We start from the raw sequence: 72089 nt of genomic DNA, 5'->3' as shown, positions 1-72089 counted from the left end.
GCTTGTACTCGCGCATCTTCCTATCACGCTCCAGTGCAGGAAGTAAGGTGGGCACATTGTCTTTGTAGCGTGGATCCAGCAGGGTGGCAACCCAGTAGTCCGCACACATTAAAATGTGGGCAACTCTGCTGTCGTTGCGCAGGCACTGCAGCATGTAGTTGCTCATGTGTGCCAGGCTGCCCAGGGGTAAGGACAAGCTGTCCTCTGTGGGAGGCGTATTGTCATCGTCCTGCCTTTCCCCCCAGCCACGCACCAGTGATGGACCCGAGCTGCGTTGGGTGCCACCCAGCTGTGACCATGCTTCATCCTCATCCTCATCCTCATCCTCCTCCACCTCCTCCTCATCCTCGTCCTCCAGTAGTGGGCCCTGGCTGGCCACATTTGTACCTGGCCTCTGCTGTTGCCAAAAACCTCCCTCTGAGTCACTTCGAAGAGACTGGCCTGAAAGTGCTAAAAATGACCCCTCTTCCTCCTCCTCCTCCTCCTCCTCCTCCTCCTGGGCCACCTCCTCTTCCATCATCGCCCTAAGTGTTTTCTCAAGGAGACATAGAAGTGGTATTGTAACGCTGATAACGGCGTCATCGCCACTGGCCATGTTGGTGGAGTACTCGAAACAGGGCACACAGGTCTCGCATGGAGGCCCAGTCATTGGTGGTGAAGTGGTGCTGTTCCGCAGTGCGACTGACCCGTGCGTGCTGCAGCTGAAACTCCACTATGGCCTGCTGCTGCTCGCACAGTCTGTCCAGCATGTGCAAGGTGGAGTTCCACCTGGTGGGCACGTCGCATATGAGGCGGTGAGCGGGAAGGCCGAAGTTACGCTGTAGCGCAGACAGGCGAGCAGCAGCAGGATGTGAACGCCGGAAGTGCGAACAGACGGCCTGCACTTTATGCAGCAGCTCTGACATGTCGGGGTAGTTGTGAATGAACTTCTGCACCACCAAATTCAGCACATGCGCCAAGCAAGGGATGTGCGTCAAACTGGCTAGTCCCAGAGCTGCAACGAGATTTCGCCCATTATCACACACCACCAGGCCGGGCTTGAGGCTCACCGGCAGCAACCACTCGTCGGTCTGTTGTTCTATACCCTGCCACAACTCCTGTGCGGTGTGGGGCCTGTCCCCCAAACATATGAGTTTCAGAATGGCCTGCTGACGTTTACCCCGGGCTGTGCTGAAGTTGGTGGTGAAGGTGTGTGGCTGAATAGATGAGCCGGTGGAAGAAGAGGAGGAGGAAGTCGAGTAGGAGGAGGTGGCAACAGGAGGCAAAGAATGTTGCCCTGTGATCCTTGGCGGCGGAAGGACGTGCGCCAAACAGCTCTCCGCCTGGGGCCCAGCTGCCACTACATTTACCCAGTGTGCAGTTAGGGAGATATAGCGTCCCTGGCCGTGCTTACTGGTCCACGTATCTGTGGTTAGGTGGACCTTGCCACAGATGGCGTTGCGCAGTGCACACTTGATTTTATCGGATACTTGGTTGTGCAGGGAAGGCACGGCTCTCTTGGAGAAGTAGTGCCGGCTGGGAACAACATACTGTGGGACAGCAAGCGACACGAGCTGTTTGAAGCTGTCTGTGTCCACCAGCCTAAATGACAGCATTTCATAGGCCAGTAGTTTAGAAATGCTGGCATTCAGGGCCAGGGATCGAGGGTGGCTAGGTGGGAATTTACGCTTTCTCTCAAATGTTTGTGAGATGGAGAGCTGACCGCTGCCGTGTGACATGGTTGAGATGCTTGGTGACTGAGGTGGTGTTGGTGGTACATCCCCTGTTTGCTGGGCGGCAGGTGCCAACGTTCCTCCAGAGGCGGAGGAAGAGGCCGAGGCGGCAGCAGCAGAATAGGCCGAGGCGGCAGCAGCAGAAGAGGTAGCAGGGGGAGCCTGAGTGACTTCCTTGGTTTTAAGGTGTTTACTCCACTGCAGGTCATGCTTTGCATGCAGGTGCCTGGTCATGCAGGTTGTGCTCAGGTTCAGAACGTTAATGCCTCGCTTCAGGCTCTGATGGCACAGCGTGCAAACCACTCGGGTCTTGTCGTCAGCACATTGTTTGAAGAAGTGCCATGCAAGGGAACTCCTTGAGGCTGCCTTTGGGGTGCTCGGTCCCAGATGGCAGCGGTCAGTAGCAGGCGGAGTCTCTTGGCGGCGGGTGTTCTGCTTTTGCCCACTGCTTTCTCTTTTGCAACGCTGTTGGCTCAGTCTCACCACTGCCTCTTCCTCCGAACTGTGAAAGTCAGTGGCACGACCTTCATTCCATGTGGGGTCTAGGACCTCATCGTCCCCTGCATCGTCTTCCACCCAGTCTTGATCCCTGACCTCCTGTTCAGTCTGCACACTGCAGAAAGATGCAGCAGTTAGCACCTGTGTTTCGACATCATCAGGGACGTGCTGAGGTGGCATTCCCATGTCCTCATCATCAGGAAACATAAGTGGTTGTGTGTCAGTGCATTCTATGTCTTCCACCGCTGGGGAAGGGCTAGGTGGATGCTCTTGGGAAACCCTGCCAGCGGAGTCTTCAAACAGCATAAGAGACTGCTGCATAACTTGAGGCTCAGACAGTTTCCCTGGTATGCATGGGGGTGATGTGACAGACTGATGGGCTTGGTTTTTTAGGCGCCATTTGTGCGCTTTCTGCAGAAGACTGGGTGGGAGATAATGTGAACGTGCTGGATCCACTGTCGGCCACCCAATTGACTAATGCCTGTACCTGCTCAGGCCTTACCATCCTTAGAACGGCATTGGGCCCCACCAAATATCGCTGTAAATTATGGCGGCTACTGGGAACTGAGGTAGTTGGTACACTAGGACGTGTGGCTGTGGCAGAATGGCCACGTCCTCTCCCAGCACCAGAGGGTCCACTAACACCACCACGACCATGTCCGCGTCCCTTACTAGATGTTTTCCTCATTGTTACCGTTCACCACAATAAGAAAAATATTATTTGGCCCAATGTATTAAATTCTAATTCAGGCCTTTTTTTACAGACACCTAACACTATCTGGCTATCTATTTAGGTACCGTATTACACTAATAACGGCACAGCAGTATCGACAGATTTAGATGAATATAAATTTGAGGCCTAGTATTTAGGCGCATGGATGACAGGTATACGTTTACAGAGAGAATTAGACTTGGAAATGCACAGTAGCGTGTGTGTGAAGTTATTGAGAATGACCCTATCTGCACCTTGAATCTTATATACCCTATTAATAAATAGATTTAAAGTAGCCCTGATACAGCAGAAACCACTAATTTAGGAAATTGCTAAGTTGGGAATTGTATTTCAACCCTGAACAAAAATGTATCCTTTGCCAGACAGCAGACAGTATTACAATTGGCTGGCCACAGCTGAAACACCAGATTTAGGGTACTGCTATTTTGGTAATTGTATTTCACCCCTCAATAAAATAGCAAGCACAGCCAAGCCCCTGATGTAGGATATAGCCAAAAAATAACCACACTATTGATGGTTAAATTTACTTGGTGGCAGCGTGTGCTGGCGCACCACAAGATACAAAATGGCCGCCGATCACCCCAGAAAAAAGTGACTGAAAAACGCTCTGGGCAGCCTAAAAACAGTGAGCAATTGAATAGCAGCAGTTCAATGATCCACAGCTGTAGATCGATCACTAAATTAAGTCTTTTGGAGGAGTTAATCCCTGCCTAATCTCGCCCTAACGTCGCAGCTGCAACCTCTCCCTACACTGATCAGAGCAGAGTGACGGGTGGCGCTACGTGACTCCAGCTTTAAATAGAGGCTGGGTCACATGCTGCACTGGCCAATCACATCCATGCCAATAGTGGGCATGGCTGTGACGGCCTCTTGGGGCAAGTAGTATGACGCTTGTTGATTCGCTACTTTGCAGCCTTTCAAAAAGCGCCAAGAAAGCGATGAACACCGAACCCGGACTTTTACGAAAATGTTCGGGTTCGGGTCCGTGTCACGGACAACCCCAAAATTCGGTACAAACCTGAACTATACAGTTCGGGTTCGCTCATCCCTAGTCATGGGGTATTTCTATAGGGCAGAGTCTTACGGACGCGGCAATACTTAATATGTCTACTTTTTTTAATTTATTTTGGTTTTACATTAGATTATCCTTTTTTTTTTTTTTTTAAAACATTTTAGTATCTACATAGTCTAAGAGTAAGTTTATTTTTTTTTTGGTTTTTTGCCGATTATCTTAGGTAGGGGGTCATTTTTTGCCGGGTGAGAGGACGGTTTAATTGGCACTATTTTGGATGCATATGACTTTTTGATCGCTTGCTATTACACTTTTTGTGATGTAAGGCGACCAAAAATACCTTTTGTTTTTTAACCGTTTTTTTTTTTTTTTTTTTCACCGTGTTCAAGTCATGGGGTATTTTTATAGAGCACATTCTTACGGACACGGCAATACCTAATATGTCTACTTTTTTATTTATTTTAGTTTTACAAAATAATATTTAAAAAATACAAAAATGATTTTGTTTTAGTGTCTCAAGTCTGAGAACCATAGTTTTTTTTTCGTTTGTCAGTGGCTAAATGGAATTAAAATTGGGGAAGGGGATTATAAATTTAGTACTCCATGGAAGTGTGGTACTCCCTTAAGCAACCAATAATGCAGAGCCACGTGTCACACTGAGTGGTGGTGTCCTTCCGTATCCCCCTCCTGTGACACACTCTGCACTTTTTGTTGGGTTCGTCTCTTCTTTCCAGTATGGGGGACCACACCTGGAAAGAGTTGGCCAGGGACGATCCGGGCGCCTCCAGTTCCCAAGGTGCTCCGGCCTGCTCTTTCCCGGTCAGAAAAGATCAGGGCCTTGAGGACTGCCTCATAGAACTGGAGGAATTTCCCTGTGTTGCCAGTGCTCCGGGACAGCACAAAAGAGTTGTACGAGGCAAGCTGTACCAAGTAGACCGCAACTTTTTTGTACCATGCCCGGGTTTTGCGCATGGCGTTATATGGCTTGAGGACTTGATAAGAGAGATCAACTCCTCCAATATACCGATTGTAGTCAACGATACAATCAGGCTTGAGGACCGTTGCCGCGGTACCTCGCACAGGGACAGGGATGATGCCGTTAACGTGAATTGTGGACAGTACAAGGACATCCCTCTTGTCCTTATATCTGACCAGCAACAGGTTTCCACTGGTAAGTGCACGGGTCTCACCCCTGGGGATAGGTACCTGGAGGGGGTGGGTAGGGAGGCCGCGTAGACTTTTCCGCACAGTCCCACAAGTGGACGTGGATCTGGCGGTGAGGGACTGGAACAAGGGTATACTAGTATAAAAGTTATCCATGTACAGGTGGTAACCCTTATCTAGCAGTGGGTGCATAAGGTCCCACACAAGTTTCCCGCTAACACCCAGAGTAACATAGTAATATAGTAGGCCGAAAAAAGACATTTGTCCATCCGGTTCGGCCTGTCATCCTGCAAGTTGATCCAGAGGAAAAAAAAACTTGTGAGGTAGAAGCCAATTGTCCTCACTTTAGGGGAATAAAAAATTCCTTCCCGACTCCAATCAGGCAATCAGAATATCTCCCTGGATCAACGACCCCTCTCTAGTAGCTATATCCTGTAATATTATTACACTCCAGAAATACATCCAGGCCCCTCTTAAATTTCTTTGTTATACTCACCATCACCACCTCCTCAGGCAGAGAGCTCCATAGTCTCACTGCTCTTACTATAAAGAATCCTCTTCTATGTTTGTGTGCAAACCTTCTTTCCTCCAGACGCAGAGGATGTCCCCTCGTCACAATCACAGTCCTGGGGATAAATAGATGATGGGATAGATCTCTGTACTAACCCCTGATATATTTATACATAGTAATTAGATCTCCCCTCAGTCGTCTTTTTTCTAACGTGAATAACCCTAATTTTGATAATCTTTCAGGGTACTGTAGTTGCCCCATTCCAGTTATTACTCTCCTCTGGACCCTCTCAAGCTCTGCTATGTCTGCCTTGTTCACTGGAGCCCAGAACTATACACAGTACTCCATGTGTGGTCTGACTAATGATTTGTAAAGTAGTAGGACTATGTTCTCATCACGGGCATCTATGCCCCTTTTGATGCAACCCATTATCTTATTGGCCTTGGCAGCAGCTGCCTGACACTGGTTTTTACTGCTTAATTTGCTGTTTATTAAAATTCCTAGATCCTTTTCCATGTCAGTGTTACCGAGTGTTTTACCATTTAGTATGTACGGGTGACTTGCATTATTCCTTCCCATGTGCATAACCTTACATTTGTCAGTGTTAAACCTCATCTGCCACTTATCTGCCCAATCCTCCAATCTATCCAGATCCCTCTGTAGTAGTATAATGTTCTCTTCAGTGTTAATTACTTTACACAGTTTAGTGTCATCTGCAAAAATTGATATTTTACTATGCAAGCCTTCTACAAGATCATTAATAAATATATTGAAGAGAATAGGGCCCAATACTGACCCCTGAGGTACTCCACTAGTGACAGTGACCCAATCTGAGTATGTACCATTAATTACCACCCTCTGTTTTCTATAATTGAGCCAGTTACTTACCCACATACAGATGTTTTCTCCCAGTCCGAGCATTCTCATTTTATATACTAACCATTTATGCGGTACAGTGTCAAATGCTTTGGAGAAGTCCAGATACACGACATCCATTGATTCGCCGCTGTCAAGTCTAGAACTTACCTCCTCATAGAAACTGATTAAATTAGTTTGACATGACCGATCCCTCACGAAGCTATGCTGATATGGCGTTATTTGCTTATTTCCGTTAAGATGCTCTAACATAGCATCTCTCAGAAAACCTTCAAACAGTTTACCCCCAGCAGATGTTAAACTTATCGGCCTATAGTTTCCAGGCTCTGTTTTTGGACCCTTTTTGAATATTGGCACCACATTTGCCATGCGCCAATCCTGTGGGACATTCCTTGTCAGTATAGAATCTGCAAATATCAGAAATAAGGGTCTGGCTATGACATTACTTAATTCCCTTAGGATACGGGGGTGTATGCCATCTGGTCCTGGCGATTTGTCTATTTTAATCTTTTTAAGTCGCTGTTGTACTTCTTCCTGGGTCGGACAGAACACTTTTAATGGGGAATTTATTTCAACATTAGGCATTTCATCTGACAGTTTATTTTCCTCAGTGAATACATTGGAGAAAAAAATATTTAACAGCTTTGCTTTCTCCTCGTCGCTCTCTGCGACTCCCCCCTCATTACTCTTTAACCACCTCAGCCCCGCTAGCTGAAACACCCTTAATGACCAGGCCACTTTTTACACTTCGGCACTACACTACTTTCACCGTTTATCGCTCGGTCATGCAACTTACCACCCAAATGAATTTTACCTCCTTTTCTTCTCACTAATGGAGCTTTCATTTGGTGGTATTTTATTGCTGCTGACATTTTTACTTTTTTTTGTTATTAATCAAAATGTAACGATTTTTTTGCAAAAAAATGACATTTTTCACTTTCAGCTGTAAAATTTTGCAAAAAAAACGACATCCATATATAAATTTTTTGCCAAATTTATTGTTCTACATGTCTTTGATAAAAAAAAAATGTTTGGCCAAAAAAAAAATGGTTTGGGTAAAAGTTATAGCGTTTACAAACTATGGTACAAAAATGTGAATTTCTGCTTTTTGAAGCAGCTCTGACTTTCTGAGCACCTGTCATGTTTCCTGAGGTTCTACAATGCCCAAACAGTAGAAAAACCCCACAAATGACCCCATTTCGGAAAGTAGACACCCTAAGGTATTCGCTGATGGGCATAGTGAGTTCATAGAACTTTTTATTTTTTGTCACAAGTTAGCGGAAAATGATGATGATTTTATTTTATTTTTTTTCTTACAAAGTCTCATATTCCACTAACTTGCGACAAAAAATAAAAAATTCTAGGAACTCACCATGCCCCTCACAGAATACCTTGGGGTGTCTTCTTTCCAAAATGGGGTCAGTTGTGGGGTGTTTGTACTGCCCTGGCATTTGAGGGTCTCCGCAATCATTACATGTATGGCCAGCATTAGGAGTTTCTGCTATTCTCCTTATATTGAGCATACAGGTAATGAGATTTTTTTTTCCGTTCAGCCTCTGGGCTGAAAGAAAAAAATGAACGGCACAGATTTCTTCATTCTCATTGATCAATGTGGATGAAAAAATCTCTGCACAAAAAAAAAAATGGAGGGGAAAGGCGTCTGCCAGGACATAGGAGCTCCGCCCCACATCCATACCCACTTAGCTCGTATGCCCTGGCAAACCAGATTTCTCCATTCGCATCAATCGATGTGGATGAATAAATCATTGCCGGGATTTTTTATTTTTTTTATATATATATATATATATACAGGTCCTTCTCAAAAAATTAGCATATTGTGATAAAGTTCATTATTTTCTGTAATGTACTGATAAACATTAGACTTTCATATATTTTAGATTCATTACACACCAACTGAAGTAGTTCAAACCTTTTATTGTTTTAATATTGATGATTTTGGCATACAGCTCATGAAAACCCCAAATTCCTATCTCAAAAAATTAGCATATCATGAAAAGGTTCTCTAAACAAGCTATTAACCTAATCATCTGAATCAACTAATTAACTCTAAACACCTGCAAAAGATTCCTGAGGCTTTTAAAAACTCCCAGCCTGGTTCATTACTCAAAACCGCAATCATGGGTAAGACTGCCGACCTGACTGCTGTCCAGAAGGCCATCATTGACACCCTCAAGCAAGAGGGTAAGACACAGAAAGAAATTTCTAAACAAATAGGCTGTTCCCAGAGTGCTGTATCAAGGCACCTCAGTGAGAAGTCTGTGGGAAGGAAAAAGTGTGGCAGAAAACGCTGCACAACGAGAAGAGGTGACCGGACCCTGAGGAAGATTGTGGAGAAGGACCGATTCCAGACCTTGGGGGACCTGCGGAAGCAGTGGACTGAGTCTGGAGTAGAAACATCCAGAGCCACCGTGTACAGGCGTGTGCAGGAAATGGGCTACAGGTGCCGCATTCCCCAGAAACAGCGGCAGAAGCGCCTGACCTGGGCTACAGAGAAGCAGCACTGGACTGTTGCTCAGTGGTCCAAAGTACTTTTTTCGGATGAAAGCAAATTTTGCATGTCATTCGGAAATCAAGGTGCCAGAGTCTGGAGGAAGACTGGGGGGAGGGAAATGCCAAAATGCCTGAAGTCCAGTGTCAAGTACCCACAGTCAGTGATGGTCTGGGGGGCCATGTCAGCTGCTGGTGTTGGTCCACTGTGTTTTATCAAGGGCAGGGTCAATGCAGCTAGCTATCAGGAGATTTTGGAGCACTTCATGCTTCCATCTGCTGAAAAGCTTTATGGAGATGAAGATTTCATTTTTCAGCACGACCTGGCACCTGCTCACAGTGCCAAAACCACTGGTAAATGGTTTACTGACCATGGTATTACTGTGCTCAATTGGCCTGCCAACTCTCCTGACCTGAACCCCATAGAGAATCTGTGGGATATTGGGAAGAGAAAGTTTAGAGATGCAAGACCCAACACTCTGGATGAGCTTAAGGCCGCTATGGAAGCATCCTGGGCCTCCATAACACCTCAGCAGTGCCACAGGCTGATTGCCTCCATGCCCCGCCGCATTGAAGCAGTAATTTCTGCAAAAGGATTCCCGACCAAGTATTGAGTGCATAACTGAACATAATTATTTGAAGGTTGACTTTTTTTGTATTAAAAATACTTTTCTTTTATTGGTCGGATGAAATATGCAAATTTTTTGAGATAGGAATTTTGGGTTTTCATGAGCTGTATGCCAAAATCATCAATATTAAAACAATAAAAGGCTTGAACTACTTCAGTTGGTGTGTAATGAATCTAAAATATATGAAAGTCTAATGTTTATCAGTACATTACAGAAAATAATGAACTTTATCACAATATGCTAATTTTTTGAGAAGGACCTGTATACAAAGTGCTTGCCAAAGCATAGGAACGCCGCCTCCTCCTCAGCTCGTATGCCTCGGCAAATGTATCTGTCACTGCAGAGGAGAAAATCCCGTCTTGCAGCGCCGCATACACCGACTTGCGTGTAATCCGACAGCAGCGCAATGCTTCTTTCAGAATGCACATCGGTGCTGCAGCTGGTCGATCGGTTGGTCCACCTGGAAGGTAAAAAGACAAAAAAAAAGAGAGAACCAGGCCGCAACGCAATAATTTTATTAACTTTGCAACAGAACATATAAACTTTAACTTTTTGAACTGAACATTAACGTGTTTGCTTACTGGTGTTTTTTTTTTTTTTTTTTACATTTATAGAACAAACCTCTCCTTCCCCATGGGTCAATGTGCAAAGCGCAAATCGCCCAAAGATGTGGCGAAGTGCGTTATGCACTTTGTCCCATGTGAAAGGAGACGTTTGCAGCAGCAGTGAGTGAATGGGCCCTAATAGCCCTGTGTGCCTATCCTGGTGAGATGATCCCTATGCTAATAGTGCACCTGTGAGTGGTACTTCCGGAAACACTCTCCAAAGCATAGGGCAGGGTGGTCAGGACAGTCAGGACAGAAATAGCGGGTGTCACGCCTTATTCCACTCCTGCTACAGACACGACATCTTTTTCGGGGTGACGGTTGGGTTGAGGTACCAGGAACGACATTGGGGAAATGTCGCTCGTGTAGACGGCTAACTACACTGGTGGATGGGGCCACGGAACCTCCTGGATACAGGAGTTTCTCGATGATCTCTTCCTGAAATTTGAGGAAGGATCCAGTTCTCCCAGCCTTACTGTAGAGAACAAAACTATTGTACAGAGCCAATTGAATTAAATATACAGACACCTTCTTATACCAGCGTCTGGTTCTGCGGGAAACTAAATACGGAGACAACATCTGGTCATTGAAGTCCACCCCTCCCATGTGGAGGATATAGTCGTGGACTGAGAGGGGCTTTTCAATGACACGGGTTGCTCGCTCAATTTGTATTGTCGTGTCTGCGTGAATGGAGGAGAGCATGTAAACGTCACGCTTGTCTCTCCATTTCACCGCGAGCAGTTCTTCGTTACACAGTGCGGCCCTCTGCCCCCTTGCAAGACGGGTGCTAACGAGCCGTTGGGGGAAGCCCGCGCGACTAGTTCGCGCGGTACCACAGGCGCCAATCCGTTCTAGAAACAAATGCCTAAAGAGGGCCACACTTGTGTAAAAATTGTCCACATAAAGATGGTACCCCTTGCCGAATAAGGGTGACACCAAGTCCCAAACTGTCTTCCCACTGCTCCCCAGTTAGTCAGGGCAACCGACCGGCTCCAGGGTCTGATCTTTTCCCTCATAGACACGATATTTGTGGGTATAGCCTGTGGCCCTTTCACAGAGCTTATACAATTTGACCCCATACCGGGCGGGCTTGCTTGGGGTGTATTGTTTGAAGCCAAGGCGCCCGGTAAAATGTATTAGGGACTCGTCTATGCAGATGTTTTGCTCTGGGGTATAAATATCTGCAAATTTCAGGTTGAAATGGTCTATGAGGGGCCGAATTTTGTGGAGCCAGTCAAAAGCAGGGTGGCCCCTGGGACGGGAGGCGGTGTTGTCACTAAAGTGCAGGAAACGCAGGATGACCTCAAATCGTGTCCTGGACATAGCAGCAGAGAACATGGGCATGTGATGAATCGGGTTCGTGGACCAATATGACCGCAATTCATGCTTTTTTGTCAGGCCCATGTTGAGGAGGAGGCCCAGAAAAGTTTTAATTTCGGAAACTTGGACTCGGAAACGCTTCCCGGGTTAGCGGTTATAAATTGTGTGGCATACCGATTTGTTTCTGCCACAACTAAGTCTAAAAGCTCCGCAGTCAAGAACAGCTCAAAAAATCCCAGGGCCGAACCGATCTGAGCTGTCTCAACCCGAACTCCAGACTGGGCGGTGAAAGGGAAAACTACAGGTGCGGCTGAAGTTGGGGACTGCCAATCAGGGTTTGCCAGCACCTCTGGGATTCTAGGGGCTCTACGGGCACGTCTTTGCGGTGGCTGCGACGGGGTCACTACTGCACGTGCCACCGTACCAGCTTCAACTGCCCTTCTGGTGCTCGCTACTTCACCAGGTTGTACGGCAGTGCTGGTACTAGGTCCAGGAAGGGCTGGGCTGTTGGTGTATGCCTCACCACGTAATCCGACAGCACCAGCCCCACTCTGCTGCTCTTGAAGCGGATCCTGCGGTCTAGCGACACGGGGCCGGGTACGCCTGGTTCTATCAGGGACCTCAGCCTCCTCGTCCGAACTTTGGGTCAGAGAGCCACTGCTTTCTACAGGTTCGTATTCTGACCCGCTGGATTCATCAGATGAGGGTTCCCACTCCTCATCCGACTGGGTCAGAAGCCTGTAGGCCTCTTCAGAAGAATACCCCCTGTTAGACATGTGGGCAACTAAATTTGGGGGTATTCCCTGAGACTACCCAAGAAAAAAAAAGCAAGCCTGTCTTACTAAGGGGAGCCTAGCGAAGTACCGGAGGCCGCTGCTGTTGATAAAAAATATCAAAACGATTTTTTTTTTATCGCCGCAGTGCGTGTAAATTGAATGTGCAGCGATCAAAAAAAAAATTTTTTTTGTCACTGCGGTGGGGCGGGTGTGGGCGAACGCACGTGTGGGCGAGCAATCAGGCCTGATCGGGCAAACACTGCGTTTTGGGTGGAGGGAGAACTAAAGTGACACTAGTACTATTATAGATCTGACCGTGATCAGTTTTGATCATTTCCAGATACTATAAAAGTTCAAATGCTGATTAGCGATACGCTTATCGGCGAATAACGGACTGCGGTGCGGTGGGCTGGGCGCTAACCGATCCCTAAACTACCTAACCAAGGGGCCTAAACTATACTGAAACCTAACGGTCAATACCAGTGGAAAAAAAGTGACAGTTTGCACTGATCACTTTTTTCTTTTCACTTGTGATTGACAGGGGCGATCAAAGGGGTGATCAAAGGGGTGATTAAAGGGTTAATTGGGGTGCAGGGGGGTGATCTGGGGCTAAAGTGTGATGTTTGGTGTACTCACTGTGAAGCCTGCTCCTCTGCTGGATCCAACCGACGAAAAGAACCAGCAGAGGAGCAGGCAGCCATATAACAGATCATATTTACAAATATGATCTGCTATCTGGCACTTTGATTGGATTTTTTTAAAATCAGCAACCTGCCAGCCAATGATCACGGCTGGCAGGTTGCTGACGAAATACTCCTGTGCGAAATGCCGGCGCGAACTGCGCATGCGCATATTCGCGTCATCTCGCGTCTCGCGAGATGACGCATATATGCGTGACTCTGCGCAGCGCTGCCGCCTCCGGACCGCACATCTGCGTTAGGCGGTCCGGAGGTGGTTAAAGGGCCGACACTTTCAGATTTATACTTTTTAACATTTATATAATTGAAGAACATTTTAGGGTTAGTTTTACTCTCTTTGGCAATTAATCTCTCGGTCTCTAGTTTGGCCGCTTTTATTTGTTTTTTACATGTTCTATTTTTTCCCTTATAGTTTTTCAGTGCTTCCGTGCTACGCTCCTGTTTTAGTGTTTTATATGCTTTCTTTTTGTCATTTATTGCTTTCTTTACAGTTCTGTTTATCCACATTGGTTTCTTTTTGTTCCTTAACCTTTTATTCATTTTCAGTATGTGGGGGTTATTCTGGGGGTTCAATACGGGAATCTCTCCCCTCGTACACACAAAACTTGTAAGTGTACCCTGAGGTACGCTCACAAAGTTTGTACAGCTTCACACCATACCTCGCCCACTTAGAGGGAACATACTGGCGGAAAATGAGTCTCCCCTTGAAAGCAATGAGAGACTCATCAACTGCAACCTCCCTTCCAGGTACATAGGCCTCCAAAAATTTGGCCCAAAGTGATAGATGACCGGACTGAATTTGTACAGGCGGTCATAGGCAGGATCACCATGGGAGGGACATGCTGCATTATCTGCATAATGCAGGCATTTCCGAATGGCCTCAAAATGGGAGCGTGTCATGGCCATACTGCCCTAGCCAAAAAAGGAGCCCGGGCGTTGAGCAATGAACTGTTGGGTGTACAAGTTTGTTTGCTCCACCATCAGATTCACAAAGTGGTCACTGAAAAAAAGACTAAAATAGTCATATTCAGTGAAGCCCACTGTGGGAATCTGGATTCCTGGTTGGCCAACAAAATCAGGAATCACAGGCTCAAAATCCTCTGGGGTACACCATGCAAGTTAACCGATAGGGGGCTCCGGTGGACTTATCCGGTGGGCCGGAAAACTAGTACGAGCTCCAGAGCTGCTCATACTAGTGTGGGCCACAGGGTCCCTGGCATGGCGGTCCCCTTGCTTTCCGCCGCCTTGGGGGCTCATCATCATTGCTAGATGATGAGGAGGATGCGGATGACAAAAGGTAGGGTCATCCTCGTCCTCACTGGGGCTCTAAGAGTCGGGGGCAAGCTGGGCATATGTCTCCTCGGCCGAGAACATCTGGCGGGCCATAGGGGAGTGTGTGTGTGTGGAAATTTTTATTTAGTGTGCGTGTGTGTGGGGGCATGGGTGTTTGCGTACTTATCCCTAAACGTAACAAAAAAATTATTACTAAATAAAAAAAAAGGCCAAAATAATCCCAAGCTGATCAGCGGTGGTGTGTGCAATGCGCTAACAGTGGCCGAACGCTAAGAGTGCCCTGAACATCCCTGCCTAACCTAACCTTTCCCTAATTTTTCCCTAAGTACCTTTAGCGCCTATATTTGTTCTGGCCTCACCATTTGTACACCGGTATTCGGGCCCACAAAATAACGCTGAACGTTCTGTCGCCTACGTGCACCTGAGGAAGGTGTTTCACTTGTGCGTGTAGCTGGCACAGATCGACCACGTCCTCTCCCTGCAACAGGAGCTCCACCAGCACCAGCAGCACCACGACCTGGGCCATGTCCCTTATTTGATGCTTTCCTCATCCTTTGAGGTCACCCACCAAACTAACAGATGGATTAACGTTATTCATTTCCCTGTCACAGATGCAATGCAGGTGCAACTCACACAAAAAAATGGGTATATGTCACCTACCGAAACTAACAGACAGATTAACTATTATATTTTTTTTGTCTGGGGTACAAAGATGGTGCATTAAACCCACAAAAAAATCGCTATAGGTCACCCACAGAATTAACAGCCAGATTAATTATTATATTTCTGTGTCAGTTATTACACGAAGCCTCGCGAGACTGAGCCAATACATTCTAATACTGTACGGAGCTCCCAGTATTACAACAAAGATTTATGCTAATTGACTTCGGATGAAGCCTCCAAAGTCAATTCGCTCATCCCTACTTCCAATATCACACGGCTGTAAGTGGTAAAAGTATGTGAACCTTTACTTTCAGTATCTGGTGTGAACTCTTTGTGCATCAGTTACTACAAATAAATATTTCCCATAAGAAAATTCCCGTTTCCAAATGAAAATGTACACAGGAATTTTGTCAACTAAATGCAATGTCTTGTCATCTGCTCCATTCATATCTCATATACATAATCTTGTAGATATAAAATAGCTTTTCTTCTGCAACGCCCGTACTACGGCTAGAGGTCCCTTTATGTGAAGGTTTTTGTTGTGACAAAGTTTCATTTCAGCAACGAGGGATGGGGAGTCCCCCTAAGTAGATGGTGATAGTGGGAACCCAGGAGGAATGCCAGAGTGGTGTAAGGGGGTCTAATGTCCCTTAGTGGTGTAGCACTTGTCACGGTGCTCCTACCTGGATATCCTGGAACCCCAGGCGTCACCGGACGAAGCAGAGCAAATAGGGTGAATAGGTGGTGGATTTGCAGAATAAGTTGAGTCCAGACTTGTATTGAAGTAGTTAACAGCTTTACTTGAATAAACTTGCATCAGAAAACAATCTTCAAGCTTTATCTTGGTTTCCAGCAGAGTTAATTCTGGCAAGCAACACTCTCAGCTCTGCTACATCTGTACTCTCTTAGCTCTGCTGTACTTAACTGGATTAAACAGGGATTTTTCCTTTCTCAGTAAGCTGCAATCCCTCTATCTGTGCTTTAGATCTCTGTAGTCTGAATCTCTATCTTTGTCTCTGTATCTCTACCTTTATCTTTCTCTGGAGGCACTTCAGCTTAGGGCTCAGGACCCAGCAGAGCAGACAGTGCTCTGCTGGCTGGAACACAGCCTTCCCCTTGGAGGGGGTTCTCCTGAACTTTGCACACAACCTCTCCCCAAGGAGGGGAAGGTTAGACTCACCTTCACTAACTAAACTCCTCCCTCTCTAAAGAGGGCAAGAATGGACAAAAAGGTTCCATCTTAGGGTGAACTAGCTCTGCCATATTTGCTGCCATCTGCTGGTGAACCAGGCACATTACATTAACATAACAGTTGCATTGGAATTTATACGCATATTGCAGGATCTGGAATAAATACACAGGATGACATTAGATTAACCAAGAGACAGTGATGGGGCAAAAAGAGTGGTAATGCCCACTTGCAGGGCGTTACACTTCCACCACCAAAGATACAATGAGGTTTCTGACAATAATTATCAGTCAGTCCTAATTGTAGTGGTATCTTCATATGATAGGGTACTTTAAATTGTGAAATCGTGGCTGATGGAAGAGTACGTCTGCCCTGTAGTTTCTCCTCCCTGTCACAGTGCGGTTCACTATGACTGTGGTCTCTGTGTACGCTGGCTGCCGGCGCCCTAGTGTACTGGCTGCAGGTTGCCTCCTGTGCAGGCTGCCGGCGCCCTAGCGTACTGGCTGCAGGTTGCCTCCTGTGCAGGCTGGTTGATAGGGGCTGGCTGCGGTGTCTCTTGTGAACTGCCTGTGAATGTTTGCTATCCTCCTGTCTGCTTCTTTGTTTCTGTTGTCACACGGGTTGGTTTTGCCCTGGCATACTGGCTGCGGTGTCTCTGTATATGCTGGTTGCCAGGGGCAACGTCCTGCACTGCGGCCTGTGTGGTTCTGTTCTCCTGCTCTGATGGGGTTAACTTCCCCTGATCTGTGCCTGGGTGCGGCTTCTCCGGTGCCTCGTTAATCAGCTATGTCTACCTGTGAGCTGTGGGGCTTGAGGTCAGTGTTTCTAGTTCAGTGTTTGGTGTAGCCCCTTGCTGCTGACCCAGGGGGTCTTACCGTCTGCCCGTTTGTATGGTTTTGCCTGGTTTTTCATTGTTGTATTATGTATTCTGCTTTTGCCTCGTCTGTTCGCAGGCAGCTGTTCTGTGATGTTGTGCTGTCAGGTTCTTGCCTGTTCTGATCTGTACCTGTCCTGTATAATGGGATGCCCTGGTCTGTTCTGTGCCTGCCCAGTATAATCTGTATCCCTGTCTGTTCTTTGTATCGCCTAGCAGTGCGTAACTGCAGCCTGGCAGTGTTTAAAGGGGCTCTCCCATCTCAGATAATGGGGACATATCACTAGGATATGCCCCCATTGTCTGATAGGTGTGGGTCTCACCACTGGGACCCGCACCTACAATGAGAGAGGAGCGGGAAAATAAGTGGAGGGTGCACTGCGCATGCGCAGCCGCCCTCCATCCATTTCTATAGGGCTGCTGAAATGGGGGCTTGGCTATTTCCGTCTGCCCTATAGAAATGAATAGGAGCAGGGGCCGTGCATGCGCGGTGCGCTCCCATTCACTTTAATGGGAGCAGCGCTTGGTGGTGGATGGACCCCGGGGTTCTCCAGCCACAGCTTTCCCAGCTCCGTTCTCGTTGTAGGTGCGGATCCTATTGGTGGGACCCGCAACTATCAGACAATGGGGGCATATCCTAGTGATATGCCTCCATTGTCTGAGATGGGAATACCCCTTTAACTACTACTGTTGTGTTTTGTCTAATGCCCTGTTTGGCAGTGCCTCACTGCTTCTGTTCTGCCTTCGTGAGAGGGTCCCTGGCTTCCCCAGAGGGGAATCACTATCTGAATCTGTATCTGAATCACTGTCTGACTCTGCTGGTACCATCACTGGTATCTTCTGGTCTGCCGAACCAGCTGCCACTGACTTGGTGTCACTCTAGGAGTCGCTCCTGGCAAATACAATTGGCTTAAGTCTATCCTCACTACCAGAGGCTCTAGCGAATACCAGGTGTTGCTTAGTCACGCCCCTCCAGAGAGTAGCGAGTCAGTGGCAAAAGTGGGTTTACACCCTCTGGTTCGTTACACTCCCTACTTCTACATCTCGATAAAAGAGTGAGTCCTTCACCTGGATGGCTCATACTTCCAGTGCTCAGCAGATATGGCACCGGTGACCGGCTCTCTCATTCTTCTAATTTTGTGCTGTGCAGGGGCCTTAGCAGACTACTATGACGAACCACCACGACTACCAGGTAATCCTAATTAGAATGTTAGTGAGTCACAGATAGAGAACCTTCTAAGGTGTATCTAAGGGTTGGTTTAAATATTTCAGCTGTGTCTGGCTAGTTCTCCTGTGCTGGATACAACTGATGGCCAAGCTGGACTCTTGTCTAATGTTCATAGTTGGATTGAGTAACATTGCATATAAAGAAAGAGGTCCGTGGCAAAGCTGATGCCACCAAAGACAAAAATACCCCATAGGAAAGTATAGAATCAGTTGTTTCATCCCTTTTTGAATAAGGGCTTGTTTTTTCTCTGGGAAAGGGGAACTGGGGTGCATATGTGAATGAGCCTTAAAGAGGTTTTCAAAGATTTTTCAAAATTTGTTCCAATGCAGGGGGCTGTAAATGAAAGGAAAAACCCTTTACCTTTTATATAACCTGCCCCTCATCTGGTCCTGCAGCAATGACATCACATCCAACGTTCACATGATTTCTGCTTTCAATCACTGACCTCAGTGGTCATGTGTCATTCATTCACACATGACCACCGAAGTCATTGATTGGCAGTAGTGGTCAGTCATGAGAACGATGGATGTGACACCATCTATGTGGGAAGGTGTGGGTTCAGAGCAACTCTGAAGCTGCAGGACATGTATAAGGTAAGCCTGGTTTTACACAACCCCCAGCTCTGAGTCAAACTTTTAAAATCTCATAATATCTTCATTATGATTCCTCTCATGTCATTGTCTCCATCTCTTTAAGGCTCATCCTCTTCCTCTATTTCCTTTATGTCTATTGTACATTACAGTTAAGTATAGGATAAAAGCTTTTTCTCGATTTGGTCAAGATTCCATTGGTTTCCTCCAACGTCTCACTCAACAAACTTAAATTAATAGAAATCCCCTTTGACAGATGTCCACCAGGAAGGATAGGGGGGTCTATAGACATTTACATATATCCTCACTCTGATGTGTCTACACATGTCCATTCCACCATTTAACCTCTAATAGGCCATCATGCTGATCTCCTGGAGTTATGCTATGGGGCCCTACGTCACTGGGGGCCCATCCGGGCCGACTTCTGTTGATTTTTTTTTATTTACATACACACCACACACAGGCAGCCAGGCCCGAGCCGTTGACTAGACTAGTGTAGTGGGCGGGGCGCGGGCGGTCCGCGGCTCGGGCCTGGCTGGGGAGGAGTCAGGACTGGAGCAGGGCGCACGCAGGGCAGGGCCGACACAGTTTCTGGGGAGGCTCCAGCCAGGCCACTGAGTAACTCAGAAGATCCGATGGTATATTCTAACCCCCAGGCGTTCCCATGGTGACTGGGACGCTTGCCTGGGGGTTAGAATATACCATCGGATCTGAGTTTTCACGAGCTCAGTGAGATCGTAAAAATTCAAATCCGATGGTATATTCTAACCCCCAGGCGTTCCCATGGTGACAGGGACGCTTGCCTGGGGGTTAGAATATACAAGGGCCACGCCGCTCACAGGAGTATATTTATAAACTAATCAGTAACTAATTTCTTTAACTTTAATCATTGACATTGCTGATCTCTTTACTGGGATATCTTACTCTGTCTTAGCTCCGGTAACAGCAGGCAGTGCGGAAGGGCGGCGCTCACTCACTGACGTCACGCGCCGGCGCCGCCTAGTGGGAGGAGCAGGCGCGTGACGTCAGCGAGTGAGCGCCGCCCTCCCGCACTGCCTGCTGTTACCGGAGCTAAGACAGAGTAAGATATCCCAGTAAAGAGATCAGCAATGTCAAAGATTAAAGTTAAAGTTACTGATTAGTCTGTGGATGTTACTGTTTAGGGGAGGGGGATCTGTGGATGGCACTATTTAGGGGAAGGGGATATTTGGATGGCACTATTTAGGGGAGGGGGATCTGTGGATGGCACTGTTTAGGGGAGGGGGATATGTGGATGGCACTGTTTAGGGGAGGGGGATATGTGGATGGCACTGTTTAGGGGAGGGGGATATGTGGATGGCACTATTTAGGGGAGGGGGATCTGTGGATGGCACTGTTTAGGGGAGGGGGATATGTGGATGGCACTGTTAAGGGGAGGGGGATCTGTGGATGGCACTGTTTAGGGGAGGGGGATCTGTTGATGGCACTATTTAGGGGAGGAAGATCTGTGGATGGCACTGTTTAGGGGAGAGGGATCTGTGGATGGCACTGTTTAGGGGAGAGGGATCTGTGGATGGCACTGTTTAGGGAGGGGGATCTGTGGATGGCACTGTTTAGGGGAGGGGGATCTGTGGATGGCACTGTTTAGGGGGGGATTTGTGGATGGCACTGTTTAGGGGAGGGGGATATGTGGATGGCACTGTTAAGGGGAGGGGGATCTGTGGATGGCACTGTATAGGGGAGGGGGATCTGTTGATGGCACTATTTAGGGGAGGAAGATCTGTGGATGGCACTGTTTAGGGGAGAGGGATCTGTGGATGGCACTGTTTAGGGGAGAGGGATCTGTGGATGGCACTGTTTAGGGAGGGGGATCTGTGGATGGCACTGTTTAGGGGAGGGGGATCTGTGGATGGCACTGTTTAGGGGAGGGGGATCTGTGGATGGCACTGTTAAGGGGAGGGGGATCTGTGGATGGCACTATTTAGGGGAGGGGGATCTGTGGATGGCACTATTTAGGGGAGGGGGGTCTGTGGATGGCACGGGGGGGGGGGGGGCATACATTTTTTTTTGCTATGGGGCCCATGCATTTATAGCTACACCCCTGCCTCCAACACTACTCACTGGCTGACTGCTACTGCTGCTGCCTCCATGAACTCCTGCACCACTCCTTTCCGGACAGGTAGGCTGCTGCAAAGCGGGTGTTCTACCTCGTGCCCATTTGGCTCCCGACCTCCCACTACTGCCACCCTGCTGACTCCTGACCATGCTAGCTACTTGCTGGCTCAGCCGCTGGCTCACTAGCAAGCTGCCACCCTCTTCTCCTGATGATGACGAAGCCCTTTCTTCACCCGGCTCCCAAGTGCGATCGGCTTCATTATCATCGAGTAGTGTCTGCACATCACTGTCTTCCTCAATGGTCTTTGGGTCAGGAGCCTGACCGCTTGCGACACAAGCTCTCCTCATCACTACTTGCCCACCTAGTTGAGGAAGCGGCAGATGCCTCCTCCAGGTCTTGGCTGAGCAGTAGCTGCTGACTGTCCTCTAGTAGCTCTTCCTCGCTGAAAAGTGGAGCAGAGTCTACAGCATATAATACTTCTCGCGGTGATGGAACAGAAAAGGACAGAGGCAGGTTGAGGACAAGTGAGGGCACAGGGCCTGCTCCCGGACCATGCCAACAAAGAGTTGCGTCTGACGAACCCACCGACTGTTGGCTGGCGGTGGCTGATGTCACTTGGGATGATGTGGATGATCGAGTTAGCCAATCAAGAACTGCTGGGTTGCTGGTCAAGAAACGACCGCTAGATGACACCGGGAGCTCAGGCCTCTGGCTGCAACTTCTGCTGCCGTGCCCCCTTACTCTGCTGCGACCTGTGCCTGCGCCAGAAACATTCAGGCCTCTGCCACTTCTCTGTGCATGGTCTGGCACTTCTCTGTCTGATATACTTGTAGCTAAACTAAACAAATTAAACGGAAATTAAAACATCTATAAAAGTGACTAAAATATTTTTCTTTTTGTAATGAAATAGGCCACTAAATTATTTCTGCGCAAATAACAGCAAATGTGAACTGCGTGTATTTTACTCATTTTCTCTAGAAATATGACAAGAAACGCTTTTACCGCAAATAAAACCAAATGTGAACAGCGTCTATTTTTCTCGTATTGTACTATAATAGGGCACTAAACGCTTTCACCATATATAGCTGCAGAAGTGAACAGAGTATGTATTTCTCTTTTCCCACAGATATAAGCCACTAAAGGCTTTTCATCATAACACTTGAACCCCTACAACAAATTACTGGAATGACAAAGCTGTATAATGGCCAATTGGATCCCCAAATAATCTTTCCCTGCACTTGTAAGGCCTCATGCATGTTTTGGTTCGCAGTTTTTGCGGCTTGGATGCGGACCTATTCACTTCAATGGGGCCACAAAAGATACGAACAACACTCCGTGTGCTGTCCGCATCCGTTTCTCCGTTCCGTGGTCCGCCAAAAAAATATAACCTGTCCTATTCTTGTCAGTTTTGCAGACAAGAATAGGCAGTTATATCAAAGGCTGTTCGTGCCGTTCCGCAAATTGCAGAACGCACATGGACGCCATCCGTGTTTTGAGGATCTGCAATTTGCGGACAACAAAACACACAATGGTCGTGTGCATGAGGCCTAAATGGTATTTTTTCCCAAAGATGTTTTCTGTATGACTCTCCCTAGCCCCTGCAACGTCTGTCCCTGCACTAAGCTGATGTGACATGATTCCTCCCTATCCTTATCGTGCACGTATAAAGCACTTTTTTTTCCACATTGAGGTTTTCTTTCACTCTCCCTAGCACCTGAAACGTCTGTCCCCGAACAAAGTACGATGGTGAATGGCAGAATCTAAGATGGCCGCCGTATTTATAGGGCTGTGACATCACCGGGCTGGCTGGCTGCTGATTGGCTGCATTCATGGCATTATGGGTCATCCCTCCTTCCCAGAGTTCCTTGCCCCATGTCCTCACACGTGTAGCCACCATTTTAGCTGCCATTGTTAGGAAAATTGTGTTTCGTTACCACGAAGTACGAGGAAATTCGCATTCGTTCAGAATCAAATTTTTCCTGAAACTCTGAACAAATTCGACTTTGTCAGCTTTGATTTGCTCATCTCTAGGTTCAACCTATAGTATATACAATCCAAGCAAAGAGGAAGTCAGAAGAATTATATCTGACCAACACCATCATTGCGCGGTTAGGGTTCAGTGATTGTCAAGAGTCCACACGGACAAAGCTCTGGAACATCTACTGGTGTTACTGTTATGCCAGGGTCGTCGTTAGGTCAAAGCATCCGGATGTTTTGTCCAGTGCCCCGAATGATATGTTTTGCTGGTAGCATTTTTGGCTATTCCAGGGCCCTTTAATATTGATTCGACCTGGGCAATCCCACAGATCATCTCCCCACCCCCTTGTACATGATCCACTGATCCGCTACTTGCGGGCTGCACGGGCATGAGTTCCGTCAGTTCGTTGCTCAATCCCGTCCTGCGGCGCTTGATCCTGCGAGATCCGGGATTACGCGCCGCAGGACAGGATTGCGCACTGAAGTGACTGAACTCATGACCGCGCAGCCCTCAAGTAGCGGATCAGCGGAACAAGTACAAGGTGTGCACACATCTTCCATGACACCAGCCTGTAAGTGTAAATGTAGTTCTTCCCCTCCACTAACAAGCAGCAGACAGTTATCAGGACGGAACTGTTCCTTCCCGATAATTGTACGCAGAGTTGGCGAGGGACACAAAATGCACCTTTACATTATTATTATTTTTTTACAAATTTTATTTCAGCATTAAAGGATTATTCCAATTTCCAGTTAAAGAAAGTAGTCCCCTATCCACTATTGGATTGGTGAGGGTCCTATGGGTTCTCTACCCCCCCTCCTCAGAGCATGATAATGGAGGCTCTGTATCCTGTGAAGCCCACCTGAAATGGACGGAGTGGCTGGTCAGAAATGTGCACAATTCCTCTATTCTTTTCTATCGGAGTGCCAGAGACAGCCGATTGCTGTACACCGCCATCTCCGGAACCTCCATAGAGATAAAACCTGTAATTAAAGGGTTTCTGTCATGAGAAATAGCGTTATGTAGCGATGGCTGATGTCAGCGGTACATAACAGTGCGCTTAATAACTCCCTTTATAAAGACTTTTAAAATATGCTAATGAGCCTCTAGGTGCTATGAGGTTGTTGCTTCAGCACCTAGGCGCCATCCGTTTAGTAGTTGGTGCAGGCACAGTGAGTGAAGGACGCGCTCCTGCTGCTGGCTTCACTCTCTGCGCCTGCGCCGGCTTCACTCACTTAGCAGGCGCCATCCCGTTTAGTATTCGGCGCAGGTGCAGAGATCAGGACGCGCTCCTGGACGGCGCAGGAACGGGATTTACTGAACAAAGAGAACTCGCCAGTCAATCAACTGGACCTGGGCGTGCCAAAGGGTGAGTAGACCGAGCCTCTAGGTGCTGAAGAAACGCCCTCATAGCACCTACCTGCTCATTAGCAGATTTTGCAAGTGTTTATTTGAAGAGAGCGGCGGCGGGCAGGGAGTTATAAAGCGCACTGTTATGTACCGCTGACATCAGCACATCGCTACAGAACGCTATTTCTCATGACAGAAACCCTTTAAGTGCGTTGGCTTGTATGTTAATTCTTATTATGCAAATTTCCACTCAGTGGGCTTGAGCCCCGGATGTTCTCAGACCCCAGCAACGCCCCTGGTTATGCCTCTGATCCTTCTGAATGAGACAGTTCTGTCAACACAAGGACAATCTTTCCACCAAGAACAAAGCCGATCACAGACGGGATCATTCGACCAAAGTGTTTATTACTGATATTTGTCACTTTTTGAATCTGGTTTATAAGAGGCGACATGTAACTACCTGATACGTGTGTGACACATCAACTTCTTTATTTACAGAGAAACCTGGACAATGTCCCCTAGAACCATTAGCAGAGAGTCCTCCTAACATTTCTCCTGATCGGTGCAAATCGGACGATGACTGTTATGGAAAACAAAAGTGCTGCAGGGTTCGGGGCGCCAGACGATGCATAAATCTCATCGTGGGTAAGTTCATTAGAAACCAAACCCAACAAGTAGATGGAGCTCATTATTAGACAGGATTTGGCACCTGGTGAAGGAATCTGACAGCTGTATGGTTACATGACCAGCTCCACCTGATCTGCCAAAATCTGCTTTACCACAAACACATCTCAAAGGTAAATTCAGCTTCACTGGTGGCAGGCAGCCCGGCAATTATCAGGACTGTAACTGCATCACATGACTGCGAGGACTAACGCAAGGAGCACATTAATGTTCCAAAGTGTGGACCTGTGAGCACTTCATGTGTCATCATATGAGAGCTCCACAAGGTTCTGTGTGCTCCTCTAGAAGTAATGTTTCTACTGCCATTACATATATTTCCATTAGGTACATAGATATTATACAGTACCTGTACTGATCCTGAGTTACATCCAGTATTATACCCCAGAGCTGCATTCACGATTCTGCTGGTGCAGTCACTGTGTACATACATTACTTATCCTGTACTGATCCTGAGCTACATCCTGTATTATACTCCAGAGCTGCACTCACTATTCTGCTGGTGCAGTCACTGTGTACATACCATACATTACTTATCCTGTACTGATCCTGAGTTACATCCTGTATCATACTCCAGAGCTGCACTCACTATTCTGCTGGTGCAATCACTGTGTACATACATTACAATACTTATCCTGGACTGATCCTGAGTTACATCCTGCATTATACTCCAGAGCTGCACTCACTCTTCTGCTGGTGCAGTCACTGTGTACATACATTACTTATCCTGTACTGATTCTGAGTTACATCCTGTATTATACTCCAGAGCTGCATTCACTATTCTGCTAGTGCAGTCACTCTGTACATACATTACTTATCCTGTACTGATCCTGAGTTACATCCTGTACTATACTCCAGAGCTGCACTCACTATTCTGCCATTTTCTGGATATCTCTCTCATTGATGCCGCTCTTCCAGTCTCTCAGGATATGTAGTGTCGATACTTTGTGTCTAATGTTTCTATAGTTACATCTGGAAATCTAACTCAATGACCATTTTTTCTCCAGAGAAGCACGGAACATGCCCACCACCACCACTGACCGATTGCCCATCCGATCTGCCACCTGGAAATTGTGAAGTGGACAGTGATTGTCCAGGAAACAAGAAATGCTGCTTCATAAATTGTATCCCAGAGTGCATCATTGTGTAATAAGTGATGTGAGGCGGCCGGATGCATCTCCGTCCCTCACAGCGGAGGACACATCGCCGATCAGCCTCAGTAATTCTCTCTTCTCGCGGCTTTTCCTTCTCTAGTTGCAGATAACCCTGGGAGGTGACAGCGGTGAAGACACTCAGGGCCGGATCCGCTGCCCCAGGTGCTCAGTCTGAATACACCCCCATTAGAGGCAGATTCCTCCTCCTTCTCAGCGATCATAGTGACATTTATCAATGTAATAAAGCAGAAGATGAAAAATGAGACTGAGATGTATCATTGACCGTCCATTGTGAGGCATCAAATTATTACTGGTGGCCGAGAAATGTAATTCCTGCTCATTGACCCTGACATTAGACACTGCAGTCTAGAGCAGGCGAGGTCCTGGTGGTCAGAGGTGAGGACTGCGCTCAACTGGACTCGTTATGAACCTTTTCAGGTCTGTTCGGATGAGTCCACTATAACGGCACGTAACATAGTATTAGTGCACGTGTCAGCGGGAAAAAGAGGAAGAAGAAGGGTTCTCACATGACCCTGACAGGAAGTGGGGGGGCCTTGCCCTGATTGGACCCCGGGCTGACAGACAGCATGGATGAGCCAATCAGTGCTGCCGCAGACAGGGAGGTGCCCGAGCAGAGCGAGCAGAAGGTCATTCTGGGCTGGGCTGTGGATGAGGGGGTTGGGACTTGCAGGGTCTGCCAGGAAAACTATTTTAGGGACATTCAAAAGACACAATCAGGATTGTATTCTAGTGTCAGGGACAGAGAAGGGGAATGCCGGAATCAGACAGAGGAAGGATTGTGTAGACTATGAGCAGACAGGGAGAACTGTCAGCCCAGGAGTGAGAAGAGGTCGCTGGCTGTGCCTGGCAGTGCCTTCTAGCTGCAATTACTGCCCTATAACACAGCCGCAGCTGCTGCAGAACATCAAAACCTGATACCTGTGAGGACATTCCTTTGTTTTTGTTTTTTTTGCCATTTTGACAGAAAAAAAAAAAAAAATATACAGTGGATATAAAAAGTCTACACACCCCTGTTAAAATGTCAGGTTTCTGTGCTGTAAAAAAATGAGACAAAGATGAATCATTTCAGAACTTTTTCCCCCTTTAATGTGACCTATAAACTGTACAACTCAAGGGAAAAACAAACTGAAATCTTTTAGGTGAAGGGAAGAAAAAATATAAAAATAAAATAATATGGTTGCAGAAGTATGCACACCCTTAAACTAATACTTTGTTGAAGCACCTTTTGATTTGTCTACAGCTCTCAGTCTTTTTGGGTATGAGTCTATCAGCATGGCACATTTTGACTTGCCAAGATTTGCCCGCTCTTCTTGGCAAAAACACTCCAGATCTGTCAGATTGCGAGGGCATCTCCTGGGCACTGCCCTCTTTAGATCACCCCACAGATTGTCAATCGGATTCTGGTCTGGGATCTGGCTGGGCCATTCCAAAACTTTATTCTTCTTCTGGTGAAGCCATTCCTTTGTTGATTTGGATGTATGCTTTGGGTCGTTGTCATGCTGAAAGATGAAGTTCCTCTTCATGTTCAGCTTTCTAGTAGAAGCCTGAAGGCTTTGTGCCAATATTGACTGGTATTTGGACCTGTTCATAATTCCCTCTAGCTTAACTAAGGCCCCAGTTGCAGCTGAAGAAAAACAGCCCCTTGACATGATGCCGCCACCACCATGCTTCACTGTGGGCATGGTGTTCTTTTGGTGATGTGCAGTGTTGTTTTGGCGCCAAACATATCTTTTGGAATTATGGCCAAAAAGTTCAACCTTGGTTTCATCAGACCATAACCCCTTTTCCCACATGCTTTTGGGAGACTTCAGATGTGTTTTTGCAAAATGTAGCCTGGCTTGGATGTTTTTCTTCGTAAGAAAAGGCTTTCGTCTTGCCACTCTACCCCATAGCCCAGACATATGAAGAATACGGGAGATTGTTGTCACATGTACCACACAGCCAGTGCTTGCCAGATATTCCTGCAGCTCCTTTAATGTTGTTGTAGGCCTCTTTGTAGCCTTCCAGGCCAGTTTTCTTCTCTTCTTTTCATCAATTTTAGAGGGACGTCCAGTTCTTGGTAATGTTGTGCCATATTTTCTCCACTTGATGATGACTGTCTTCACTGTGTTCCATGGTATATCTAATGCCTTGGAAATTCTTTTGTCCCCTTCTCCTGACTGATACCTTCTAACAATGAGATCCCTCTGATGCTTTGGAAGCTCTCTGTGGACAATGGCTTTTGCTGTGGGATGTGACTAAGAAAATTTAAGGAAAGACCAACTAGAGCAGCTGAACTTTATTTTGGGTTAATCAGAGGCACTTTAAATGATGGCAGGTGTATGCTGACTCCTATTTAACCGGATTTTGAATGTGATTGCTTATTTCGGAACACAGCTACATCCCCACTATTTTTTTTTTTTTTGTTTTCTTCCCTCCACCTAAAAGATTTCAGTTTGTGTTTCAATTGAGTTGCACAGTTTATAGGTCCCATTAAAGGTGGAGAAAGTTCTGAAAAGATTTATCTTTGTCTCATTTTTTTACAGCACAGAAACCTGACATTTTAACAGGGGTGTGTAGACTTTTTATATCCACTATATATATATATAAATATTAACAGAAGGACTTGACTTCGCACGGGTATATTTCATCTATTTCATTTAATGTTTCCGTGTGTCGTAAAAAGATATCAACAGTTTCCCCCATAACAGTGACCTCTACAGTACCCGCCCCTTTAACAATGACTTCCACAGTGCCCGCCCCTTTAACAGTGATCTCCACAGTGCCCACCCCTTTAACAGTGACCTCCACAGTGGCCGCCCCTTTAACAGTGACAGCATCTTTAACAGTGACCTGCACAGTGCCTGCCCCTTTAAAAGTGACCTCCTCAGTGCACACCCTTTTAACAGTGAACTCCACAGTGCCTGCACCTTTAACATTGACCACCTCTTTAACAGTGACCTTCATAGTGGCCGCCCCTTTAACAGTGACCTTCAGAGTTCTCGCCCCTTTAACCACCTCTGGACGGCCTAACGGTCCGGAGGTGGCAGCTGTGCGCTCAACGACGCATATACGCGTCATCTCGCGAGACTTACTGTGAACGCGCGCACACAGGCGCGCGCGTTCACAGGAATGGAAGGTAAGAGAGTGGATCTCCAGCCTGCCAGCGGCGATCGCTCGCTGGCAGGCGGGAGATGTGATTTTTTTAACCCCTTACAGGTATATTAGATGCTGTTTTGATAACAGCGTCTAACATACCTGCTACCTGGTCCTCTGGTGGTCCCTTTTGTTTGGATCGACCACCAGAGGACACAGGTAGCTGTGTAAAGTAGCACCAAGCACCACACTACACTACACCCCCCCGTCACTTATTAACCCCTTATGAACCCCTGATCACTTCATATACAGTCCCTGATCACCCCCCCCGTCATTGATCACCCCCCTGTCATTGATCACCCCCCTGTAAGGCTCCATTCAGACGTCCGTATGATTTTTACGGATCCACGGATACATGGATCGGATCCGCAAAACACATACGGGCGTCTGAATGGAGCCTTACAGGGGGGTGATCAATGACAAGGGGGTGATCACGCATATAGACTTCCTGATCACTTCCCTGTCATTAATCACCCCCCTGTCATTGATCACCCCCCTGTAAGGCTCTATTCAGACGTCCGTATTATTTTTACGGATCCACGGATACATGAATCCGATCCGCAAAACGCATACAGACGTCTGAATGGAGCCTTACAGGGGGGTGATCAATGAAAGGGTGGTGATCACCCCATATAGACTCCCTGATCACCCCCCTGTCATTGATCACCCCCTGTAAGGCTCCATTCAGACATTTTTTTTGGCACAAGTTAGCGGAATTTTTTTTATTTTATTTTTTTCTTACTAAGTCTCATATTCTACTAACTTGTGTCAAAAAATAAAATCTCACATGAACTCACCATACCCCTCACGGAATCCAAATGCGTAAAATTTTTTAGACATTTATATTCCAGACTTCTTCTCACGCTTTCGGGCCCCTAAAATGCCAGGGCAGTATAAATACCCCACATGTGACCCCATTTCGGAAAGAAGACACCCCAAAGTATTCCGTGAGGGGCATATTGAGTCCATGAAAGATTGAAATTTTTGTCCCAAGTTAGCAAAAAGGGAGACTTTGTGAGAAAATACAAAAAAAATCAATTTCCGCTAACTTGTGCCAAAAAAAAAAAAAATTCTAGGAACTCGCCATGCCCCTCACGGATACCTTGGGGTGTCTTCTTTCCAAAATGGGGTCACATGTGGGGTATTTATACTGCCCTGGCATTTTAGGGGCCCTAAAGCGTGAGAATCCAAATGCCTAAAAATGCCCTCCTAAATGGTACTCATTGGAATTTGGACCCCTTTGCGCACCTAGGCTGCAAAAAAGTGTCACACATGTGGTATCGCCGTACTCAGGAGAAGTTGGGGAATGTGTTTTGGGGTGTCATTTTACATATACCCATGCTGGGTGAGATAAATATCTTGGTCAAATGCCAACTTTGTATAAAAAAAAATGGGAAAAGTTGTCTTTTGCCAAGATATTTCTCTCACCCAGCATGGGTATATGTAAAATGACACCCCAAAATACATTCCCAAACTTCTCCTGAGTACGGCGATACCACATGTGTGACACTTTTTTGCCGCCTAGGTGGGCAAAGGGGCACATATTCCAAAGTGCACCTTTAGGATTTCACAGGTCATTTTTTACACATTTTGATTTCAGACTACTTTGCACATATTAATACCCCTAGAATGCCAGGGCAGTATAACTACCCCACAAGTGACCCCATTTTGGAAAGAAGACACCCCAAGGTATTCTATGAGGGGCATGACGAGTTCCTAGATTTTTTATTTTTTTGTCACAAGTTAGCGGAAAATGATGATTTTTTTTATTTATTTTTTCTAACAAAGTCTCACATTCCACTAACTTGTGACAAAAAATTTAAAATTCTAGGAACTCGCCATGCCCCTCACGGAATACCTTGGGGTGTCTGCTTTCCAAAATGGGGTCACTTGTGGGGTAGTTATACTGCCCTGTTAATTTAGGGGCCCTAATGTGTGCGAAGTAGTTTGAAATCAAAATCTGTAAAAAATGGCCGGTGAAATCCTAAAGGTGCTCTTTGGAATGTGTGCCCCTTTGCCCACCTAGGCTGCAGAAAAATGTCACACATCTGGTATCGCCGTACTCAGGAGAAGTTGGGCAATGTGTTTTGGGGTGTCATTTTACATATACCCATGCTGGGTGAGATAAATATCTTGGTCAAATGCCAACTTTGTATAAAAAATGGGAAAAGTTGTCTTTTGCCAAGATATTTCTCTCACCCAGCATGGGTATATGTAAAATGACACCCCAAAACACATTCCCCAACTCCTCCTGAGTACGGCGATACCAGATGTGTGACACTTTTTTGCAGCCTAGGTGGGCAAAGGGGCACACATTCCAAAGATCACCTTTCGGATTTCACCGGTCATTTTATACAGATTTTAATTTCAAAGTACTTCTCACGCATTTGGGCCCCTAAAATGCCAGGGCAGTATAACTACCCCACAAGTGACCCCATTTTGGAAAGAAGACACCCCAAGGTATTTAGTGAGTTCATGGAAGTTTTTATTTTTTGTCACAAGTTAGTGGAATATGAGACTTTGTAAGAAAAAAAAAAAGAAAAAAAAAATCATCATTTTCCGCTAACTTGTGACAAAAAATAAAAAGTTATATGAACTCACTATGCCCATCAGTGAATACCTTAGGGTGTCTACTTTCTGAAATGGGGTCATTTGTGGGGTGTTTGTACTGTCTGGGCATTGTAGAACCTCAGGAAACATGACAGGTGCTCAGAAACTCAGAGCTGCTTCAAAAAGCGGAAATTCACATTTTTGTACTATAGTTTGTAAACGCTATAACTTTTACCCAAACCATTTTTTTTGACCCAAACATTTTTTTTTTATCAAAACCATGTAGAACATGGAATTTAGTGAAAAATTTATATATGGATGTTGTTGTTTTTTTGCAAAATTTTACAACTGAAAGTGAAAAATGACATTTTTTTGTAAACAAAATCGTTAAATTTTGATTAATAACAAAAAAAGTAAAAATGTCAGCAGCAATGAAATAACACCAAATGAAAGCTCTATTAGTGAGAAGAAAAGGAGGTAAAATTCATTTGGGTGGTAAGTTGCATGACCGAGCAATAAACAGTGAAAATAGTGTAGTGCAGAAGTGTAAAAAGTGGCCTGGTCATTAAGGGGGTTTCAGCTAGTGGGGTTGAAGTGGTTAACAGAGACCTCCGCAATGCCCGTCCCTTTAGCAGTGACCTAAAAAGTACCTACCCCTTTAACAGTGACCTCCACAGTACCTGTCCCTTTAACATTGACTACCCCTTTAACAATGACCTCCACAGTGCCTGCCCTTTTATCATTGACCACCCCTTTAACAGTGACCTTCACAGTGCCTGCCCCTTTAACAGTGACTTACACAGTGCCTGCCCCTTTATCAGTGACCTTCACAGTGCCCGTTTCTTTAACATTGACCACCCCTTTAACAGTGACCTTCATAGTGGCCGCCTCTTTAACAGTGACCTCCACAGTACCCGCTTCTTTAACAGTGACCTCCACAGTTCCCGCCCCTTTAACAATGACCTCCACAGTGCCTGCCCTTTTAACAGTGACCTCCACAGTGCCCACCCCATTAACAGTGAACTCCACAGCGCCCTGTCCGTTTATTGTGGCCCCTGCCCGCATTCATGTAGCTGTTGTGCTGTCATACATCATATGACTCAATATTTAAGGACCTACAAACTGCTAAAACCTGTGATCAGTTATGGAATCCTGGAGTATGACCTGCGAACTTATATTGGCTGATAAGGGACATGTGACCATGTAAATGGCAGTTCGGATTTAAGTGAAAGGCTTGTTGGCTTCTATTGGCTAATGCAGGTCCTTTTTTGGGAATATCTCAGTAAGTCCTAGAGAGCTGAGACATGGTCTAAAACATTTCCGGACACCTAATGTACCTGTGTGGCGAATTTGGTGAAGATCGGTCAAGTCGTATGGTTGCAGATAAAGAACGTCCACACTGCTCAAAAAAATAAAGGGAACACAAAAATAACAAATCCTAGATCTGAATTAATTAAATATTCTTCTGAAATACTTTGTTCTTTACATAGTTGAATGTGCTGACAACAAAAATTTGCCAATCTTGGTGTTCTCTGGCAAATGCCAAACGTCCTGCACGGTGTTGGGCTGTAAGCACAACCCCCACCTGTGGACGTCGGGCCCTCATATCACCCTCATGGAGTCTGTCTCTGACCGTTTGAGCAGGGCTCTGGCAGTGCTCCTCCTGTTCCTCCTTGCACAAAGACGGAGGTAGCGGTCCTGCTGCTGGGTTGTTGCCCTCCTATGGCCTCCTCCACGTCTCCTGATGTACTGGCCTGTCTCCTGGTAGCGCCTCCATGCTCTGGACACTACGCTGACAGACACAGCAAACCTTCTTGCCACAGCTCGCATTGATGTGCCATCCTGGATAAGCTGCACTACCTGAGCCACTTGTGTGGGTTGTAGACTCCGTCTCATGCTACCACTAGAGTGAAAGCACCGCCAGCATTCAAAAGTGACCAAAACATCAGCCAGGAAGCATAAGAACTGAGAAGTAGTCTGTGGTCACCACCTGCAGAACCACTCCTTTATTGGGTGTGTCTTGCTAATTGCCTATAATTTCCACCTGTTGTCTATCCCATTTGCACAACAGCATGTGAAATTGATTGTCACTCAGTGTTGCTTCCTAAGTGGACAGTTTGATTTCACAGAAGTGTGATTGACTTGGAGTTACATTGTGTTGTTTAAGTGTTCCCTTTATTTTTTTGAGCAGTGTATTTACAGTACAGACCAAAAGTTTGGACACACCTTCTCATTTAAAGAGTTTCTTTATTTTCATGACTATGAAAATTGTAGATTCACACTGAAGGCATCAAAACTATGAATTAACACATGTGGAATTATATACATAACAAAGAAGTGTGAAACAACTGAAAATATGTCATATTCTAGGTTCTTCAAAGTAGCCACCCTTTGCTTTGATTACTGCTTTGCACACTCTTGGCATTCACTTGATGAGCTTCAAGAGGTAGTCCCCTGAAATGGTTTTCACTTCACAGGTGTGCCCTGTCAGGTTTAATAAGTGGGATTTCTTGCCTTATAAATGGGGGTTGGAACCAACAGTTGCGTTGAGGAGAAGTCAGGTGGATACACAGCTGATAGTCTTACTGAATAGACTGTTAGAATTTGTATTATGGCAAGAAAAAAGCAGCTAAGTAAAGAAAAACGAGTGGCCATCATTACTTTAAGAAATGAAGGTCAGTCAGTCAGCCGAAAAATTGGGAAAACTTTGAAAGTAAGGGCTATTTGACCATGAAGGAGAGTGATGGGGTGCTGCGCCAGATGACCTGGCCTCCACAGTCACCGGACCTGAACCCAATCGAGATGGTTTGGGGTGAGCTGGACCGCAGAGTGAAGGCAAAAGGGCCAACAAGTGCTAAGCATCTCTGGGAACTCCTTCAAGACTCCTTCTCCTCAACGCAACTGATGGTCCCAACCCCATTTATAAGGCAAGAAATCCCACTTATTAAACCTGACAGGGCACACCTGTGAAGTGAAAACCATTTCAGGTGACTACCTCTTGAAGCTCATCAAGAGAATGCCAAGAGTGTGCAAAGCAGTAGTCAAAGCAAAAGGTGGCTACTTTGAAGAACCTAGAATATGACATATTTTCAGTTGTTTCACACTTGTTTGTTATGTATATAATTCCACATGTGTTAATTCATAGTTTTTTGATGCCTTCACCCACACACGTGCCGTTTGCATGTGTGGGTCCTGCACCTGCTGAGCGCCGGTCAGTACTGTCAATTACTGACTGCGTCTGCTCAGGTTTAGTGCCTTTTTTTTTCTAAAAAAATAAATCATTTAGTGCTAGCTAGTTTTATATATATATATGTCAATTTTAGTTAGTACTAGTTTAGATTTTTGATCCCACGCACATGCGGTCTGGGTGCTTGGGTCCTGCACCTGCTGAGCGTGGGTCAGTACTGTAAATTACTGACTGCGTCTGCTCAGGTTTAGTTCCTTTTTTTGTTTTTATTTTTCTTTGGAGCCTTTTTTTTCCAAATGTTTATCTTATTCTTTGGCCTCATGCACACGACCGTTGTTGTGTTCCGTTCCGCCAAATAGGGTTCCGTTGTTCTGTGATCCGTTTCCGTTTTTGTTTCCGTGTGTCTTCCTTTATTTTTGGAGGATCACCAGACATGAAGGAAAGTAAAAAAAAGTCTGTGTCAAGTTTGCCAAGCAAATGATAGGAAAAAAACGGACGCGGATGACAATCTTGTGTAACTCCACGTTTTTTCACGGTCCCATTGATTTGAATGGGTCCGCAAACCATTTTCCGTGAACAAAATAGGACAGGTTATATTTTTTTGACGGACTGGAACCACGGATCATGGACGCGGATGACAAACGGTGCATTAGCCGAGTTTTTTTTAACGGACCCATTGAAAGTCAATGGGTCCGCTAAAAATCATGAAAAACGGAACAACGTTTGCGAAATAGAAATAAAGAATTTCAAAAAAAAAAAAAAAAAAGAAAAACGGAACAACGGACACGGAATAAAACAACGGTCGTGTGCATGAGGCCTACCACTTATCTTTTTCTCTTTTCTTTCTTTCTCTTTTTTTCTTTATCATAAATTTTATTTTAATTAAATTCATTACAAGCCCCCTCACGTGTTAAATCACTACATACACCCCCCTGACACTTTTCACTTTACATACACCAATAAAAATAAAAATGTCCCATCCATCCCAGAGAATGTACTCCGCTGAAGAGGCATACGCCATCCTTGCCTCTGAAACTGAGTCTTCAAGTGAGGGAGAACATGCAACATTCCTCTACTCCTCTACTCCATCATCATTGTCATCCAGTGATGAGGGACCCTCAAGGAGATGCCCCAGGAGAGATGAAGTAGCCCCTTCCCCCCAGTGATCCCCTATGGACCACACCGCCTGAGGATTATTAGCCCCAAATTCCAGAGTTTGTGGGAAATTCTGGAATTCATATTGACTGCATGGGCTTCACAGAAATAGATTTTTTTTAAATGTATTTCTCTGACGATCTCATAAATTTGATGGTGACCCAAACAAATTTGTACGCCCAGCAGTTTATTGCTCAAAACCCGACATCCTCACATGCTAGACCCCTAGGTTGGACCCCTGTAACTGCAGCAGACATTATGAAGTTTTGGAGGCGGTTGCTGCATATGGGCCTGGTAAAAAAACACGAAATAAGACAATATTGAAGTTCAGATGTCTTGTACCACACTCCAATTTACAAGATGGCCATGTCCCGTACAAGATTTGAATCTATTTTGAAATTCCTACATTATAATGACCCACATTTTGACCGACTATTCAAAATACGACCCCTCCTGGAGCACCTCAACTCCAAATTTACAGATGTGTTCACCCCAGAAAAAGAAATTAGCATAGACCAGTCCCTTGTACATTTTAAAGGAAAGGTTACATTTTGCCAGTATCTACCCAGCAAGCGGGCACGGTACGGAATAAAAATGTACAATCTGTGCGAAAGTACCTCCGGGTACACCTATAGGTTCCAGGTTTATGAGGCAAAAGATTCCCGGATACAACCCCCTGAATGACCCGTCCTAGGAGTTACAGCAAGATTGTGTGGGACTTACTGCACCCACTGCTGGATAATGGTTATCACCTATATGTAGATAACTATTACACCAGCATACCCCTATACATGTCCCTAAAAGCCAGAGGTACTGTGGCTTGCGGCACAGTGCGAAAAACTCAGAGAGGGCTCCCTAGATCCCTGGTAGGGCAACTACTCCGAAAAGACGACAGTAAGGCTCTCTGCCATGAGAACATGCTGGCGGTTAAGTACAAGGACAAGAGGGATGTCCTTGTACTGACCACCATTCACACCAACACCAGTTCTGCCCAAGTGCGAGGTACCACTACCCCTGTCAACAAGCCAGACTGCATCCTTGATTACAACAGGCACATGGGAGGGGTTGATCTGTCCGATTAAGTTCTGAAGCCCTGCAGTGCCATGCGTAAAACTAAGGTGTGGTACAAAAAGCTGGCCATATACATTGTACAGATGGCACTGTACCATGCGTACATTTTACATTGAACTTCAGGCCACACAGGAACTTTCCTTCAGGTCCAAGAGGCGGTAATCAAGGCCCTAATTTTCCAAAGTCAGGAAGGGGAGGGCGCGAGTACTTCAGGAGGTCATGGTGCCCGTGTTGTACCAGAATATTTCCCTGGTGAAGTGCTACAAACAGCAAAAAGGGGAAAAACGCAAAAAAAAGATGTCGGGTTTGTTACAAAAGGGGAATATGAAAGGACACCATTTATCAGTGCGACACCTGCCCTGATAAACCTGACCTCTGCATGAAGGAATGCTTCCGGACCTACCACTCATCCATGGATTTTTAATTTCATCCTTTATGCGCCCTGTAATATTTCCATATCTCTGATTTAGTCCACATCATTTGCATACCCACTTTCCAACAACCACTACATAATGGGATGCTCTTTCTGAAATGGGGTCACTTCTTGTGGATTTTACTTTCTGGGGACCTCAGGAATTTATTTATTGCGACATGGCACCGAAAATAAATGGCTGTTTTTCAGGCCTGCAAAATCCAGTTTTTGCCTCTAGAGACCTGCTGTGAGCCAATACAGCAGGCTGCAAGCACATATGCGGTGTTTGCAAAAAGGGGAGAAAATGGGGAACATATACTGGGTAGAGATGTCCCAAACTATTCGCCAGCGAATAGTTCCCGGTGAACATAGCTTGTTCGCGTTCGCCGCGGCGGGTGAACATATGCGATGTTCGGTCCGCCCCCTATTCGTCATCATTGAGCAAACTTTGACCCTGTACCTCACAGTCAGCAGACACATTCCAGCCAATCAGCAGCAGACCCTCCCTCCCAGACCCTCCCACCTCCAGGACAGCATCCATTTTAGATTCATTCAGAAGCTGCATTCTTAGTGAGAGGAGGGACAGTGCAGCTGCTGTTGCTGATTCAATAGGGAAATCGATAGCTAGGGCAGTGCATTCAGTGTCCACTACAGTCCTGAAAGACTCATCTGATCTCTGCTGTAAGGACAGCACCCCAAAAAGCCCTTTTTAGGGCTAGAACATCAGTCTGCTTTTTTTTTTTTCCTGTGTAATCTAATTGCAGTTGCCTGCCAGCGTGTGTGTCAGTCTCACAGAGTATACTGTGCCGACTTGCCCAGTGCCACCACTAATATCTGGTGTCACAATAGCTTGCATAAAAAAAAAACTAAAAAAACTTTTTGGACTGTAATATAATAGCAGTAAGTTGCCTGCACGCGTGTGCGTTTCAGGGCCTGCAAGTGCATAGTGTCACCAGTGCAACTCATATCTGCAATAGATTGAATAGCAGTTAGTTGTCTGCAAGCGTGTGTGTCAGGCCTACAGCGTCTACTCTGCCAACTTCTGCCAGTGCACATTGCCACTCATATCTGGTGTCACAGTAGCTCGCACGCATAGTACCACTAATCGAACAAAAAAATGACAGGCAGAGGCAGGCTACCCCGCAGGGGCCGTCGTGGTCGTGGGGCTGTGATTCCCTTTGGCCCTAGAATAATGCCCAGTGTTCAGAGGCCACGTACCCTGAACTCGAAAAGTTCTGAGGACATAGTTGACTGGCTAACACAGGACACCCAATCTTCTACAGCTTCCGCTCGGAACCTTGACGCACCATCCTCCTCCAGCTCAGCTTTGGGCACCTCTCAAGTTACCACTCGCCCGCCTGCCGCCACCACCAACACTAGCAACACAGCTGCTTCACTTGATCTGTCAGAGGAGTTATTTACACATCAGTTGGAAGAAATGAGTGATGCGCAACCATTATTGCCAGAGGATGTAGATAACAGGGATATGTCTCAGTCAGGCAGCATTACACACATGGACGTACAGTGTGATGATGTTGATGTTGTACCCGCTGCTGCTTCCTTTGCTGAGTTGTCAGATACAAGTGAAGCAGTTGATGATGACGATGTGTCCGTGGATGTCACGTGGGTGCCCGCTCGAAGAGAAGAACAGGGGGAAAGTTCAGATGGGGAGACAGAGAGGAGGAGGAGATGAGTTGGAAGCAGGGGGAGGTCATCGCAAGGAGCTAGTGGCACAGTAAGACAGCATGCATCGGCACCCGGGGTCAGCCAGACAGCACGCCAATCAACGCATGCTGTTGCCACCACCAGAATGCTGTCACTGCAGAGCTCAGCAGTGTGGCATTTTTTTGTGTGTCTGCCTCTAACAACAGCGATGCCATTTGCAACCTGTGCCAAAAGAAACTGAGTCGTGGAAAGTCCAACACCCACCTAGGTACAACTGCTTTGCGAAGGCACATGATTGCACATCACAAACGCCTATGGGATCAACACACGAGTACAAGCAGCACACAAACTCAAGGCCACCATCCTCCTCCTGGTCCAGCATCTTCAGCCACGTCAACCACTGCTGTCCTCCTTGCCCCCTCTCAACTATCCGCCACTCCGTCTCTCGCCTTGAGCAGTTCCTGCTCATCTGCCCACTGTCAGGTGTCTGTCAAGGACATGTTTGAGTGTAAGAAGCCAATGTCACAAAGTCACCCCCTTGCCCGGCGTCTGACAGCTGGCTTGTCTGGACTCTTAGCCCGCCAGCTTTTACCATACAAGCTGGTGGAGTCTGAGGCGTTCCAAAAATTTTTAGCTATTGGGACACCGCAGTGAAAGGTACCCAGCCGAAATTTCTTTGCACAAAAGGCAATCCCCAACCTGTACTCGATTGTGCAAAAGGAAGTAATGGCATGTCTGGCACACAGTGTTGGGGCAAGGGTCCATCTGACCACTGATACCTGGTCTGCAAAGCACGGTCAGGGCAGGTATATCACCTACACTGACGGCTGCCAAGCATGGAATGCGTGGCTCTGCAGAGGAGTTGGTGACACCGCCACGACTTGCAGGCAGGCCTGCTGCCACCTCCTCTACTCCTCCTACTCCATCCTCTTCAATAACCTCCTTGGCTGAGTCCTCTTCTGCTGGTGCGTCTTGCTCCACATCACCAGCACCCCCCCCCAGCTCCCCAGGAGCTATTCCACATCCCGTATACGGCAGTGTCACGCCGTCTTGGGGTTGAGTTGCCTGAAAGCAGAGAGTCACACCGGACCAGCACTCCTGTCCGCCCTGAACGCACAGGTGGATCAGTGGCTGACTCCGCACCAACTGGAGATCGTCAAAGTGGTGTGTGACAACGGAAGCAATTTGTTGGAGGCATTGAATTTGGGCAAGTTGACACATGTGCCGTGCATGGCACATGTGTGTAATTTGATCGTACAATGCTTTGTGCATAAGTACCCAGGCTTACAGGACATCCTGAAGCAGGCCAGGAAAGTGTGTGGCCATTTCAGGCATTTCTACATGGCGCACTTTTCAGATATCCAGCGGCGAAACAACATGCCAGTGAGGCGCTTGATTTGCGACAGCCCGACACGTTGGAATTCAACACTCCTAATGTTCGACCGCCTGCTCCAACAAGAAAAAGCCGTTAACGAGTATTTGTATGACCGGGGTGCTAGGACAGCCTCTGCAGAGCTGGGAATTTTTTTGCCACGTTACTGGACGCTCATGCGCAATGCCTGTAGGCTCATGCGTCCTTTTGAGGAGGTGACAAACCTAGTCAGTCGCACCGAAGGCACCATCAGCGACATCATACCATTTGTTTTCTTCCTGGAGCATGCCCTGCGAAGAGTGCTGGATCAGGCCGTAGATGAGCGTGAAGAGGAAGAGTTGTGGTCACCATCACCACCAGAAACAGCCTTATCAGCATCGCTGAGGAAGAGGAGTCAGAGGAGGAATGTGGCTTTGAGGAGGAGGAGGAAGACCAACCACAACAGGCATACCAGGGTGCTCGTTGTCACCTATCTGGTACCCGTGGTGTTGTACGTGGCTGGGGGGAAGAACATACCTTCAGTGAGATCACTGAGGACGAGGAACAGGACATGAGTAGCTCGGCATCCAACCTTGTGAAAATGGGGTCTTTCATGCTGTCGTGCCTGTTGAGGGACCCTCGTATAAAAAGGCTGAAGGAGAACGACCTGTACTGGGTGTCCACGCTACTAGACCCCCGGTATAAGCAGAAAGTGCCTGAAATGTTACCGAATTACCGCAAGTCGGAAAGGATGCAGCAGTTCCAAAATAAATTAAAAAGTATGCTTTACACAGTTTATAAGGGTGATGTCGCAGCACAACGGGAATCTAACAGGGGAAGAGGTGAAAGTAATACTCCTCCTCCCGCGACCACGCCGGCAAGGATAGGACGCTTTACAGACGTGTTGTTGATGGAGGACATGCAGAGCTTTTTAAGTCCTACGCATCACCACAGCCCTTCGGGGTCCACCCTCAGAGAACGACTCGACCGACAGGTAGCAGACTACCTCGCCTTAACTGCAGATATCGACACTCTGAGGAGCGATGAATCCCTTGACTACTGGGTGTGCAGGCTTGACCTGTGGCCTGAGCTATCCCAATTTGCTATAGAACTTCTGGCCAGCCCCGCTTCAAGTGTCCTGTCAGAAAGGACCTTCAGTGCAGCAGGAGGTATTGTCACTGAGAAGAGAAGTTGCCTAGGTCAAAAAAGTCTAGATTACCTCACCTTTATTAAGATAAATGAGGGATGGATCCCGAAGGGACTGACAGTGGGCGATACATTCGACTAAAAAAGGCCTGATGAGATGAGCTGCCTTGGGCTAAAAATGGTCCCCACGCTGCTGTATTTTATCTCTGAATGCCGGATGACTTGCGTGACTTATCCGCCACCAACTAGGGTTCAAGCCGCAATGTTTTAGGGCACTTTCTGCCTGGGAAACAAGCCTAATTTTTCTGGCCCCTGGTGCTGCACTGTGGCTTCAAAAATAAAATAAAATAAAAGGCACATACATGTGTCAATTCCCCTTCGTTATCGTTACCTTGTCGTGGTGAAGGGGCTTGCGTATCACAATGAAGCGACCACCTCTATGAGTGTGTTGGCAATGGCAATGTTGGCACACCCCACATGATAAGTTTGTTGCTTCATTGTGAACAGACCAAAAGCGATCGGCTGGATAATTTTGCATAGAAAAAACATTATTTTTCTTTGTGATCATCTAAGGTGACCATTAAAGCCTAATAGGCCAACAATGGGCCAACACTGCAGAATCATTGTTTTCTGGGTCACTTAACTGTCACGGAACTACCTCAGCACGACCATAGGCTTTGTAAAACCCCCATCACCTGCAATCTCCCAAACGTGCGCACGAGCACAGTCATCACTATACCAAGATTGACGCATAGAGGTATAAAATTTATGTCATGAGTGTGTCAACTATTGACAACTCTTTGCGGTTGTCTAAAATCTATTCCATACACGTCCCCTGATAGGGGACATAACAGGGATTAAACTGATAAGAATAGAACTACTTAACACACCACTCCTATCTGGTGGCACATTAGATTGCACGCGCAGTGCCCCAAATTTGAAGTGGGAGGACCGACCAAGCATCTTTTTCCATCTCCCGGTTCCAAAAATCGATGCCATATACACATCCCCTGATAGGGGACGTAACAGGGATCAAACTGATAGGAATAGAACAACATAACACACCACTCCTATCTGGTGGCACATTAGATTACACGCACAGTGCCCCAAATTTGAAGTAGGAGGACCGACCAAGCATCTTTTTCCATCTCCTGGTTCCTAAAATAGATGCCATATACACATCCCCTGATAGGGGACGTAACAGGGATTAAACTGATAAGAATAGAACTACTTTACACACCACTCCTATCTGGTGGCACATTAGATTACATGCACAGTGCCCCAAATTTGAAGTAGGAGGACCGACCAAGCATCTTTTTCCATCTCCCGGTTCCAAAAATCGATGCCATATACAGGCCCCCTGATAGGGGACGTAACAGGGATTAAACTGATAGGAATAGAACAGCATAACACACCACTCCTATCTGGTGGTACATTAGATTACACGCGCAGTGCCCCAAATTTGAAGTAGGAGGACCGACCAAGCATCTTTTTCCATCTCGCGGTTCCAAAAATCGATGCCATATACACGTCCCCTGATAGGGGACGTAACAGGGATTAAACTGATAGGAATAGTACTACTTAACACACCTTATAATAATGCAGAGAGAGGCAACGCAGAGAGAGGAGTCTGAAGAAGAGGAGTCAGAGGAGGAAGGTGGCTTTGAGGAGGTGGAAGACCAACCACAGCAGGCGTCCCAGGGGGCTTGTTGTCACCTTTCGGGGACCCTTGGTGTTGTATGTGGCTAGGTGGAGGAAGAGACCTTCAATGACGTCAGTAAGGACAAGGAACGGGACATGGCTAGCTTGGTATTCAACCTTGTGCAAATGGGGAGTTTGCGGTTGTGCAAATTGACTGTTTACGGTTGTTTGCGGTGCGTTAAACGGGGAGTTTGGTCTGTCACTGTGAAGCGGGCGTAACCCTTACACTACCTGATCGATACAACATCATACCTTATGTTTTAAAGCACGTTATTCCAAACAATTTAGGAATGTTAGGTGATTTATGCCCTTTATGGATTAAAACCAGACTCTGCGTCAACTATGTAATTTTCCATGGGAGATTTGCCATGGATCCCCCTCCGGCATGCCACAGTCCAGGTGTTAGTCCCCTTGAAACAACTTTTCGATCACTATTGTGGCCAGAAAGAGTCCATGTGGGTTTTAAAATTTGCCTGCCTATTGAAGTCTATGGCGGTTCGCCCGGTTCGCCCGTTCACAAACATTTGAGAAAATTCACATTCGCCGTTCGCGAACAGAAAATTTTATGTTCACGACATCTCTAATTGAGATGCGCCAGTGGGTTGTTATCGGTGAAAGCTATGAAGGGAGTTGCTGCAAGGTAGTCCTTAAATTTTTTTGTGACAGCCCACACAACTCTAACTTGAAAGAGCTGTAGTTCCGGTCATTCTTTTCAGCTCCTTTCAGGGATCTGCTAGCATAAGCAATTACTCTCTCATTACCTTCTTGCACTTGAGACAGGACAGCTCCCAGGCCTTTCTGGCTGGTGTTGGTGTAGAGATGGAAGGGTAATCTGGATATTCCAAGACAGGTTGTTCTTGTCAACTTATTTTTCAAGAGTTGGAAGTCAATTTCCCTGTCTTCATTCCACTCCACAGGTATCTGCATCTTCTGATACTTCTTTGGGTGTCCTCTTAGGAGTTCCTGAATTGGCTCAGCAATCTGGGTGAAGTGAGGGGTGAAGCGTCTGTAGTACCCTGCAAAACTAAGGAAACTTCTCAACTCCTTTACTGTTGTAGGAGTAGGCCAATTCAGGACTGCAGCTAACTTTACTGGATCTGGTTTAACACTTTCTGCACTGACAACATGTCCCAGGTACTTGACTTCTGGCTTCAGCAGGTAGCACTAAGATAGAGTACTAAGCACTAAGAAGGGTAGAGAAATATCCTCAAAAATCTCACAAACAATGTTCTTGCTGTCTAGCGCCACCCTGGCAGGTAGGAGAAAACAGGAACTATAAGAGACCCCGAAACGCGTCTGGCGGTGTCTAGAGTGAGCGTTGATCCACGCAATAGTGAAGAAAAGAAAGAAAGCCGGCAAGGAAAGAAAGAGACGCTTAATAAATAACATCGAGTGGAAACTGACGCTTGAGAGTGACGTCACACGAGCTTGCATCCGGTCCCCTTAGTTACCAGGTCACGTGGGACGCCGCGTACAGGCAGAAGCACACCACGTGGGACGCTGCGGGTGTGCGGCCTCCTGGACCAACGCTACAGCAGCGATGACGGGTAAGACCGGGCTCGTTTTTGGAGCAAGAAATTCACTGTATCTAAAGATTGTTGAGCTCATAACTACGGGCCGCATATTAGAAGCACATTGGACTGAATAGGCCCATCATCGGCTCGGGTAGTGGACGCTAATATATATATTTGCTTCACATAATTGCGGGACATTACCCTCTGTAGCTTCACATACTTGCGGGACATTACCCTCTGATGCTAAAAGGTGCTGGATATTATTGTGGACAGCATTGCCGATTGTGGTAAACAATATAAATTGCCACAGCCATTTGGCGGATATATATTTGTCAACTGTGTGTACATTGGATTGGAATGGTTCAGATCAATTGATGTACCATATTTTATGTATGTTTTAGGGGTATGCTCTTAATTGAAATTTTAGAATAAATTGTATTATCACTATCCCATTGAGTGTTGCCTTTTGAAGTGTGCCCCCCCACACCTGTTTCTTTACACGCACCTTGTCTTTTGGTCCTAAGGGTGGGACCAGGGGGTGTGCACCTTATCCATATAAGAAGAGGGTGAGCCACTGTTTTCCATATATCTTCAGGAACTATAAGTAAATGGCAAACCTTCAATTTCCGCATCAACCTTGCCAATAGTAGAAAATGGAAATTTTTTAGAGGGTTTTTTCTTTTTGTTTTTCTTTTATTACCCTCAGAAAACTCCATGAATCTCCTAGAGGGGCAAACATTAGCCAAATGATTTATACCCCCACAACAGAAACAAACCCTCCTCTGAGAGCTGAATCCTCTACTATCAGAGGCAAGCAAACCCAGCTGCATGGCCTCCTCCTCAGAGGGGATTGAGAGAGACTGAGACCCCTGTACACTGAATGATACACCCCCACTGTCTTTGGACTGAATGTGACAGGAAGGAGTAGTCTCCTCTCTCTCTCTAAGACGCCTGTCAATACGAACAGCTAGAGACATGTCAGATTCTAACGAGGCTGGTCTCTCATGAAAAGCAAATGTATCTTTCAATCTTTCCGAAAGACCATGACAAAATTGACAGTCCTCCATTCACTGCTGAAAGGGGTTAATAACTACTGTGAAGGGAGGACTGCTGAAAAGAGTTAATAACTACTGTGAAGGGGGGCTGCTGAAAGGGGTTAATAACTTCTGCGAAGGGGGGACTGCTAAAAGGGGTTAATAATTTCTGTGAAGGCCCATGGAAGTGTGGCTTCATAGGGTAGGGGCGTGGCTTCACAGGGGCGTGATACAATGGACTTGTGCCCCGGATGTTTTCAGACCCTAGCAATGCCCCGGCTTAGCTGCCTTTGTTACAGTGAAATACAAGCTTGAAAAACTGCAGTAATATTCTGGGTTTAAAAAACACCCATTTTTGGCAATTACCTACATCTGGGGCCTTTGCTGCATTTGTCACTGTGAAATACAAGCTTGAAATACTGCAGTAATATTCTGGTTTTGAGGGATCATCTCGTTCTCTCAGATATTGGCACTATGGAGAAGGCCCCATTGCAGAGTACACTCACCAATCAGAAGGGAGGCACGTTCCCTCGTCTCCACTGTATGCAATGCAGCAATGTGCAGAAGGGTCAGTACTTTCAACATCCTCGGACAGGGAAATCTTATAGAGTCAAAGTTTATTATACCTGTGAAACAACTAATGTAATATACGGTACTTAATAAAGTGACCCTGCGGCATGCTGTATATGGGGGAGGCAATGCAGAAAGTGAAAGATCGGATTAACAAACACAAATCGACAATTAGGAATACAAATCTCCTATTCCCTATACCGTTTCATTTCCATAATCACAACCATTCCATAGCACAATTGAAATACCAAGTTATTGAGCGCGTACATTTACCACGGAGAGAAGGGGATCTGCAAAAGTTATTAATCAAAAGGGAGGCTTTCTGGGTTCACACCCTTGACACTTTACACCCTAAGGGTCTTAATAGGGATTATGAAGTGATGTGTTTTTAATATGAAATTTTATGTTTCCTTGCAGACTACTACGGCGCCTACTTGATGGGAGGATATTTTTCATTGTAGTATTCGCAAGGGTACTATTTAAATAATATTTTGATACTATTTCTAATATGATGTAATTTCCTGTTTGAATTGATTGGCAGTTTTATGTGACAAGACCTATAAATACTAGGTACTAACAGTTGTTAATATGCAGTTGAGGAAGGCTGGACGGGCCGAAACGCGTCCTGTTACATGGATCAATATGGATCAATAAAGCTTTGAGAAAATCGATACGCCTGCTGGGATTTGTTTGATTTTGCTGCATTTGTCACTGTAAAATACAAGCTTGAAATACTGCAATAATATTCTGGGTTTAAAAAAGCACCCATTTTTGGCAATACCCTACATCTTGGGCCTTAGCTACATTTGACACTGTGAAATACAAGATTTAAATATTGCAATTATATTCTGGGTTTAAAAAAACACAATTTTTTTGCAAAATCATACATCTGGGGCTTTAGCTGCATTTGTCGGAGTGAAATGCAAGCTTGAAATACTGCAATTATATTCTGGTTTTAAAAAAACACTAATTTTTTACAATTGAGTCAGCCTATTCGAACTAGCTAGCATCAACCAAAAGGCTCCCACAACTACAGAGAAGCTCCGGAGCTATCTCCTTCCCTCCTGAGAAGCTGCAGGGTTGTTTCCCGCCACTAGCCTCCACGTGGGAAGCCGACACAGGATCGAGCGGGAGAGCTTACAAATAGGGATGAGCAAACCCAAACTGTATAGTTCGGGTTCGTACCGAATTTTGGGGTTCGGCGTTCGGCGCTTTCTTGGCGCTTTTTGAAAGGCTGCAAAGAAGCCAATCAACAAGCGTCATACTACTTGCCCCAAAAGGCCGTCACAGCCATGCCTACTATTGGCATGGCTATGATTGGACAGTGTAGCATGTGACCCAGCCTCTATTTAAGCTGCAGTCACATAGCGCCGCACGTCACTCTGCTCTGATCAGTGTAGGGAGAGGTTGCAGCTGCGACGTTAGGGCGAGATTAGGCAGTGATTAACTCCTCCAAAAGACTTAATTCAGTGATCGATCTACAGCTGTGGATCATTGAACTGCTGCTATTCAATTGCTCACTGTTTTTAGGCTGCCCAGAGCGTTTTTCAGTCACTTTTTTCTGGGGTGATCGGCGGCCATTTTGTGTCTTGTGGTGCGCCAGCACAAGCTGCCACCAAGTACATTTAACCATCAATAGTGTGGTTATTTTTTGGCTATATCCTACATCAGGGGCTTGGCTGTGCTTGCTATTTTATTGAGGGGTGAAATACAATTGCCAAAATAGCAGTACTCTAAATCTGGTGTTTCAGCTGTGGCCAGCCAATTGTAATACTGTCTGCTGTCTGGCAAAGGATATATTTATCATGAAAGGCAAATGCATCTTTCAATCAATCTGAAAAACCATGGCAAAATTGACTTCGGAGTGCAGCATCATTCCAACCAGTATCAGCTGCCCATCTCCGAAATTCTGAGCAGTATATCTCTGCGGATTGTTTACCCTGACATAAAAGACGTAGTCTAGACTCAGCCAGAGCAACACGATCCGGATCATTATATATCTGACCCAGGGCTAAAAAGAATTCATCCACTGAACGGAGGGGCCGTGCCCCCACCGGCAGCGAAAAGGCCCAGGACTGAGCGTTATCTCTGAGCAGCGATATGATGATCCCCACCCTCCTTTCCTCATCACCAGAGGAATGGGGAAGTAGGCGAAAATGGAGTTTGCAAGCCTCTCTAAAACGCACAAAATTCTCACTACCCCCGGAGAACGTATCCGGGAGCGAGATCTTAGGCTCAGAACAAGCTCCATGAACGCAAGCTGAACCGGTCACTTAAAACTGAGAAAGAGTCTTACGGAGATCTGCTACCTCCAATGAAAGACCCTGCATGCGTTCAGTCAAAAGTGAAACCGGATCCATGCTTGAGACGGTTTTGGCGGTTTATAATGTCACGGAAGGTGTGCAGGAAACTAGAAAACACATAATGAATATACGACTGACTGAATCAAAAACTAAGGAACAAAAAGGGAGAGCCCTGCATCAGACCTGGCTCTCTCCCTGACTGCTCAGCCTATGCGAAAATCCCAATGGTAGATGATCGCATATCCTCGTACCTCGACTGTATAACACCTGAACACCCTATAATAGTGAGGGGACACGGCCACCGGCTCCCTACTCTAGATACGGAGGGAGTCAGGGTCACCTGGGATCCAGCAAACAGAAAAACACAAATAAATGAACAAAACTTATCTTGTAGAAGACTCAGAAGTAGGAACGGAATGCACACACTCCAGGAAGTTGTATAAACCGCAAAGTGATGCACTATGGGAAAAGGATTTAAAGGGATGCAATCAGTGCAACTACATGACAGCTGAGAGAGGCTAACGAGATGAGAAAATGAAAGCAAAACAAAGGAACCTCAAGGAGCTGTCTGTCAAAGCTTCTCAGATGTCTGGTAGTGACAACTATTCTCATCAGTTTAATCCCTGTTACGTCCCCAATCTGGGGTAAAATTATTAAATAGATTTTTTCGAACGGGGTGTCGGGTATTAATTTCATCTAAGATATGAAATCATAAAAAAATTATGATTTAATATTTTTATGAAATATGGAAAATGAAAAATGAAAAATTTAATTGGCGGACATATAAACGCCAGTTCTTTTATTGATGAGATCTAAAGTTAATTTGTGCAGCTAATGAAACAGGGTGCAATTAATTATACAAAATATAATTTATTATAAATACAAGCAGTACAAATGGCATACAAATGAATACAAAGATAATATCAAAATTGACCATAAGATGGTGCTCCACCGTTTACAGGCTGACTTAAGTACAATCCAATACTACTTTTCTTTTTATCAAATTATTACCAATTAATATACTGGTAATCAAAATATTATGATGCAACAACAACAAAAAAAACTATAGAAATGAATCTGTGGAAAATCCCTTATGCTCAATCAGAGAATATGGCAGTAAGAGACACCTTATAAATACGCCCGTTGACCTAACTACGGATAATAAAATCCGATCAGAGATTCCACTCTGATAGCAATATTACAGGAATTCTAATGATGTGCACGTTCATTAAAATTTCCCGTAAAATTAATGTTAACACTATTGACCCACTAATAATGGGGTCTCAACTATATGCCAATTGGAGCGATTTATAATTACTGCAAATAAAATGGATTATACATTACCCCTTGCTTTGGGATAAAGAGCTTTTAGAAGGGACCCAGCTTTCCAAGATTCAGATCTATCCCGTCCTGAGGTACGTTCCTGACGTGTGAAGTGATGCTGATGAATGAATTCCCAAGTGTTCTCCCTGAAGAAGTTCCAAGTGATGTTTGGCTCCAGTCCTCTTTGCCTCCAGTGATTTTTCAAGTGATCTTAGTTTTTTTCTCTCCCCCTAAACTGGTTTAGATATCCACATCCTTATCTATGCCCATCCCCTCTTGGATTAGGGATTTCCAATTAGATAAGGTGGGTGTTACGTATGGTAATCATGGGGATGATGTCATTTAATTGGCATTCTTTCTGCCCATCTACCACTTGATGGCACTGTTGTATCATATAGCAATTTTTAGAATTAACATATATATCCGGCTTTATTACACCTCTTAACCTTTGGTCTCTCCCAACTTAAATCAATTAGGAGGTATTCTTTCTGACACTTTAGGATCACTTTCCCAGACACCATGGATCAATTTTGACAGTTAACAGACCATCTTATTTATGGTCAGATAAGAGAACCATAAACTTCTAGCTTTTGCCCTGGTTTGTATACACCTAATTGTCACAGCTATTTGAATAATGATGTTTGAAATACCCTCAGTTCCTCTGAATAGATCCTTCTTTTAAGAACATACAACTTAGCTCTCTATATTCTCTCAGTGAGATACAATACAAAAAGATACATAATTAATCGGTTATAATACATTAATATTGCATGGTATATATAAATCATTAACAAGTTCAAACGCTAAATAAATGCACACAGGAATATATATATGTATATATATATATATATACGAAAAGATACCCATTCCACACCAGATGTGTTTTATGGATGTCTCTTATTAGATCATGGCTTAGCTATATAACACCCATTGTTCCTCAGACTGATATGTTTAGAGAAACCAGTGTTTTTAAGCAATAACCTCTCATGACCCCGGTAGTTAAGACAGTTCATGTGAGACCCATTACAATCTCTAAGATACCACATCTGTTGGCAATAACTTTTAAAACAATATACATTGTATGCCAGTGACCATTCCTTCTCTGGCTTATTCCAACAGAGAGTTTGGCCTCTTAAAGGTAATGTGAATCTCCAGTTTGGTTCTAATATTGTCAGACCTTAATGTGCAGATATGAATATGCCCGACAGGGGAGATGGTTAAAAAAATGCTGGCTCCCTCCCCTTTGTTTGAATACACGCCACGGTCACTGCGTCTGCACCGTGCAATTTACTGCCTCACCGGATATGAATGGTATTTACTGTAGTACTATTCTTATCAGTTTAATCCGTGTTATGTCCCATATCAGGGTGGGATTGCCTTTTGTGAAAAAAAATTTAGGCCGGGTACCTTCGACTGCCTTCACAGTGACAGACCAAACTCTGATACACCAAAATGAATTGATTTTAGGAACCGGGAGATGGAAAAAGCAGCTTGGTCGGTCCTCTTACTTAGTCCCAAGTTGGGGCACTGCGTGTGTTACTAAGTTGTTAACATTTCCGCCACTTTCTGCATATACCGGGGGTCTAGTATCGTGGCCACCCAGTACAGGTCGTTCTCCTTCATCCTTTTTATACGAGGGTCCCTCAACAGACATGACAGCATGAAAGACCCCATTTGCACAAGGTTGGATGCCGAGCTACTTATTTCCCGTTCCTCGTCCTCACTGATGTCATTGACGGTCTGTTCTTCACCCCAGCCACGTACAACACCACGGGTCCCAGATAGGTGACAACAACGAGCACCCTGGGATGCCTGCTGTTGTTGGTCTTCCTCCTCCTCAAAGCCACATTCCTCCTCTGACTCCTCTTCCTCACACCCCTCTTCCAGCGTTGCCGCAGGTCCAGCAAGCGATGATGACAAGGCTGTTTCTGGTGGTGATGGTGACCACAACTCTTCCTCTTCACGCTCATCTACAGCCTGATCCAGCACTCTTCGCAGGGCACGCTCCAGGAAGAGAACAAATGGGATGAGGTTGCTGATGGTGCCTTCGGTGCGACTGACTAGGTTTGTCACCTCCTCAAAAGGACTCATGAGACTACAGGCATTGCGCATGAGTGTCCAGTAACGTGGCAAAAAATTCCCAGCTCCGCAGAGGCTGTCCTAGGACCCCGGTCATACAAATACTCGTTGACGGCTTTTTCTTGTTGGAGCAGGCGCAAATCAAGCGCCTCACTGGCATGTTGTTTCGGCGCTGAATGTCTAAAAAGTGCACCATGGCCGTGTAGGAACGCCTAAAATGCCCACACACCTTTCTGGCTTGCTTGAGGACTAACTGTAAGCCTGGGTACTTAGACACAAAGCGTTGTATGATGAGATTCAACACATGTGCCATGCACGGCACATGTGACAACTTGCCCAAATTCAATGCCGCCAACAAATTACTTCCATTGTCACACACCACTTTGCCGATCTCCAGTTGGTGCTTAGGTCAGCCACTGATCCACCTGTACGTTCAGGGCGGACAGGAGTGCTGGTCCGGTGTGGCTCTCTGCTTTCAGGCAAGTCAACCCCAAAACAGCGTGACACTGTTGTATCCGGGATGTGGAATATCCCCTGGGGAGCTGGGGGGATTCAGTTGATGTGCAGCCAGACGCCGCAGCAGAAGAGGACTCAGCCGAGGAGTCTATGGAAGAGGATGGAGTAGGAGGAGTAGAGGAGGTGGCAGTAGGCCTGCCTGCAAGTTGTGGCGGTGTCACCAACTCTGCTGCAGAGACACGCATTCCATGCTTGTCAGCCATCAGCAGGTTGACCCAATGCGCAGTGTAAGTGATATACCTGCCCTGACCGTGCTTTGAAGACCAGGTATCAGTGGTCAGATGGACCCTTGCCCCAACACTGTATGCCAGAGATGCCATGACTTCCTTTTCAATCACTGAGTAGAGGTTTGGGATTGCCTTTTTTGAAAAAAAAAATTGTCTGGGTACCTTTCACTGTGGTGTCCCAATAGCGACAAATTTTTTGAAGGCCTCAGACTCCACCAGCTGGTATGGTTAAAGCTGGCGGGCTAAGAGTTCCGTCAAGCCAGCTGTCAGACGCCGGGGAAGGGGGTGACTCTGGGACATTGGCTTCCTACGCTCAAACATTTCCTTTACACACACCTGACTGTGGGCAGATGGGATGGAACTGCTGAAGGTGAGAGGCGGAGTGGCGGGTGGTTGAGAGGGGGCAAGGAGGACAGCAGTGGTTGACTTGGCTGAAGATGCTGGACCAGGAGGAGGATGGTGGCTTTGAGCTTGTGTGCTGCTTCTACTCGTCATCATGTGTTGATCCCATAGGCGTTTGTGATGTGCGATCATGTGCCTTCGCAAAGCAGTTGTACCTAGGTGGGTGTTGGATTTCCCACGACTCAGTTTCTTTTGGCACAGGTTGCAAATGGCATCGCTGTTGTCAGAGGCAGACACACAAAGATAATGTTACACTGCTGAGCTTTGCAATGTCAGCATTCTGGTGGTGGCAGCAGCATGTGTTAATTGGCGTGCTCTCTGGCTGACCCCGGGTGCCGATACATGCTGTCTGACTGTGCCACTAGCTCCTTGCGACAACCTCCCCCTGCTTCCAACTCGTCTCCTCCTTCTCTCTGTCTCCCCTTCTGAACTTTCCCCCTCTTCTTCTTCTCTTCGAGCAGACACCTATGTGGCATCCACGGACACATCGTCATCATCAACCATTTCACTTGTATCTGACACCTCAGCAAAGGAAGCAGCAGCGGGTACAACATCATCATCATCATCACACTGTACGTCCATGTGTGTAATGCTGCCTGACTGAGACATATCCCTGTTATCTACATCCCCTGGCAATAATGGTTGCGCATCACTAATTTAATCCAACTGATGTGTAAATAACTCCTCTGAGGGATCAAGTGAAGCGGCTGTGGTGGCTGTGGTGGTAGTGGTGGTGGTGGCGGTGGGCGGGAGAGTGGTAACTTGAGAGCAGGTGACCAAAGCTGAGCTGGAGGAGGATGGTGCGTCAAGGTTCTTAGCGGAAGCTGTCGAAGATTGGGTGTCCTGTGTAAGCCAGTCAACTATTTTCTCTGAATTTTTTGGGTTCAGGGTACGTGGCCTCTGAACACTGGGCATTATTCCAGGGCCAGTGGAAATTACAGCACCACGAACAGGACGGCCCCTGCGGCATGGCCTGCCTCTGCCTGTCATTTTTTATTAGATAAGTGTTACTATGCGTGCAAGGTACTGTGCCACCCTATATAGGTGGTGGGCAGTGGGCACAGTACAGTCTGTGTGGGCCTGACACACACTGGCTTGCAAATGGGATTAGATCACCGAAAAAAATGAAATATAATTTTTTTTTATCTGCGAGGTATTTGTAAGTAAATGACACCCTTTAACGGTATAAGTGGAGGTCTAGCCATTAGCCAGTGGCCACAATACAGTCTGTGTGGGCCTGACACATGGGCTTGCAAATGGGATTAGATCACAGAAAAATATTAAATATAATTTTTTTTATCTGCGAGGTATTTTCTGTCACACCCTGTATGAATGGTGGGCACACAGTACTGTCTGTGACTGAGCCTGCAGCCTTTCACACACGGGCAGGCAACTGCAATATATGTATATATAAAATAAAATAAAAAAAGCAGACTGATGTACCAGCCCTGAAAAGGGCTTTTTGGGGTGCTGTCAGGACGCTGTCCTTACAGCAGATGAGTCTGTGGACACAGAACTATGCCCTAGCTAACGCTTTCCCTATTGAATCAGCAGCAGCACTCTCCCTGCTCTCACTGAGAATGCAGCTCCCGAATGAATCTAAAATGGATGCTGTCCTGGAGGTGGGAGGGTCTGGGAGGGAGGGTCTGCTGCTGATTGGCTGGAATGTGTCTGCTGACTGTGAGGTACAGGGTCAAAGTTTACTCAATGAAGATGTATAGGTGGCGGACCGAACATCGCATATGTTCGCCCGCCGCAGCGAACGCGAACAAGCTATGTTCACCGGGAACTGTTCGCCGGCGAACTATCCGGGCCATCTCTACTGGAGGAAAGAAGGTTTGTACACAAACATAGAAGAGGATTCTTTACGGTAAGAGCAGTGAGACTATGGAACTCTCTGCCTGAGGAGGTGGTGATGGTGAGTACAATAAAGAAATTTAAGAGGGGCCTGGATGTATTTCTGGAGTGTAATAATTGTGGCGAAACCAACCTCGCCACAGTGTTTTGGAGGGGGCTGTTTACCAACCTCCTGCCCTGGGATTATGGTCCCTTAAGTTATTGGGTCTTAAGGCACTTGGGACGGAGCCCTCTGTCCCTGGATTGCATCATTTGCCTTACTTGCTTGGATGGAGCACATGGTGAGAACAATAGATAGCGGCCATTTTAACTCACAGACACTGTTCTGACTTTTCCACACGGTGCTATCTTGCCTGTATTTGGTGCACAGAGACATCATTCAGTAGTTTGAAACTACCAAACAGGGGACACATTTATTAGTGACTATTTTCTGTATAACTTGTATATTTTCAGTGTAACTGTATCTTCCAAACTACCGAACGGATGTGGGTGAATTTTGGATATGTGGTTTTGGGGTTATTGCATGTTTTGGGGTTCCTGTGATATGTTTTATAAAACTGTATTTCTCTGCCTTTGATATTTTATATTCGCCCTTGTGTTCAAATAATCATCATCGGCAGAGGGGAGGATTTTGTGTGGGTGTGTTTCTATTGTCCCATTGTGTGTTTAAATGGTGATGTCTGTCCTGTTGTCTCCACATGTGTATTGGCGACCTCCCCTTTGTCCTGAGAGATAATTGGATTGGTCTCAGTTGTCTCCGGGACAGAGAGGAGGAAACCATGATGCATTGTGGGGATGTGTTGTATCTGTCCTGTATTTGCAACAACTAATAAAAACCAGGCTGGGTGTGCCAGCACTTCAGACCACTGCTGACCCTCAAGACGGAGCCTTGTCTCGTTATTGGGGGGAATCCCTGCATGCTGTTGGAGACTGATTGCCAGGAGTGTAAGCTGATTGGACGCTTTTCCTGTTCGTCTGCTGACAGCTATTTGCGAGGTTCCAGTTTGGAGTGCTATTTTGTATCCAGTTCGGGAGGTTGGTGTTCTGCAGTAGCTGTGCCGCATCTCAGAAAGGGGCATATCGCCTAAACGGAGTTTAACCCCTTGTCTGCTGAAACGGTCCGTTACATTGGTGGCAAGCAGCGGGATCGTTCCTACAGCCAGAAGGACAGCTACAGGAGACACCATTTCTTTGGATTTTACAACTTAAGGGCAACGCATGTCTCAGTACAGTGACCCTAAAAGCACCAGGATGGAACCAGCAGTGGAGTACAGATACTCTGTGGAGGAATTTGACCGTATGATGTGGTTGCGGCTGAACTTCTTCGGACCCAATCCAGCTGAGAAATACGTGAAGTTCGTGAGGAGTCTAGTGTCTAAGACCCTACTATACCGGGCAGAAGGTGACGGTCAGCTGCCACGTTGGGTGGACCTCCATCGGAAGTTACGGTTGCGGGACAGTGGGAGCCTAGTCTCCATTCCCCAGCGGCAGTGTGAAGTGCAGGGAGGGGAGAGCACCGGCCTCCCTCCCCAGCGGCAGGCTGAGTTACAGGGGGCAGAGGTAGTTGTTCCTGCCCCCCAGCAGCAGAGTGATATGCCGGGAAGGCAGTGTGACGTGCAGGGAGAGGAGAGCAACGTCCTCCCTCCCCAGCGGCAGGCTGAGTTACAGGGGGCAGAGGTAGTTGTTCCTGCCCCCCAGCAGCAGCATGATTTTTTGGGAATTGGGAGCCTAGTCTCCATTCCCCAGCGGCAGGCGGAGTTACAGGGGGCAGAGACAGTCGGTCCTGTCCCCCAGCGGCAGAGTGTCCTACAGGGAATAGAGAGCCCAGTCTCCTTTCCCCAGCAGCAGGACACTGTATTGGGAGCGGAGGCGGTCGGTCGCCCTCCCCAGCGGCTGGAAGTATGTATGGGAGAGGAGCTCGTTACCCCCTCTTCCCAGCGGCAGCTTAACGCACCAGGGGGAGACAGTAAGCCCCACAACAGTGCAGATGGGACCGTGGTCTTTGCACTTACAGCACAGGGGGTAGGGACAGTCGGTCCTGTCCCCCAGCAACAGGGCTGTTTAGCCAAAGGGGAGACAGTCGGTTTCCCCCTCCAACAACCAGACTCCAACCAGGCTTCTTCTGTGGTAACACTTGCACCAGGGCAGAGTACCGCTGATCCCTGCCCACAAAGCAACCTCCACTCCAAGCCAGGGAGCAACTCAGAGACCGGGAGTACCAGCTACAAATATAATCTTGGTGGATTCACTGGACAGAGACAGGCTACGAAATTCAGCAGGTCCAGTATTGGGTTGTGGGTGGGCTGCCAGACTAACTCAGGTACCGACCGGCGTGAGGTCAGGTATCTGGTTAGTCTTCCCTGGGGGGGGAGATGTGTGGCGAAACCAAGCTCACCACAGTGTTTTGGAGGGGGCTGTTTACCAGCCTCCTGCCCTGGGATTATGGTCCCTTAAGTTATTGGGTCTTAAGGCACTTGGGACGGAGCCCTCTGTCCCTGGATTGCATCATTTGCCTTACTTGCTTGGATGGAGCACATGGTGAGAACAATAGATAGCGGCCATTTTAACTCACAGACACTGTTCTGACTTTTCAACACGGTGCTATCTTGCCTGTATTTGGTGCACAGAGACATCATAAAGTAGTTTGAAACTACCAAACAGGGGACACATTTATTAGTGACTATTTTCTGTATAACTTGTATATTTTCAGTGTAACTGTATCTTCCAAACTACCGAACGGATGTGGGTGAATTTTGGATATGTGGTTCACCCAGATCCCGCGGTTCCGAGGTTTTGGGGTTATTGCATGTTTTGGGGTTCCTGTTATATGTTTTATAAAACTGTATTTCTCTGCCTTTGATAATTATATTCGCCGTTGTGTTCAAATAATCATCATCGGCAGAGGGGAGGATTTTGTGTGGGTGTGTTTCTATTGTCCCATTGTCCCATTGTGTGTTTAAATGGTGATGTCTGTCCTGTTGTCTCCACATGTGTATTTGCGACCTCCCCTTTGTCCTGAGAGATAATTGGATTGGTCTCGGTTGTCTCCGGGACAGAGAGGAGGAAACCATGATGCATTGTAGGGATGTGTTGTATCTGTCCTGTATTTGCAACAACTAATAAAAACCAGGCTGGGTGTGCCAGCACTTCAGACCACTGCTAGACCCTCAAGACGGAGCCTTGTCTTGTTATTGGGGGGATTCCATGTATGCTGTTAGAGACTGATTGCCAGGAGTGTAAGCTGACTGATACGCTTTTCCTGTTCGTCTGCTGACAGCTATTTGCGAGGTTCCAGTTTGGAGTGCTATTTTGTATCCAATTCGGGAGGTTGGTGATCTGCAGTAGCTGTGCCTGTCTCTCAGAAAGGGGCATATCGCCTAAACGGATTTTAACCCCTTGTCTGCTGAAACGGTCCGTTACAATAATATTACAGGCTATAGCTACTAGAGAGGGGTCGTTGATCCAGGGAGTTATTCTGATGCCTGAAAGGAGTCAGGAAGGATTTTTTTTCCTTCTTAAGTGGGGAAAATTGGCTTCTACCTCACAGCTTTTTTTTTTTGCCTTCCTCTGAATCAACTTGCAGGATAACAGGCCGAACTGGATGGACAAATGTTTTGTTTCGACATTATATAATATGTTACTATGTTACTATGTTACTCTGTTACTATGAGCACATTAATCTTCCAAAGTGTGGACCTGTGAGCACTTCATGTGTCATCATTAGAGTTGAGCGAACACCTGGATGTTCGGGTTCGAGAAGTTCAGCCGAACTTCCCGGAAATGTTCGGGTTCGGGATCCGAACCCGACCCGAACTTCGTCCCGAACCCGAACCCCATTGATGTCAATGGGGACCGAACATTTCGGCACTAAAAAGGCTGTAAAACAGCCCAGGAAAGGGCTAGAAGGCAGCAACATGTAAGTAAATCCCCTGCAAACAAATGTGGATAGGGAAATGAATTAAAATTAAAATAAATAAAAATTAACCAATATCAATTGGAGAGAGGTCCCATAGCAGAGAATCTGGCTTCACGTCACCCACCACTGTAACAGTCCATTCTCATATATTTAGGCCCCGGCACCCAGGCAGAGGAGAGAGGTCCCATAACAGAGAATTTGGCTTCATGTCAGCAGAGAATCAGTCTTTATGTCATAGCAGAGAATCATGCTTTACATCACCCAACACTGGAATAGTCCATTGTCAGATATTTAGGCCCAGGCACCCAGGCAGAGGAGAGAGGTCCCATAACAGAGAATCTGGCTTCATGTCAGCAAAATGATCGGTCATAACCAAACAAAAACCATGACCCGAATTGGAGTGCCCCACCTGCACATAATCTATCATCAATAGTTCTAATGGCTGGGACGTTTGGATGGTCTGAATCGGAGCCCTCTGCGCCACACTTTTGTTTAGGTCACAAGCTCTGCACATCTGACAGGCCTTCTCCACCATCCGTTCGAGATCTGGGCAGTAAACCAGCCTCTGTAGCTACTTATAAGTTTTATCACTACCAAAGTGGACACCCCTCTCATGAGCTTCTCGAGCAGCCGTGGGAGCCATGGCAACCGGGATAACGATTTGCCACCGATGCTCCAACTCTGTCTGTGTGTAGACCTTCCTATACAACAGGTCGTGGGCCACTGTCAGTTTGTCCCACTGCCGGAGCAGCTTGTGGCCCTCAGGCATCAGACTTTCTCGCTCCTCTGGCTTTGGCCACGTTTTATGCCGGACCCACTGTTTTACCCTCCAGATATCTTCACACTCATTCTGGGCCCGCACCCAATCTGCATGGGTCCTTCCTAACAGTACCGGTGGCCCTTGCGCCACCCCACTTGAGTGTGCCACCGCCGCGAAGGAAGGTAGGCGACCCAGGTCAGGAGTCTCAGAGTCCTCCAGGTCATCGTCAACATCTCCATCCGGGGAGCCCACAGGTACTCTGGACAATGCATCAGCGTTAGCATTCTCTTTTCTAGACCTGAACTTGATCCGGTAGTTGAACTTCGCCAGTCGAGCTATCCACCGCTCTTCTAAAGCTCCCAACTTCGCATTATTCAGGTGTGCCAAAGGGTTATTATCTGTCAGCACCAACACCTCCATCCCAGTCAGGTATTCGGCGAAGTATTCCGTCATTGCCCATACAGAGGCCAACAGCTCTAACTTAAAGGAGCTGTAATTGTCTGGGTTTCTCTCGGACCCTCGGAGGGAGCGACTCTTATACGCAATAACCCGCTCCCGACCATCCTGCTTCTGCGCTAGAAAGACCCCCAAGCCATGCAGGCTCCCATCCGTGTACAACAGAAATGGGGTATCGAACCTAGCATAAGCTAAGATTGGGGCTTTTGTCAGAGCATCCTTCACTTCATCTAGTGCTTTCTCCTGCCTCTCCCCCCACGAAATTGGACGGTTTTTAGGGCCGTTAGCTGTCCCCCGGAGCAATTCATTCAAGGGCCCCACAATATATGCAAACTTGGGGATAAATCGACGGTAGTACCCTGCCAGCCCCCAAAACGCCTGGAATTCTCGTAGGGTCTTCGGTCGTGGCCACTTTTGAACCGCTTCCACTTTTCCGGGAGAGGGTTGCACCCCTTCTGGGGTCAACACATGGCCCAGATACTTAATGCTTCGACAAAAGAGTTGACACTTTTTTGGTTTTTATCTTCAACCTATGGTCCCTTAAGCGTTGGAGGACCTGCCGCAGCCGGGCCAGATGGTCTTCAAAGGACTTCCCGAAGACCACCACATTGTCAAGATATATCAACACCGATTCAAAGTTAAGGTCTCCCAGACCTTAAGGGATCGTCTCCCTTAAGGGACCATCTCCCACCACATCAGAGCCACAGTTCTCCCAGGCCACTTTATGGTGACACTACATATGTTGGTGAAAGGCCATGGTGCCAACATTTGCACCCTGCCCTCGCTTTACCTTCTGCCCATATAATCTACATATGGCCATGTTGAGCTCCTCTGGCGGCTCCACAACAAACTGTCACACCGCAGAGTACCTGATTTTCCCTCCAACACTACTCACTGGCTGACTGCTACCACCGCTGCCTCCGTGAACCCCTGCACCACTCCTTTCCGGACAGGTAGGCTGCTGCAAAGCGGGTGTTCTACCTCATGCCCATTTGGCTCCCGACCTCCCACTGCTGCCACCCTGCTGACTCCCGACCACGCTAGCTACTTGCTGGCTCAGCCGCTGGCTCACTAGCAAGCTGCCACCCTCTTCTCCTGATGATGATGAAGCCCCTTCTTCACCCGGCTCCCAAGTGCAATCGGCTTCATCATCATCGAGTAGTGTCTGCACATCACTGATGTCTTCCTCAATGGTCTTTGGGTCAGGAGCCTGACCGTTCGCAACACAAGCTCTCCTCATCACTACTTGCCCACCTAGTTGAGGAAGCGGTGGATGCCTCCTCCAGATCTTGACTGGGCAGTAGCTGTTGACTGTCCTCTAGTAGCTCTTCCTCGCTGAAAAGTGGAGCCGAGTCTACAGCAAACTTCTCGCGGTGATGGAACAGAAAAGGACAGAGGCAGGTTGAGGACAATTGAGGGCACAGGGCCTGCTCCCGGACCATGCAAACAAAGGGTTGTGTCTGACGAACCCACCGACTGTTGGCTGGGGGTGTCTGATGTCACTTGGGATTATGTGGATGATCGAGTTAACCAATCAAGAACCGCTGGGTTGCTGGTCAAGACACCTAGATGACACCGGGAGCTCAGGCCTCTCGCTGCAACTCCTGCTGCCGTGCCCCCTTACTCTGCTGCGACCTGTGCCTGCGCCAGAAACATTCAGGCCTCTGCCACTCCTCTGTGCATGGTCTGGCACTTCTCTGTCTCACATACTTGTAAGTAAACTAAACAAAAATCTATAAAAGCGACAAATATATTTTTCTTTTTGTAATGAAATAGGTCACTAAATTATTTCTGCACAAATAACAGCAAATGTGAACTGCGTGTATTTTACTCATTTTCTCTAGAAATATGACAAGAAACACTTTTACCGCAAATAAAACTAAATGTGAACAGCGTCTATTTTTCTCGTATTGTACTATAATAGGGCACTAAACGCTTTCACCATATATAGCTGCAGAAGTGAACAGAGTATGTATTTCTCTTTTTCCACAGATAGAAGCCACTAAAGGCTTTTCAACATAACACTTGAACCCCTGCAACAAATTACTGGAATGACAAAGCTGTATAATGGCTATTTGGATCCCCAAATAATCTTTCCCTGCACTTGTAAGGCCTCATGCACACGACCATTGTTTTGGTTTGCAGTTTTTGCGGCTTGGATGCGGACCTATTCACTTCAATGGGGCCACAAAAGATACGAACAACACTCTGTGCGCTGTCCGCATCCGTTTCTCCGTTCCGTGGTCCGCCAAAAAAATATAACCTGTCCTATTCTTGTCAGTTTTGCAGACAAGAATAGGCAGTTATATCAATGGCTGTTCGTGCCGTTCCGCAAATTGCAGAACGCACATGGACGCCATCCGTGTTTTGAGGATCTGCAATTTGCGGACAGCAAAACACACAATGGTCGTGTGCATGAGGCCTAAATGGTATTTTTTCCCAATGATGTTTTCTGTATGACTCTCCCTAGCCCCTGCAACGTCTGTCCCTGCACTAAGCTGATGTGACATGATTCCTCCCTATCCTTATCGTGCACTTATAAAGCACTTTTTTTGCACATTGAGGTTTTCTTTCACTCTCCCTAGCACCTGAAACGTCTGTCCCTGAACAAAGTACGATGGTGAATGGCAGAATCTAAGATGGCCGCCGTATTTATAGGGCTGTGACATCACCGGGCTGGCTGGCTGCTGATTGGCTGCATTCATGGTATTATGGGTCATCCCGCCTTCCCAGAGTTCCTTGCCCCATGTCCTCACACGTGTAGCCACCATTTTAGCTGCCATTGTTAGGAAAAATTGTGTTTCGTTACCACGAAGTACGAGGAAATTCGCATTCGTTCAGAATCAAATTTTTCCTGAAATTCTGAACAAATTTCGACTTCGTCAGCTTCGATTTGCTCATCTCTAGGTTCAACCTATAGTAGATACAATCCAAGCAAAGAGGAAGTCAGAAGAATTATATCTGACCAACACCATCATTGCACGGTTAGGGTTCAGTGATTGTCAAGAGTCCACACGGACAAAGCTCTGGAACATCTACTGGTTTTACTGTTATGTCCAGGGGCGTCGTTAGGTCAAAGCATCCGGATGTTTTGTCCAGTGCCCCGAATGATATGTTATGCTGGTAGCATTTTGGGCTATTCCAGGGCCCTTTAATATTGATTCGACCTGGGCAATCCCACAGATCATCTCCCCACCCCCTTGTACATGATCCACTGATCCGCTACTTGCGGGCTGCACGGGCATGAGTTCCGTCAGTTCGTTGCTCAATCCCGTCCTGCGGCGCTTGATCCTGCGAGACCCGGGATCACGCGCCGCAGGACAGGATTGCGCACTGAAGTGACTGAACTCATGACCGCGCAGCCCTCAAGTAGCGGATCAGCGGAACAAGACAAGGTGTGCACACATCTTCCATGACACCAGCCTGTAAGTGTAAATGTAGTTCTTCCCCTCCACTAACAAGCAGCAGACAGTTATCAGGACGGAACTGTTCCTTCCCGATAATTGTTTATTTTTTTGCAAATTTTATTTCAGCATTAAAGGATTATTCCAATTTCCAGTTAAAGAAAGTAGTCCCCTATCCACTATTGGATTGGTGAGGGTCCTATGGGTTCTCTACCCCCCCTCCTCAGAGCATGATAATGGAGGCTCTGTATCCTGTGAAGCCCACCTGAAATGGACGGAGTGGCTGGTCAGAAATGTGCACAATTCCTCTGTTCTTTTCTATCGGAGTGCCAGAGACAGCCGGTTGCTGTACACAGCCATCTCCGGAACCTCCATAGAAATAAAACCTGTAATTAAAGGGTTTCTGTCATGAGAAATAACGTTATGTAGCGATGGGCTGATGTCAGCGGTACATAACAGTGCGCTTAATAACTCCCTTTATAAAGACGTTTAAAATATGCTAATGAGCCTCTAGGTGCTATGAGGTTGTTGCTTCAGCACCTAGGCGCCATCCCGTTTAGTATTTGGTGCAGGCACAGTGAGTGAAGGACGCGCTCCTGCTGCTGGCTTCACTCACTGCGCCTGCGCCGGCTTCACTCACTTAGCAGGCGCCATCCCGTTTAGTAGTTGGTGCAGGCACAGTGAGTGAAGGACGCGCTCCTGCTGCTGGCTTCACTCACTGCGCCTGCGCCGGCTTCACTCACTTAGCAGGCGCCATCCCGTTTAGTAGTTGGTGCAGGCACAGTGAGTGAAGGACGCGCTCCTGCTGCTGGCTTCACTCACTGCGCCTGCGTCGGCTTCACTCACTTAGCAGGCGCCATCCCGTTTAGTAGTTGGTGCAGGCACAGTGAGTGAAGGACGCGCTCCTGCTGCTGGCTTCACTCTCTGCGCCTGCGCCGGCTTCACTCACTTAGCAGGCGCCATCCCGTTTAGTATTCGCCGCAGGTGCAGAGATCAGGACGCGCTCCTGGACGGCGCAGGAACGGGATTTACTGAACGAAGAGAACTCGCCAGTCAATCAACTGGACCTGGGCGTGCCAAAGGGTGAGTAGACCGAGCCTCTAGGTGCTGAAGCAACGCCCCCATAGCACCTACAGGCTCATTAGCATATTTTGAAAGTGTTTATTTGAAGAGAGCGGCGGCGGGCAGGGAGTTATAAAGCGCGCTGTTATGTACCGCTGACATCAGCACATTGCTACAGAACGCTATTTCTCATGACAGAAACCCTTTAAGTGCGTTGGCTTGTATGTTAATTCTTATTATGCAAATTTCCACTCAGTGGGCTTGAGCCCCGGATGTTCTCAGACCCCAGCAACGCCCCTGGTTATGCCTCTGATCCTTCTGAATGAGACAGTTCTGTCAACACAAGGACAATCTTTCCACCAAGAACAAAGCCGGTCACAGACGGGATCATTCGACCAAAGTGTTTATTACTGATATTTGTCACTTTTTGAATCTGGTTTATAAGAGGCTACATGTAACTACCTGATACGTGTGTGACACATCAACTTCTTTATTTACAGAGAAACCTGGACAATGTCCCCTAGAACCATTAGCAGAGAGTCCTCCTAACATTTCTCCTGATCAGTGCAAATCGGACGATGACTGTTATGGAAAACAAAAGTGCTGCAGGGTTCGGTGCACCAAAGAATGCATAAATCCCATCAAGTGTAAGTTTATTAGAAACCAAACCCAACAAGTAGATGGAGCTCATTATTACACAGGATTTGGCACCTGGTGAAGGAATCTGACAGCTGTATGGTTACATGACTAGCTCCACCTGATCTGCCAAAATCTGCTTTACCACAAACACATCTCAGAGGTAAATTCAGCTTCACTGGTGGCAGGCAGCCCGGCAATTATCAGGACTGTATCTGCATCACATGACTGTGAGGACTAACGCAAGGAGCGCATTAATGTTCCAAAGTGTGGACCTGTGAGCACTTCATGTGTCATCATATGAGAGCTCCACAAGGTTCTGTGTGCTCCTCTAGAAGTAATGTTTCTACTGCCATTACATATATTTCCATTAGGTACATAGATATTATACAGTACCTGTACTGATCCTGAGTTACATCTTGTATTATACCCCAGAGCTGCACTCACTATTCTGCTGGTGCAGTCACTGTGTACATACATTACATTAATTATCCTGTACTGATCCTGAGTTACATCCTGTATTATACTCCAGAGCTGAACTCACTATTCTGCTGGTGCAGTCACTGTGTACATACATTACATTACTTATCCTGTACTGATCCTGAGTTACATCCTGTATTATACTCCAGAGCTGCACTTACTATTCTGCTGGTGCAGTCACTGTGTACATACATTACATTACTTATCCTGTACTGATCCTGAGTTACATCCTGTATTATACTCCAGAGCTGCACTCGCTATTCTGTCACTGTGTACATACATTACTTATCCTGTACTGTTCCTGTGTTTACATCCTGTATTATACTCCAGAGCTGCACTTACTATTCTGCTGGTGCAGTCACTGTGTACATACATTACATTACTTATCCTGTACTGATCCTGAGTTACATCCTGTATTATACAACAGAGCTGCACTCACTATTCTGCTGGTGCAGTCACTGTGTACATACATTACTTATCCTGTACTGATCCTGAGTTACATCCTGTATTATACCCCAGAGCTGCACTCACTATTCTGCTGGTGCAGTCACTGTGTACATACAGTACATTACTTATCCTGTACTTATCCTGAGTTACATCCTGTATTATACTCCAGAGCTGCACTCACTATTCTGGTGGTGCAGTCACTGTGTACATACATTACTTATCCTGTACTGATCCTGAGTTACATCCTGTATTATACTCCAGAGCTGCACTCACTATTCTGCCATTATCTGGATATCTCTCTCATTGATGCCGCTCTTCCAGTCTCTCAGGATATGTAGTGTCGATACTTTGTGTCTTATGTTTCTATAGTTACATCTGGAAATCTAACTCAATGACCATTTTTTCTCCAGAGAAGCCCGGAACATGCCCACCACCACTGACCGATTGCCCATCCGATCTGCCACCTGGAATATGTAAAGTGGACAGTGATTGTCCAGGAAAACAGAAATGCTGCTTCATAAATTGTAGCTTATGGTGAATCAATGTGTAATAAGTGATGTGAGGCGGCCGGATGCATCTCCGTCCCTCACAGCGGAGGACACATCGCCGATCAGCCTCAGTAATTCTCTCTTCTCGCGGCTTTTCCTTCTCTAGTTGCAGATAACCCTGGGAGGTGACAGCGGTGAAGACACTCAGGGCCGGATCCGCTGCCCCAGGTGCTCAGTCTGAATACACCCCCATTATAGCCAGATTCCTCCTCCTTCTCAGCGATCATAGTGACATTTATCAATGTAATAAAGCAGAAGATGAAAAATGAGACTGAGATGTATCATTGACCGTCCATTGTGAGGCATCAAATTATTACTGGTGGCCGAGAAATGTAATTCCTGCTCATTGACCCTGACATTAGACCCTGCAGTCTAGAGCGGGCGAGGTCCTGGTGGTCAGAGGTGAGGACTGCGCCCAACCAGACTCCAAGTTATGAACCTTTTCAGGTCTGTTTTGGATGAGTCCACTATAACGGCACGTAACATAGTATTAGTGCACGTGTCAGCGGGAAAAAGAGGAAGAAGAAGGGTTCTCACATGACCCTGACAGGAAGTGGGGGGGCCTTGCCCTGATTGGACCCCGGGCTGACAGACAGCATGGATGAGCCAATCAGTGCTGCCGCAGACAGGGAGGTGCCCGAGCAGAGCGAGCAGAAGGTCATTCTGGGCTGGGCTGTGGATGAGGGGGTTGGGACTTGCAGGGTCTGCCAGGAAAACTATTTTAGGGACATTCAAAAGACACAATCAGGATTGTATTCTAGTGTCAGGGACAGAGAAGGGGAATGCCGGAATCAGACAGAGGAAGGATTGTGTAGACTATGAGCAGACAGGGAGAACTGTCAGCCCAGGAGTGAGAAGAGGTCGCTGGCTGTGCCTGGCAGTGCCTTCTAGCTGCAATTACTGCCCTATAACACAGCCGCAGCTGCTGCAGAACATCAAAAGCAGCTACCTGTGAGGACATTCCTTTGTTTTTGTTTTTTTGCAATTTTGACAGAAAAATATATATATACAGTGGATATAAAAAGTCTACACACCCCTGTTAAAATGTCAGGTTTCTGTGCTGTAAAAAAATGAGACAAAGATGAATCATTTCAGAACTTTTTCCACCTTTAATGTGACCTATAAACTGTACAACTCAAGGGAAAAACAAACTGAAATCTTTTAGGTGGAGGGAAGAAAATAATATGGTTGCAGAAGTGTGCAGACCCTTAAACTAATACGTTGTTGAAGCACCTTTTGATTTGATTACAGCACTCAGTCTTTTTGGGTATGAGTCTATCAGCATGGCACATTTTGACTTGCCAAGATTTGCCCGCTCTTCTTGGCAAAAACACTCCAGATCTGTCAGATTGCGAGGGCATCTCCTGTGCACTGCCCCCTTCAGATCACCCCACAGATTGTCAATCGGATTCAGGTCTGGGATCTGGCTGGGCCATTCCAAAACTTTAATCTTCTTCTGGTGAAGCCATTCCTTTGTTGATTTGGGTCGTTGTCATGCTGAAAGATGAAGTTCCTCTTCATGTTCAGCTTTCTAGCAGAAGCCTGAAGGTTTTGGGCCAATATTGACCGGTATTTGGACCTGTTCATAATAACCTCTAGCTTAACTAAGGCCCCAGTTGCAGCTGAAGAAAAACAGCCCCTTGGCATGATGCTGCCACCACCATGCTTCACTGTGGCTATGGTGTTCTTTTGGTGATGTGCAGTGTTGTTTTGGCGCCAAACATATCTTTTGGAATTATGGCCAAAAAGTTCAACCTTGGTTTCATCAGACCATAACACCTTTTCCCACATGCTTTTGGGAGACTTCAGATGCGTTTTTGCAAAATGTAGCCTGGCTTGGATGTTTTTCATTGTAAGAAAAGGCTTTCGTCTTGCCACTCTACCCCATAGCCCAGACATATGAAGAATACGGGAGATTGTTGTCACATGTACCACACAGCCAGTACTTGCCAGATATTCCTGCAGATCCTTTAATGTTGCTGTAGGCCTCTTGGTAGCCTCCCAGACCAGTTTTCTTCTCGTCTTTTCTTCAATTTTGGAGGGACGTCCAGTTCTTGGTAATGTTGTGCCATATTTTCTCCACTTGATGATGACTGTCTTCACTGTGTTCCATGGTATATCTAATGCCTTGGAAATTCTTTTGTCCCCTTTTCCTGACTGATACCTTCTAACAATGAGATCCCTCTGCTGCTTTGGAAGCTCTCTGTGGACAATGGCTTTTGCTGTGGGATGTGACTAAGAAAATTTCAGGAAAGACCAACTAGAGCAGCTGAACTTTATTTTGGGTTAATCAGAGGCACTTTACATGATGGCCGGTGTATGCTGACTCCTATTTAACCGGATTTTGAATGTGATTGCTTATTTCGGAACACAGCTACATCCCTAGCTATAAGTGGGTGTGCACACTTATGCAACCACATTATTTTTGTTTTTTTTGTTTTCTTCCCTCCACCTAAAAGATTTCAGTTTGTGTTTCAATTGAGTTGTACAGTTTATAGGTCCCATTAAAGGTGGAGAAAGTTCTGAAAAGATTTATCTTTGTCTCATTTTTTTACAGCACAGAAACCTGACATTTTAACAGGGGTGTGTAGACTTTTTATATCCACTATATATATAAATATTAACAGAAGGACCCGGCTTCGCACGGGTATATTTCATCTATTTCATTTAATGTTTCCGTGTGGCGTAAAAAGATATCAACAGTTTCCCCCATAACAGTGACCTCTACAGTACCCGCCCCTTTAACAATGACTTCCACAGTGCCCGCCCCTTTAACAGTGATCTCCACAGTGCCCACCCTTTTAACAGTGACCTCCACAGTGGCCGCCCCTTTAACAGTGACAGCATCTTTAACAGTGACCTGCACAGTGCCTACCCCTTTAAAAGTGACCTCCTCAGTTCACACCCCTTTAACAGTGAACTCCACAGTGCCTGCCCCTTTAACATTGACCACCTCTTTAACAGTGACCTTCATAGTGGCCGCCCCTTTAACAGTGACCTTCAGAGTTCCCGCCCCTTAAACAGAGACTTTCGCAATGCCCGTCCCTTTAGCAGTGACCTAAAAAGTACGTACCCCTTTAACAGTGACCTCCACAGTACCTGTCCCTTTAACATTGACCACCCCTTTAACAATGACCTCCACAGTGCCCGCCCTTTTATCATTGACCACCCCTTTAACAGTGACCTTCACAGTGCCTGCCCCTTTAACAGTGACTTAAACAGTGCCTGCCCCTTTATCAGTGACCTTCACAGTGCCCGTTTCTTTAACATTGACCACCCCTTTAACAGTAACCTTCATAGTGGCCGCCTCTTTAACAGTGACCTCCACAGTACCCGCTTCTTTAACAGTGACCTCCACAGTGCCCACCCCTTTAACAATGACCTCCACAGTGCCCGCCCTTTTAACAGTGACCTCCACAGTGCCCATCCCATTAACAGTGAACTCCACAGCGCCCGTCCGTTTATTGTGGCCCCTGCCCGCATTCATGTAGCCGTTGTTTCGTCATACGTCATATGAATCAATATTTAAGGACCTACAAACTGCTAAAACCTGTGATCAGTTGTTATGGAAACCTGGAGTAGGACCTGCGAACTTATATTGGCTGATAAGGGACATGTGACCATGTAAATGGCATTTCGGATTTAAGTGAAAGGCTTGTTGGCTTCTATTGGCTAATGCAGGTCCTTTTTTTGGGAATATCTCAGGAACGGTAAGTCCTAGAGAACTGAGACATGGTCTAAAACTTTTCCGGACACCTAATGTATCTGTGTGGCGAATATGGTGAAGATCGGTCAAGTCGTATGGTTGCGGATAAAGAACGTCCAGACAGACAGACAGACATCCAGACAGAATTTTTATATATACAGGTCCTTCTAAAAAAATTTGCATATTGTGATAAAGTTAATTATTTTCTGTAATGTACTGATAAACATTAGACTTTCATATATTTTAGATTCATTACACACAACTGAAGTAGTTCAAGCCTTTTATTGTTTTAATATTGATGATTTTGGCATACAGCTCATGAAAACCCCAAATTCCTATCTCAAAAAATTAGCATATCATGAAAAGGTTCTCTAAACGAGCTATTAACCTAATCATCTGAATCAACTAATTAACTCTAAACACCTGCAAAAGATTCCTGAGGCTTTTAAAAACTCCCGGCCTGGTTCATTACTCAAAACCGCAATCATGGGTAGGACTGCCGACCTGACTGCTGTTCAGAAGGCCATCATTGACACCCTCAAGCAAGAGGGTAAGACACAGAAAGACATGTCTGAAGGAATAGGCTGTTCCCAGAGTGCTGTATCAAGGCCCCTCAGTGGGAAGTCTGTGGGAAGGAAAAAGTGTGGCAGAAAACGCTGCACAACGAGAATAGGTGACCGGACCCTGAGGAAGATTGTGGAGAAGGACCGATTCCAGACCTTGGAGGACCTGCGGAAGCAGTGGACTGAGTCTGGAGTAGAAACATCCAGATCCACCATGTACAGGCGTGTGCAGGAAATGGGCTACAGGTGCCGCATTCCCCAGGTCAAGCCACTTTTGAAACAGAAACAGCGGCAGAAGCGCCTGACCTGGGCTACAGAGAAGCAGCACTGGACTGTTGCATGTCATTCGGAAATCAAGGTGCCAGAGTCTGGAGGAAGACTGGGGAGAGGAAAATGCCAAAATGCCTGAAGTCCAGTGTCAAGTACCCACAGTCAGTGATGGTCTGGGGTGCCATGTCAGCTGCTGGTGTTGGTCCACTGTGTTTTATCAAGGGCAGGGTCAATGCAGCTAGTTATCAGGAGATTTTGGAGCACTTCATGCTTCCATCTGCTGAAAAGCTTTATGGAGATGAAGATTTCATTTTTCAGCACGACCTGGCACCTGCTCACAGTGCCAAAACCACTGGTAAATGGTTTACTGACCATGGTATTACTGTGCTCAATTGGCCTGCCAACTCTCCTGACCTGAACCCCATAGAGAATCTGTGGGATATTGGGAAGAGAAAGTTGAGAGACGCAAGACCCAACACTCTGGATGA

The 72089-nt window shown here is 46.5% G+C and overlaps 1 protein-coding gene across 2 annotated transcripts; it reads left to right on the top strand.

Moving 5' to 3' along the window:
- The first annotated feature begins 18087 nt into the window (after positions 1-18087).
- LOC122923703 (perlwapin-like) lies at positions 18088-67331 on the top strand. Of its 2 annotated transcripts, none has more exons than XM_044274552.1 (3): positions 18088-18253; positions 24798-24944; positions 66925-67331. In XM_044274552.1, exons 1-3 carry the CDS (start codon positions 18163-18165, stop codon positions 67050-67052), a joined length of 366 nt encoding a protein of 121 aa, XP_044130487.1. In that variant the 5' UTR covers positions 18088-18162; the 3' UTR covers positions 67053-67331. The 2 variants fall into 2 exon arrangements, with proteins under 2 accessions (XP_044130487.1, XP_044130486.1); XM_044274551.1 differs by lacking the exon at positions 66925-67331 and adding an exon at positions 25988-26397 and having other exon boundaries at positions 18093-18253.
- The last annotated feature ends 4758 nt before the right edge of the window (positions 67332-72089 follow it).

This window comes from Bufo gargarizans, unplaced genomic scaffold (assembly GCF_014858855.1).
Source record: "Bufo gargarizans isolate SCDJY-AF-19 unplaced genomic scaffold, ASM1485885v1 original_scaffold_1822_pilon, whole genome shotgun sequence".
Classification (NCBI taxonomy): domain Eukaryota; kingdom Metazoa; phylum Chordata; class Amphibia; order Anura; family Bufonidae; genus Bufo; species Bufo gargarizans.
Note: the sequence above shows the minus strand (reverse complement) of the source record. Positions and strands in the feature narration are given on the sequence as shown.

What these genes read in the sequence shown, in the direction of transcription:
- LOC122923703 (XM_044274551.1), top strand. Translation starts at nt 18,163, where the DNA reads ATGGCACCGGTGACCGGCTCTCTCATTCTTCTAATTTTGTGCTGTGCA. An exon ending in CGAACCACCACGACTACCAG is followed by an intron (nt 18,254 to 24,797) that starts GTAATCCTAATT and finishes CTTTATTTACAG; the next exon opens with AGAAACCTGGACAATGTCCC. An exon ending in ATGCATAAATCTCATCGTGG is followed by an intron (nt 24,945 to 25,987) that starts GTAAGTTCATTA and finishes TTTTTTCTCCAG; the next exon opens with AGAAGCACGGAACATGCCCA.